General features: G+C 49.1%; 7 non-coding genes across 7 annotated transcripts; 5 read left to right on the forward strand and 2 right to left on the reverse strand.

The window, feature by feature from the left end:
* The first annotated feature begins 31,911 nt into the window (after positions 1-31,911).
* On the forward strand, positions 31,912-31,985 carry TRNAT-UGU. The gene has a single exon. It is a non-coding gene; the product is annotated as a tRNA-Thr (tRNA).
* A 5,643-nt stretch (positions 31,986-37,628) lies between these two features.
* TRNAE-UUC lies at positions 37,629-37,700 on the forward strand. Its single transcript has one exon. It is a non-coding gene; the product is annotated as a tRNA-Glu (tRNA).
* A 1,694-nt stretch (positions 37,701-39,394) lies between these two features.
* On the forward strand, positions 39,395-39,466 carry TRNAA-UGC. Its single transcript has one exon. It is a non-coding gene; the product is annotated as a tRNA-Ala (tRNA).
* Positions 39,467-43,456: 3,990 nt separating this feature from the next.
* On the forward strand, positions 43,457-43,529 carry TRNAK-UUU. Its single transcript has one exon. It is a non-coding gene; the product is annotated as a tRNA-Lys (tRNA).
* Positions 43,530-47,415: 3,886 nt separating this feature from the next.
* Positions 47,416-47,490, forward strand: TRNAV-AAC. The gene has a single exon. It is a non-coding gene; the product is annotated as a tRNA-Val (tRNA).
* A 1,836-nt stretch (positions 47,491-49,326) lies between these two features.
* TRNAG-UCC lies at positions 49,327-49,398 on the reverse strand. Its single transcript has one exon. It is a non-coding gene; the product is annotated as a tRNA-Gly (tRNA).
* An 8,086-nt stretch (positions 49,399-57,484) lies between these two features.
* On the reverse strand, positions 57,485-57,558 carry TRNAT-UGU. Its single transcript has one exon. It is a non-coding gene; the product is annotated as a tRNA-Thr (tRNA).
* Between the last annotated feature and the right edge of the window lie 13,604 nt (positions 57,559-71,162).

The following is a 71,162-nucleotide window of genomic DNA, read 5'->3' on the forward strand; positions in this document are numbered from 1 at the left end:
TGACAATTTTATTCTTAACTATTGTTTCAACTAATTTGCCCCGTACCGACGTTAGACTTACCGGTCTGTAATTGCCGGGATCACCTCTAGAGCCCTTTTTAAATATTGGCGTTACATTAACTAACTTCCAATCATTGGGTACCGAAGCCAATTTAAAGGACAGGTTACAAACCTTAGTTAATAGTTCCGCAACTTCACATTTGAGTTCTTTCAGAACTCTTGGGTGAATGCCATCTGGTCCCGGTGACTTGTTAATGTTGAGTTTATCAATTAATTCCAAAACCTCCTCTAGTGACACTTCAATCTGTGACAGTTCCTCAGATTTGTCACCTACAAAAGCCAGCTCAGGTTTGGGAATCTCCCTAACATCCTCAGCCGTGAAGACTGAAGCAAAGAATTCATTTAGTTTCTCCGCAATGACTTTATCGTCTTTAAGCGCTCCTTTTGTATTTTGATCGTCAAGGGGCCCCAATGGTTGTTTAGCAGGCTTCCTGCTTCTGATGTACTTAAAAAACATTTTGTTATTACCTTTGGAGTTTTTGGCTAGCCGTTCTTCAAACTCCTCTTTGGCTTTTCTTATTACACTCTTGCACTTAAGTTGGCAGTGTTTATGCTCCTTTCTATTTGCCTCACTAGGATTTGACTTCCACTTTTTAAAGGAAGTCTTTTTATCTCTCACTGCTTCTTTTACATGGTTGTTAAGCCACGATGGCTCTTTTTTAGTTCTTTTACTGTGTTTCTTAATTTTGGGTATACATTGAAGTTGGGCCTCTATTATGGTGTCTTTAAAAAGGGCCCACGCAACTTGCAGGGATTTCATTTTAGTCACTCTACCTTTTAACTTTTGTTTAACTTTTGTTTAACTAACCATCTGCTTCCTCACCATGGGGAACAGGGGCAGAAAATGCTTTTAAAAAGCCTTTTGAAAAGTAAAAGTAAAACAAGCCAAGCAACCCCTCCCTTGCTTTGTGCTGGGTGCCCAGCTGAGGGCTTGTGGGGTGGGGGCTGGTGGGAGAGGTGTTCTGAGCACACTCCGGACAGGGAAGGGGTGGAGTTGGCCAAAGGGGCAGGTTGAATCTTTAGCAGAGAATTCCTTTCTCCATTGTGTTAGCTAAGCGTTGCTGTTAAATGTCAGCATTTGAAACAATCTGATTCTAACCTCCCTGCCATCTCTGTTGCTGTAGTTCTCACATCCTCTGCTCTTGTGATGTCACCACAAAACATGGTATCTTATTCCCAAAGTGTCCTGTGGGTTAGACAGGACTTAAGTTTATAAGGGAAAAACTGAGCATAACTCCTTCCCTTCCCCCTTTTGACTTAGGAAAAATAAATCCTGTTCCCTCCCCCTGCCCCAACCCGACCCAGCCCAGCCCCACCAGCGCTGCTGTGGCCAGGAGACAGGTGCCCTCTCACCTGACCCTGATCTGCTGTGGTGAGAGAGAGCTGCAGGGGAGTTAGAACATAAGAACATAACATAATTTTGGCAATGAATTTGGCAATTGATCTTTGATTCTCAGCAGGTAAGTATGCCCAGTGGTCTGGATGGGATGTTAGATGGGTTGGGATGTGAGTTACTGCAGTGAATTCTCTCGTGGGTGCTGGCTGGTGAGTCTTGCCCACATGCTAAGGGTTTAAGTGATCAGTATCTTTGGGGTAGGGAAGGAATTTTCCTCCAGGGCAGATTGGCAGAGGCCCTGGAGGTTTCTCGCCTTCCTCTGCAGCATGGGGCACTGGTCACTTGCTAGAGGATTCTCTGCAGCTTGAGGTCTTCAAAGCACAATTTGAGGAGCTCAGTAAGTCAGACATAGGTTAGGGGTTTGCTATAGAAGTGGATGGGTGAGATTGTGTGGCCTGCGTTGTGAAGGAGGTGGGACTAGATGATCATTATGGTCCCTTCTGACCTTCGAGTCTATGAGTCTATGAGCCCATGAGACCATGGGAGGGTGGGGAGGAGCTGTGAGGCTGGCGGGTGTGTGCGGTGCAGGGCATTTGGAGTGTGGGGGCTGCTGGGGGGCCGGTGGGTGCCTGGGCTGCTGCTGCTGCTGCCCCAGCCGGGTCTGTATGGGGGAGAGATCTGCATTAGCCCCCTTTGTGCCCAGCTCTGGGGGGCAGGGAGGGTTCGGATTCTTTGCGGTGGCTGGAGCCAGCCGCTGAGCTGGAGCCTGCCGGCGAGGGGAGAGACCTGGGGGAAAGAGCTGCGGCTGAGCAGGAAAGTTAGTCTGGAATTCAGCTCTCACCGCCCCAGATCTGCCGCTGAGGCCAAAGCAGAGGGTTCTTTTGGTTCAGTTCTTGGGTAACCTGCATTGAGCTGTGCGCTCATTGCTTACAATCCCTTCAAGCCTATCTTTGCATAGTTAATCAATGTGTGTTCTATTTCCCCCTAAAACTCTTCGTTTTGCTAGATGTGGTTGGGGCACCTGCTCAGGACCAGAGACTGGTGCATGATCCTCTCCACTTGGAGGGAGGTGCAGACTGGGTAATAAAGTGATCCCGTCAGGCTTTTGGCCAGGGCAAGACGCTGCAGCACTGGGGACCTAGGCTGGGGAGCTGGGGAGAAGCTTCCTGGTCCCTGCAGCTGGGTGTGTCCCTGCCTGTGCAAAAGTTTGTGTGAGTGCAGGGACGGGAGCGAGCTGCATCTTCTCCCAGCAGCAGTGTGAGAGGGAGCCCAGGCTGGGGAGACAGAGAGCTCAGCGGTACCCCAGCTCCAAGTTGCACCCCTGGGGGCCTTTAAACGTTAGGAACCATCAGAGTTAAGGTGACGTTTATAAACTTTGTGCAGTGCTGTTGTGCATGCATGTTATGATACAGACTCACAAGCGTGGCCTTGGGGTGAATTCTCTGCCCCCGACAGCCTGTGAGCGCGAGGAGGAGCCTCCTTGGGGTTTTCCCCTTTCCCACTGCTAATTGAGTGAGAAGACAGATGTCCCTGTGGAGCAGATAAGAGCCTCAGAGAGGTTTCATGTTGTAGCACCTCAGCTCCTACCTATTACTTGGGAACAGCTCGGCTCCTACCATTTTCGGGGCATTCAGAGAAATGGACCACTGAGCCCCAGAAGGAACTGCAAGGGAAGCCCAGAGCTCTCACTTCAGATGCCAGGCAGAAGCCCTGAGCCCAGGTACCCAGAGTGCCGTCAGGAGTTGGGAAGGGCATGAAAGTCCTGAGCCCAGTGCCCCAGCACTGGCTGCAGCCACAGGGGGGCAGAAGCTCTGAGTCCGGGCACCCAGAGATGTGACTGGAGCAGAAGCTGCCAAGGCCAAAGCCCTGAGCCCAACACCGGGCTGATGCAGCACACTCACTTCTGCATTGCCTCTGCAAGTGCGTCTGATATCCCCACGGAGAGGAAGTCCTGTCCCCAGCCGGGCAGAGAAACAGCTAGGAGGCCCCTACTGGGTTCTCCTGGCTGGGGGGTCCAGCAGGACAGGGAGATCGGATTTCACGGGGCAGGGCTAATTCGATCTAGCCAAAAATGGCACAACAAGAACCAATGGCTGTCAGCTGAAGCGTAAAAATTTCATAACCTTTTAATCATTTTTGAAAATCCTGACTTTCTTTTCCTCCACAACTGGCCTTTTTTTAAAAAAATCAAGATTGTGTGATTTTCTAAACAATCTGCTTTAATTTCTGTGGGAATTATTTTCAGGGAAATTCAATGGCCGATGTTAAATAGAAAGTCAGACCAGAGTGGTTCCTTTTGGCCTTGGAATTTATGAATCTGTGACTCGCTGCGGGTGTTTGAAATTTGTCCTTTTGGGCTTCCCTCTTCCTCCTTTCCTCTTTTCTCATCTTCTCTTTCCTCTTATTCCATTTCTTCCTGCTGATCTTCTTCCTGGGATCAGGTAATGAAAGTCTGCATCATCATGGAAATGCACAAGAGGACTGAATTAAGGGTGCCCAGGGCAACACTTATTTGGACATTTGCTAACAAGAGAACGTAAAATTTCGTAACCTTTTAATCGTTTTTGAAAATCTTGACTTTGTATTTCCTAATTATTTTATGGTTTATTTTATTAATGAAAGCAAACTTAAGTAACGTTAAATGAAGGGGTTTTTGGTTTGTTACTTTCCTTATTTTTTTCTTAATATATAATAGTTTTTTCTTTCTATGTACTGTTTAAACAATGAAGCTCTTACTCATCTGTTCTTTTCAATATATATTTTATTGCCATTCTTCTCTTTGTGAAGGTCCCTTTTTCACCACTCAATCCTGTGTTTATCAGAGAATTGAAAGTAATTAAATTAAACTGTATTAAAACAAAACTCATTTTATGCAACTTCAGTTTCCGCTAAAGTTCTAAGCTATAACCCTGAATGTGCAAGGAGCAGATAAACAATATCCAAGAAAAAGAGCTGGAATTTTTCATCTTATTTTCACCTAGTCCTTACTAAGGAAAGTAGCAAACAATTGCCCTTTGTAAAGAAACACTGCACCCTACTACAGTACAAACTCAAATGAGCACAGCAGGAGGCTATCGCGGCTATCCACATCTGGCCCTGTTTCTTTACAAACTTCCTTTCTGTAATGATGCTCTGGTAATAAGGGGGCAATCAGTCATCAAAGGTAGCTCTTGCCATGGTAGCCAGGTTGCTATTCATTCTCCGCAAGTATGCAAATGAACTGGAGGGACGGGTGCTAAGTGGTGGATCCTCTCTGATGTCACAACGCTACTGCTCAGCCAGCACCAGGTAGCAGCAAATGTGCAGTGTGTATGAGGGGAGGAGGGGAACAGGGTTTCCCAGGGCTCCTGTTTCCCCAAATTTCCTAAAGAAGACAATAACCTAACTACATAGAACACGCATTAATGATGATGCCACACACATGATAATCAGTCACTGAAATTTGATTCAAGTCTCACATGGCTTTTTTAGAAACAAGGGTTCCAAAAAAGGAGAGACCTTGTAAAACAGAAAATGTTGATGCTCTGATGTATTTGCAGTTGTGTTAAAATTGAATACTGTGACGTTACATGTTGGGCAGCGTTTCTGTACGTGCTTGCATGCTAGGCAGCTCAGTAAGGCAGAACAAACTTGGGACTTAGCACCAGTCAGTCAGCAGGTACCCAGTGAGTTGTGCCTCTCTGTTATAGGCAGTAGCCTATGTTCTCTCCCTCTGATTTTTGGGTTCTTATGTGCTATTGTTCTGGTCTTAATAAACAAATTGACAAGATATTGCAAACTTCCAGCAAGAATATTTTATGTTTTCTCTAACTTGTCTGCTTGTGTGCCACAAAACAGAAAAGCCACAGTCTAAAAAAAAAAAATCTGAAGCCAAAAGTCCTTTCGAAAGAAGAAAAAAAAGAAAGTTTTCCAGCACAACATTTATTTCAGCTGGGAAATGTTGATTCCTTGTAATTGAGACATTCCCTGGGAACACGTCCATCTCAATGAGATGTTGTTTGGTGGGCTTCCCCACCAAAATGGAAGAGTGGAAGAGTTCAAAGGTTGTTGTAGGAGAGTCACAGCATTGCCACCCTCACTGCCGTCCTGCCTTCAGACCTGGGCTTGGAGGGAAGGAGCCACCAACCGTTCTGAAACTACAAGACATTCCCAAATGTGGAGGTGGCCACAGGGGTCAGAAGCCCTGAGCCTGGGTACCCAGAGATGTGGCTGAAGCAGAAGCTGCCAAGGCCAAAGCCCTGATCCCAATGACAGGCTGATGCAGTGCACTTGCTTCTGCACTGCCTCTGGAGGTGCATCTGATATCCCTACGGAGAGCATCCATACAGGGGAAGTCCTGTCCCAAATCCAGAAGACAAACAGCTAGGAGGCACCTACTGGGGTGCTCCTGCCTGAGGGGCTCCCAGCAGGATGGGGAGATCGGATTTCATGGGGCAGGGCTAATTCAATCTAGCCAAGAAAGGCACAACAAGAACCAATGGCTGTCAGCTGAAGCCTGAGAAATTCAAATGAAATGTAAGGCACACATTTTTGACAGTGAGAGACACTAGCCACTGGAACAAATTACCTAGGGGAAAGGTGGATTCTCTGTTTCCAGCTATCCTCACATCACAACTTGTTGTCATTCTGGAAGGTGCCTTTTAGTGAATTCCTACAAGCGATTGGGCTTAATATGGTGCTAAGTGTGTGAAATTTCATAGTCTGAGAAATAGAGGCCGGATTAGGCCATCAAATTGTTTCTCAACTGACACCTCTGTGAAAAACTCATTGTGGGGTGAGGAACAGACTCTGCTGTTTTACTGGGTATCCTGCTTGCTCCCCAGAATCAATAATGACCAAGTGGGGAGATCTTGGGGTGCAACTCAAACATCGAACCGGGCTGGCCAGGGGCAGACATCAGGCCTGCAAGGGAAAGGTGAGTGTGGCAGTGACTTCACAAAGGCCTTTGGCAGGAATTCAGCCTATTGCGCAAAGACGATGAGGCGGATGTGACCTCACAGAGCTCCCTTGACAACAGCCAGGCAGGACAGGGATGGGGCAGGGGGAAGCTCGGAGACCCCTGTAGCCTGGTTGCAGCAAGCCTCCATCTTTGCTGTCTCTCTGTGAGGACCAAGGGGATTGGTGGGGAGGAGATACTTTGTGAGTTTTTTTCATTTCTGTGTTTAGATTTTGTCGAAAGAAGTCATCACCTGTGTAGAAAGTAAGACAAAATATAGGCTTTGTGTACAAGATAGAGGATTCAAACCTTGGAACCACCAACTCTGAAAAAGACTTGGGGTCATGGGGGATAATCAGCTCCCCATGAGTTCCCAGTGGCCAAAGGGGCAAATGTGACTCTTGGAGCCATACAAAGAGCAGAATCTCAAGTAGAAATAGAGAGGTTCCATATTTGTGTACTGAGCACTGGTGCAACCACTCCTGGAAAATTGTGTCCACTTCTGGTGTCCACAGTTTGAGACAGATGCTCTCACATTGGACAGGGTTCACAGAAGAGCCACATGAATAATGAAAGGATTAGAAAACCCTCCTTGTGCTGACAGAGTACAGGAGCTCATTCAAAGAGAAGGGTAAGCGGTGAGCCTAAGGGAAGAAATATTTACTAATGAGCTCTTCACTTTAGCAGATAAAGGTTAAGAGCAGACAACGGCTGAAAGTTGAAGCCTAGACCAATTCACACTAGAGAGAAAGCGCGCATTTTTAACCTCAGGGTTTGGAGCCATTCACCGAGGGTTGTGCTGGATCCTCCACAACTGGCCTTTTTTAAAAAAAATCAAGATTGTGTGATTTTCTAAACAATCTGCTTTAATTTCTGTGGGAATTATTTTCAGGGAAATTCAATGGCCGATGTTAAATAGAAAGTCAGACCAGAGTGGTTCCTTTTGGCCTTGGAATTTATGAATCTGTGACTCGCCATGGTGTTTGAAATTTGTCCTTTTGGGCTTCCCTCTTCCTCCTTTCCTCTTTTCTCATCTTCTCTTTCCTCTTATTCCATTTCTTCCTGCTGATCTTCTTCCTGGGATCAGGTAATGAAAGTCTGCATCATCATGGAAATGCACAAGAGGACTGAATTAAGGGTGCCCAGGGCAACACTTATTTGGACATTTGCTAACAAGAGAACGTAAAATTTCGTAACCTTTTAATCGTTTTTGAAAATCTTGACTTTGTATTTCCTAATTATTTTATGGTTTATTTTATTAATGAAAGCAAACTTAAGTAACGTTAAATGAAGGGGTTTTTGGTTTGTTACTTTCCTTATTTTTTTCTTAATATATAATAGTTTTTTCTTTCTATGTACTGTTTAAACAATGAAGCTCTTACTCATCTGTTCTTTTCAATATATATTTTATTGCCATTCTTATCTTTGTGAAGGTCCCTTTTTCACCACTCAATCCTGTGTTTATCAGAGAATTGAAAGTAATTAAATTAAACTGTATTAAAACAAAACTCATTTTATGCAACTTCAGTTTCAGTGAAAGTTCTAAGCTATTACCCTGAATGTGCAAGGAGCAGATAAACAATATCCAACAAAAAAGTGGAATTTTTCATCTTATTTTCACCTAGTCCCTACTAAGGAAAGTAGCAAACAATTGCCCTTTGTAAAGAAACACTGCACCGTACTACAGTACAAACCCAAATGAGCACAGCAGGAGGCTATCGCGGCTATCCACATCTGGCCCTGTTTCATTACAAGCTTCCTTTCTGTAATGATGTTCTGGTAATAAGGAGGCAATCAGTTGTCAAAGGTAGCTCATGCCATGGTAGCCAGGTTGCTAGTCATTTTCCCCAAGTATAAGAACATAAGAACGGCCGTACCGGCTCAGACCAAAGGTCCATCTAGCCCAGTATCTGTCTACCGACAGTGGCCAATGCCAGGTGCTCCAGAGCCAGAAGAGTACCCTGAAGTGACCTACCACAGGACAGGCCCAACAAAGAAAATAACAGAACGCCACTAGCCGTCACCTTCAGCCCCCAACTAAAACCTCTCCAGCGCATCATCAAGGATCTACAACCTATCCTGAAGGATGATCCTCACTCACAGACCTTGGGAGACAGGACAGTCCTCGCTTACAGACAGCCCCCCAACCTGAAGCAAGCACACACCACACAACAACAATAATAACCAAGGAACCTATCCTTGCAACAAAGCCAGTTGCCAACTCAGTCCACATATCTATTCAGGGGACACCATCATAGGACCTAATCACATCAGCCCCACCATCAGGGGCTCCTTCACCTGCACATCTACCAACGTGATATATGCCATCATGTGCCAGCAATGCCCCTCTGCCATATACATTGGCCAACCCAGACAGTCTCTACATAAAAGAATAAAAGGACACAAATCAGACGTCAAGAATTATAACATTCAAAAACCAGTCGGAGAACACGTCAACCTCCTGGACGCTTGATTACAGACCTAAAAGTCGCAATTCTTCAACAAAATAACTTTTCCAAAAAAATATCCCCATGCTAATCGGTCCCCTAGTGGTACTCACACCTTCGTGTCAACTGTTGGCTATCCTGATTATCACTACAAAAGTTTTTTTCTCCTGCTGATAATATCCCACCTTAATTGATTAATCTTGTTAGAGTTGGTATGGCAACCCCATTTTTTCATGTTCTCTGTATATATATCTTCTTACTGTATTTTCCACTGCATGCATCTGATGAAGTGGGTTTTAGCCCATGAAAGCTTATGCCCAAATAAATGTGTTAGTCTCTAAGGTGACACGAGTACTCCTCGTTCTATAAACTACAATAGGGCCAGGATTTCGTCCCATGATATCAAAATTCATCTTAGTAAAAGTATCAATGAATCAGTTTGCAGGATTTATATCAAGCATCCTAAAGTAGTTTACATATTGCTCTAATTAAGAGATCATCTCTCTGCTGGAGAATGTTATCTTAGGATAATGGTCCCGCTGCCGAAGCATTTATGGAAAAAATGTTGACGTGTGATATTTATTTTCAAAACCTAAGGCTTTGATCCTCTCTCAATGTTCTGTTACGATGACTTTGTTTCTGTTCAAATTATCAGAATATATATCTAATAATTTTCTCAGCTGAATGTTGAAGCAGTAAAGTAACAGATGTTTCCCAAACAGTTATTGACCTGAAGCATCGTGATTCGTTTAGAACAACTTATTGTTTGATTCAGCCAGTCAGATCAGTTCAGTTTATCCATAAAAACACATCCAGAGAAAGTTGACAATGGTGATGGAGAGAGGGTGGGTGAGAGGGGCTGAGCTGTTGTCTTAAATACTCTTTATGCATCTGATTAATTAGCACAGATTTAATTTAATATACATCTAGTTTAAAATTGGAAGAACTTTACTACTTACTCTCTACTTTCTCTTCATGTAAATTCAAGCATTGCACTATGCAAACTTGGGACAGCTATAATGTTTTGTTTGTTTGTTTGTTTTCTCAAAATATCGAATCAATATAAATTGTGTTACTTAAAAACATTGCTGTCATTTAAAAAATAAAAACATCAGGCCTGATCCAAATAGAACATGAAAAGCCCACTCAGCCATTCCTGACCGATGAGTGAGAAGTTTTCCAGGCTGAGTGTGAGGACTTAAAGCAACAATTTCTGCAGAATTTAAGATCATATTTTAAAAAATATCTTGAACTCTTGTGTATGTAAAGAACCTTCAATCTGTGACCTAAATGTAAAATGATATTGTCCTGAGTCTGCAGGCAGCTCCAGTGCCTCAGCTTCTGCTGCTCACAAATTTGCCAGGAAAAGGAAATTAAGAAGATTGGTCAGCCTCATAGTTCCTATTCAGAACATTGTGGACAACAGTGTAACATTTAGATTTCATGCTGCTGCTGGGGAAAGCTATGAGAGGCCTCAAAAGCAGGCACTAGAGTTCTGAAAAGGGGAGGAAGACTGAAGAGGAGAGGCTGGGGGGAAGAGACATCTTTTCCACCATCCTCTTCATAACAGCCAAGGCGTCTGGGAGAGTGAAAGAATATTGGAAACCCCCTCACACAGCAAACAGCAGGTATTGCAGGAGGAGATGAGAAAGCTCCTTTTTCCTTCCAGCAGCTATAGGAGGGCAATGTTTTAAACGTTTCAGACACCTAACAGTTAAAGAACCTGAATCTCTAAATAGGACTCAGGGAGGGCATTCTGATAAAAATCCCAGCACCTTCCCTCTTCTGACATTTGGGGAAGAGGAGTTCTCTGGGCTTCTCCCCAGGGCATCGCCCTGATCCCACCCCCCTATATTTCATATTTACTGCTGATTGATAGATTTAACCCTCCAGTTGGTTTAGTGGCTTTAGCTGGTTTTGTCAAGCTCTGTTATTGTCTCTAATTCCTTCATCAGCACAGGGAAAATACAATGAATCAGCCTGGCTGATTCTCCTCTGTGTGTCTTTAAAAATACAGTGAATTTAAAAGACACTATTATTGTTTATTTTTTGTTTGCACAGGTTCCATTCTGGGAGCTATGTATACAAGTCATTGTTAAACCTCAGGAACATCTGAGTTCAACTCCTTTAAAATAATGTTTGAACTATAAAGAAAATTAAACAGTGATTTCTTTTGAAATGTCAAGCTATTTTGCCCTTTTTCTAAAAAAATTCTCCGTGTCAACTAAGTCCTTGGATTGTTTGAAAACAAAATGTATTTTTGCATGGGGAAAATTTTATGTTCAATACCCACATGAGTAACTCGTGGGTGCTGGGAAACCTTGCAAGGGGGGACACAAGGAAGCACTCCTCCTCAGTATGCAAAATGGGAAAAGATCAATGGCTGGAGTAGCTTCCACTGCTCTAATACCCTATTAAAGTCAATGATTTAGGTACATAACTATAGGCACTCAAGTATGGAAATTTTGGCCTATGTGACTTGACCAGGGCCACAGTGGGAGCCAGTGTCAACGCTAGGATTAGTCTCTTGTTCTCATCCCTGAGCCCACTACATACTATATTGCCTCTTCTATTTGTCTGCCCCTTTTTGTGGTCAAACGTCATGCTGGATGCTCAGCAGAAGAACTTGTGATGGTCCTAGTGTATCAACGGTAGCCTGAGTGGTGCTGCCCACTCCAGCTGCAAAATGATCTGGGGCCTTCCCAAAAATCAACGAGCTTCTGGCTGTGATTTGTCAGTCCTCAAAGGCCAGCCAGGTGACTGTAAATAACTTACAATCATTAGGAAAAATTAGTATCCAGATTCCAACTCTAGCAGTCAGACAACATTGGTTCAATTTACAAGAGATTACTTTTTATATTCCTTGGTTCCCCCCAAATTAGGAAGGGCCTGTGACCACAGGTCCTGCAGGGTACAAAGGGCAGGTCTACATCCCTTTTCTCTTTGTGCATAGTCCTGCCTGCTACCTTTTCAGTTTCAGTTCTGCTACCACAGTACTGATCAGCACATTCTTCAGTAGCATAGGGAAGGGCAGGCACCATCACACAAGGACTATTACACAGAGACCTGCCAAATGCACACAGCAAACAAATGAAAACAAGAGATGAAAATGTTATTTTTTCATTAATCCCTTTCAGTGACAGCAACCTCCGTGGCTAATTGTAACAATAGTAGATGCAGCATTTTCTGATTGAAATGATTTTCAAGTTGCGGGTGCCCCTTTATGAACAGTAATTGCCTACATCTGTGACACAAGTACTTTTCAATTCCATTAAACCTGGGGTTTTGCTCAATTACACACGATATCTTGGAATTTTTCTGGCATATTCATCATCACATACATCACCTACAAGACTCCTGCCATAACAAGGGGTTCTTTATAGGGGTTTGAAATTATTAAAGTGACCCAGCACTTTTCAATTGTAACAGCTCAGGATAAAGTAGATCTCCCTGATCCCACTTATGTAGCTATTTAAATGTAACCTAGTTATAACTTGGCCTAACTTACTGATATTTTTTGACACGTTTTCAAAAAGTGGCCTCTATTTAAATCCATGCAAATATCTGTATGCACACTTTCTGAGCACTGCAAGTCTGAATCTATCACCTGTGCATGCATCTGCTATTACCTGAAACATGCACATGCTGCTATTTGCATGAAAACTTCTACACGCCTGAATAGAGGAGGATCCTTTGAAAATGTGGCCTTTTAATTATATTTCATACTCCACAAGACTAGCCTAAAAACAACAACGGGATATAATAAGGCCCTGGCATCAAATGAATAAGGAACAATATAAAAAAATCAGCAGCACTTTATAAAGAGGACAGGAACAAAATATACAGTAACCATAAAACCAACAGATAAAACAAAACCCAGATTTCCCCAGGTGCAATCTAACAGGACAATTTTGCCTTCATAACTCTAGCAATACTCATCTATTTCAGCATGTAATGATCCTGTTTAAAGTATTCAGGAAACAATAAACTCTGGCCCCGGTGCTTGTACATGTTCACTTTGTTGAGTGTGGCTCACATACCTGGACCTCCCAGCTGTTAACAGCTTCACCAAAAGGAAGGGCTTCTCCCTCTCCTCTGTCTTTGCTTCTGTGTATGTCACTTCATTCTGGCTCTGCAAGGTGTCTGAAGTCCCAAATGCCACTTGTCCTTCTGTAAACCTATCCCAGCGGTATCCCTCCCCCAACTGCCTCCTTTGTGGTTCAATTCTACACCATTGAAATCAATGGAATTTTTTCCATTGACTTCAATTAGAGCAAGATCGGGCCCTTCAGCAATTTCCACCCAGTTCTTTCTATTATGATTTGTACCAATCAGGGTTCAGGGCCTCATTGTTCTAGGCACTGTCTAACAAAACAATGGTCCCGTGCCCCAAATATTCTGCAGCATCATCCAAAAGATGCCAGAAATGCAGTCCAGTGAATTACCTTGATAACCTCTGGTGTAATCTTTCTTAATATCTGTGGTTTCTAATTCTATCAATTACTAGACAATTAAATTAAGGGGGTTAAGTTACACAGTGGTTTCTGAGAGCAACTGTTTTGAAAATCCAGTTAAAAATGTATTTTAAAGGTAAATAAATGCCTAATCTTTGCCTGAAACACAAGCAATATGAATTTTTTTTAAATGTGTGCTACCATCTCCAAGCCTCATCCTCTCTCCAGTGAAATCCATCTTCAAATGCCTGCACTTTTCATTTCCACCCATGCCCTTTCCCTTTTTCCTTTACAGAGCTATTAAATTTGTTAGTCTCTAAGGTGCCACAAGTACTCCTCATTCTTTATGCTTAATGATGTACTTCTAATAAAGAATTTAATTCTAATTTTTGCCTAGAGTGACTCTGACTTTCAAATTATATTTAAATATAGGAACTTATGGAATGGTTTAGGAATAAAAATAAATTAACATGTACAGAAATATGAAATAGAAAAACAAATAGGACAATTTCACTGCTCTACATGGGAAAAACCCACACAGAGCTTATTTCATCTTGTGAATTTTTCTGCAGACTAAGCTAAGGGGGGGGAAAGAAAGAGTTTCTCTAATTGTTTTAAACCATGGATGAAAAGAACCTAACATGATCACCCTTGATTAACATGCTTATTATATAATATATAAACAGGGAAACCAGGGAGACAACCCTGGGCCACGAAAATAAATAAGGAAGCTTTCACAAGAATCAAAACAAAGCATCATTCAGAATCTGTAAACAACTGAGCCCGCTGATCCTAAAACTCATATTATAGGTAGACATGTACCTCTTTCTCTCTATTTGAAATAGTTAGATAACATCCTTAATGTTTTATTATTCTTCATGTCTCCACATTAATCCTTTTTATATTGATAGTTCCCAATGTATCCTCTGCCAAGAAATGGACTTTGTGCAGAGAAAAATCCATTTTCTAGTGCCAAAGATATTGATAATTAACATTTATGTCATGAAACTTGTAATACCAGTTTGCTAAAATAAAGCTAAGCTTTTCATTATTATTTTAGAGTTTAATTTAGTCATCCAAGGTTACTCAGCTTCATGTTTATAAATTATACAGGGCAGGGACTTAACTCCTCTTGATCGACCTGTTTTGGAATTATGACTGTACAAGTAAGGAGGTTCATAACCTTGTTTGAATATCTGATCCAGCCTTGAAAGAAGGTGATTTATGGGATCGACAAACCCTCATCATTTCAAGAATCGGCATCTGAGAACAAGATTTTCCTCTATAACACAAAGAGCAGAGCAAATCAGTTAAGTCTCTACTAGAAGCTACAACTTTGTTTATGTAAGAGTCATACAAGGTTACAAGGTCTGAGAATAGTCTGCCATTAAGAGTATGGATTTTAGAACAAATAAATAGCTACATACTGCATAAAAAATTGGAAGTTTTGAAACTACTTCTCTGATAATTCAGCACTAGCCATGCCACAGCATGTTCTAATTTACCATTTGGTATATGCTTTTTGAAAATACTGAAAGTACATGCCAGTGGTCAACTAAATCATAGAAAATTCAAGCCCTATTTTACATGATGGGCGAGACATTGAAAACTGCATGACTTAGAAATGCCAGTCCCATTAAAAGTTAATGAGACTTATGTTCCTAAATCACTTACTCTCTTTTGAAAATCTCACCCATTTTCGTTTCCAGGGCTACTGCTGCCAATCACCAATATTTTTAAGATAGTACATTTTTTGTAATTATCTGGCATAATAAAAGCACCAAAATTGTTTCCTGGAGAAAAATAAATCCAGAAACCCTAAAATACTGCAGCACTTCTGTTTCACTTTCTGTACCAATGATGAGAGGATTCTGTGAAGACAGACTTTTTTTTACAGGATCTGAAAAATTTCTATAGTAATCAAACATATATGCCCATATTAAGCACCATAGACTGCCAAATTCCAGAGAAACAGAAAACACTCTAGACTTGTGCATGGAATCACTTTTATGTGTTATTTTAAATGCCCTTCCTGAAGTTCTTATGGTGATCTGCGGAGGGAGGGGGAAGAATTCTGAAGATAAAAGTAAATTCCAGTGCCATTTCTATGATTGTGGAACCATGGGAAGCCAGGGGCACTGAATTTATCACAGTATTTACATTACTGTTACAAATCCAAATGTTTCACCTATTTTCTAGGAATACTTCACCTTGGTTAAAAAGAACCAAGCAAAATCACGATGCAACGGTAATACAATTAGGGCATTACCGATGCACCCAAACTTGTAGATTGTGCAAGGAATATCAGGTTGCAACCTGTATAAGTGCAGGTAACTGTGCAAAAAGGGGCTAAAACTGTTTTTCTTTAATAATTGTATTCTCTGCCATGCATTGTCAGGGACTGAAGAAAGCACATGCCCAGCTTTCATTATCTGAAGATAACCTTCCAAATGTAAACCAGTGCAGACCTGTCTTCCTGAGTCTGCAAACTGGCAGTTCCAGAGCTTCTATTCCGCCTCACAATGCTGCCAAGCACTAGCAGCTTTGGTCAGTTTCACTGCTGTTATTCAGAACCCCAGGGGTGACGGTAAAACAGAAAAATGGTGCCTCTTTCAGGAAAAGTAAGTTCAAGCAGAATCAGGCACTGGAGCTATTCATAGAGAAGCTCAATCCCCGCTTCCCTCCTCCCATGGAGTAGGAGGAGGGAGGGGATTTCTCCCTTTGGGTCTTGAAAAAACAAGAGTGAAAAACAGGGTGCTGGGCTATGGGGGAGATCTGTGTGTGTCAGGGCACTGCGGGTCTGTGTGGGGCATTGTGCAGTTATGGTGTGGGGCTGTGGGGAAGGGCACTGGGAGGGAGGAAGGAAGGGAGGGGAAATCTGTGTGTATTGGGAAACTAGAGAGTGGGGGTTTCTGTGTGGGGTGCTGGGCAGCTGTGGTGGGGCTGTGGGCAGGGGTGTGCTGGGCGAGGTGTGTGCGCACAGCACTGTGCATTTGTGGTGGAAGAGTTGTAGGGGGGCGCTGGGCAGGGGAGCTCTGTGGCACAGCATGGGCGCACCCCAATAGGAAAGGGCACGCTGGTAGCACACGGCCAGGTGGTCCAGTGTGCCTCTGGCTCCCAACGGGGCTGCGCACCTGTGTCTGTCTGTCTCCCCCCCAGCTCCACCAACGTGGCCTGATAGTTCACGCTTGCGATCTGGTCACCCTCCTGCTCCCTCCATCCTTCACTCCCTTCCCTGCGTCTCTCCATCCTTGTCCTCTGTCCCGTCCCCTGTCTCCATCCGTCCCTGCCCCCTTCGTCCCCTCCGTCCCGTCCCTGCATCCCCCCAGCCCTGTCCTCTGTCCCGTCCCCTGTCTCCATCCGTCCCTGCCCCCTTCGTCCCCTCCGTCCCTGCATCCCCCCAGCCCTGTCCTCCGTCCCGTCCCGTCTCCATCCGTCCCTGCCCCCTTCGTCCCCTCCGTCCCGTCCCTGCCTCCCCCCAGCCCTGTCCTCTGTCCCATCCCCTGTGTCCATCCGTCCCCTCCAGTTCATTTGCAGCCCAGCTCAGCCCCGGTCACTCTCGCCAGGTGGGGCCGGGCAGCTCCCCTGCGCTGCGATCCAGCACCGGGCACCGTCTTGCTCCCAGCCGCGGAGCACCGGGCAGGCTGTGCAGGGTGGGGAGGGATACTCGCATTGCTGACACCTGCCTGCCTCAGGGCTTTCTCCCTGCCCGCCGCGAGGATCGCGAGGGAGGGGAGCAGCGTGCCGCTGAGAGCCGTGTCAAATTGGCCGGGTGGCTGCCTGCAGACAACACGGGGGAGAGAACCAGACAGCCCTGTAACGCAGCCGCTGCTCGGGACCCGGATCCACGCTGCTGTGCCACCGAGATCCATCAAGTGCCACGGGAGCGGGGGACACACCACCCACCCCATTGAAGTGTCAGGGGCTGCTCGAGCTGGGAGCCCGACGGAGAGTCCAGCTGGGGAGAGGCTCAAGGAGGGGTGGGGGGTAAAAACGTTGCACCAAAAATATGAAAAAGTTGCAAGACAAAAACCCTTTAATTACAGCTCGGACGGGGCCCTCCGGAGCAGGGGGGGCTCGGGGCCAGCCGCGGTCCCGCCGCCGGGCAGCAGCAGCAGCAGCGAGGCAGCAGGAGGGGGCGGCGCGAGACGGTTCCCGGGGATTCCCTGCTCGCGCCGCTGCCGCGGGGAGCCGCTGGTGCGCGGGGGGTGGAGTGGGGGGTGTCCTCGCGGGCGGGGCTCGCGCGCAGAGCGCTGACACTGTCCGTTCGGAACTGCGACGCCGTTCGGCCGGCCCGCCCCACTTATGACGTCACCGCCCTCTGCCCCCCGCCCAACCAGCGTGGTCACCCGGGCTCCGCCCACTGTCGCCGCGGCAACCACCAAAACAAACGTTCTCGGAACACGTGGGGCAGGGAGGGGGGAAAGGATGGGCCGTGACGCAACCAAAGCAGCTGGCTGGCAGCGCGCAGCAATGACGTCCCTGAGGAGGAGTCCGCGACGCAGGGGAGGCTCCTCCCCCCGCCCACCCGCTCGCGGGCAGCGACCCAGCGCCTCGCGCACCTGTGCTGGAGGGGAGGCGGCGGCGGATGCAGGGACGGGACGGAGGGGGCAGGGACGGATGCAGACAGGGGACGGGACAGAGGACAGGGCTGGGGGGATGCAGGGACGGGACGGAGGGGACGGAGGGGGCAGGGACGGATGGAGACGGGACGGGACGGAGGACAGGGCTGGGGGGATGCAGGGACGGGACGGATGGGGCAGGGACGGATGGAGACGGGACGGGACAGAGGACAGGGCTGGGGGGATGCAGGGACGGGACAGAGGGGACGAAGGGGCAGGGACGGTTGGAGTCGGGACGGGACAGAGGACAGGGCTGGGGGGTGCAGGGACGGGATGGAGGGGACGGAGGGGCTGGGACGGATGGAGCCGGGACGGGACGGAGGCCAGGGCTGGGGGGATGCAGGGATGGGACGGAGGGGGCAGGGACGGATGCAGACAGGGGACGGGACAGAGGACAGGGCTGGGGGGATGCAGGGATGGGACGAAGGGGGCAGGGACGGATGCAGACAGGGGACGGGACGGAGGACAGGGCTGGGGGGACGCAGGGACGGGACGGAGGGGACGGAGGGGGCAGGGACGGATGGAGACGGGACGGGACGGAGGACAGGGCTGGGGGTATGCAGGGACGGGACGGAGGGGACGAAGGGGGCAGGGACGGATGGAGACGGGACGGGACAGAGGACAGGGCTGGGGGGATGCAGGGACGGGACGGAGGGGGCAGGGACGGATGGAGACGGGACGGGACGGAGGACAGGGCTGGGGGGATGCAGGGATGGGACGGAGGGGACGGAGGGGGCAGGGACGGATGCAGACAGGGGACGGGACAGAGGACAGGGCTGGGGGGATGCAGGGACAGGACGGAGGGGACTTACGGTGGACGAAAAGCTGAATATGAGTCAACAGTGTGCCCTCGTTGCCAAGAAGGCTAATGGCATTTTGGGTTGTATAAGTAAAGGCATTTCCAGCAGATCGAGGGATGTGATCATTCCCCTCTATTCAGCACCGGTGAGGCCTCATTTGGAGTACTGTGTCCAGTTTTGGGCCCCACACTACAAGAAGGATGTGGATAAATTGGAGAGAGTCCAGCGGAGGGCAACAAAAATGATTAGGGGGCTGGAGCACATGACTTATGAGGAGAGGCTGAGGGAACTGGGATTGTTTAGCCTGCAGAAGAGAAGAATGAGGGGGGATTTGATAGCTGCTTTCAACTACCTCAAAGGGGGTTCCAAAGAGGATGGATCTAGACTGTTCTCAGTGGTAGAAGATGACAGAACAAGGAGTAATGGTCTCAAGTTGCAGAGGGGGAGGTTTAGGTTGGACATTAGGAAAACCTTTTTCACTAGTAGGGTGGTGAAGAACTGGAATGGGTTACCTAGGGAGGTGGTGGAATCTCCTTCCTTAGAGGTTTTTAAGGTCAGGCTTGACAAAGCCCTGGCTGGGATGATTTAGTTGGGTTTGGTCCTGCTTTGAGCAGGGGGCTGGACTAGATGACCTCCTGAGGCCCCTTCCAACCCTGAGATTCTATGATTCTATGCTCACTGTTCCTGGTTGGACTCTAATAGAGCGAGTACCAGAGCATCTTAACCTCCATTCACTGTTCCAGTTGGACTCTAACAGAATCTTAACTTCCAAATTGGGAAAGAGAGTGTTTTTCCAGTGGCGATTTACCAGCAAGTGTATGTGATGGACGCATTACAGAGTAGGCAGCTACTTCACTGCCTCACCCTGTTTGCTTTTCTTTTTCAATAGCTTTAACCCTAAAGCAAAGCTCACAAATGCTCCAATAAGGACAAACATTGCTTGTTTCATAGTAAATATATAAATATGTGGCTGAAAATCCTCATTATTCAGAATAATGTGGAAACTAACACTTTAAAGTGAAGACCCTAGGTTTGATTGTTAATTAGTCGTGCCCCGAGTAATAAAACTTCCAAGGATGCTCCAAATTATTAATAAATTGTTTATAAAATTCATTTCAAGTTGAACTTGTTTTTAAGCAATAACCAAGCTCTCTAATGTTTACAATTACACAATTTTTGGACAACCTTTTTAATGCAAAGACCTGTTTTAAGCCCCGCTTGGACACCAGTTACATGTGGGATAATTACTGTTTGAAATGTATGAAGTATTTTTGGTCTTTAGACAAGGTTAACCATTTGTATGTAGGAATATGACTGAATCTGGTCACATCTGGGCAGGTGTGCATCCCAACAGGCTTGGTCTCAAAAGCCTGCAAGAGAGGAGATGTGGGAGGAGTGCAAGAGACTCCTACTGTGGTACTGGGTGCTAGAGTGATGCGGAAATGGGTGTAACCAGCCTATTGATCCATAGGTGTTGAATCCATTTCTGTTCATTCACTGGGGGTGATGCAGAGCAGATGCGAGCGGGAGGCAGGGAGAGCAAGAGCTCACGCCTCAGTAGAGCTTTGGGAACCGAAGACTCTTTCTTGGGTTATTTCCTGGGCTTGCAGAAGACTCCTCAGGCCAGTGGAGCGGAGCAGGGCAAGAGTCTCGGCCCCAGGAAGAGGATCTGAAAGAAATGGACCTGCGCAATCTAGACATCCAACTTTCCAGAGGCATGTAACCAAAGATACTCAGTCCTCACCTCTTCCACATCACTGGGCAAGAGTTCCTGGTCACGGCATGCTAGCCCTGCTCTCTACCTTGCTTCAGCGGATGTGTGCATTCTGGTTAGGGGAGATCTCTGTGGGATAAAGGCAAGGGGAAAGGACAATAGAATGTGATCATTTTGGATGTGGGAGCAGCCTGGTGCCTCTTACCTATAGCCATGACTGCCTTGGGGACTAGCAATCACCGGAGCCAACTACCTTTACATTCCCTGCCACTCGCTTGATGTTCTTGGGTTGTGTTTCCTGCAAGGGAGACCTGGTGGAGAATCACTTCAGCTCTGTCCTGAGACTGAGCGGTAGGACAGCCTGGCTTTGAGACATATGTCAGGCAAGATCAGCTGGGAGCTGAGGACTGTTACTCTCTCTGAGATGAGTGGCAGCGTTAGAGGGGGACTTGAAAGAGCTATAGCCACCCCTAAATTTGCCTCAACCTTCCTGTATCCACCCATCCCAGCGCAAAGGTAAAATGTTAGGGAGACACTTTACTGGTGCTGTCAATGGCCTCCAGAGCTCGGCGCCTGACCAGAAGCTGCCGTTCTCAGCCCCCCCACTCCCCTCATGTCAGAGCCACCAGCTGCATAGGGTGGCTAACTTTCTAATTTGGGAAAACTGGATGCTGAGCAGTGGAACTTCCCTGCCCCCTGCTGCACCTCATCTATGAAAGCACAGCTCCTGCTCCTTCTCTTCCCTCCCCACCTTCCCCACCCTGTCGCTCGCTGATCTCCTCACCTCCCTCCCCCCACCAGCTGAGCAGGCCTTGAGGGGCGTGATGGCTTGGATCACAGAAACACCACTGGGCACTGCCACCTGTTGTACCAAGACTACTCCAGCACCCTGTCTTGTTGAGCCAGACATGCCCATCTGCTCCAGCACAGACCCAGGGTCTGAACCGCATGCCCCAAAGCTGCAGACTTAACCTGAAAGCAACTTACGGAAATGTTCCTGTCTTTAACACTCAGAAGTCTCCCAATGGGTTCTAAACCCCAAATATATCCATTTTACCCTGTCTAAAGCTTATACAGGGTAAACATAAATTGTTCACCTGCTATAACACTGATAGAGAGATATGCACAGCTGCTTGCCCGACATACTCTGGGTTAATTAATAAGTAAAAAGTGATTTTATTAAATACAGCTAGTAGGATTTAAGTGGTTCCAAGTAGGAGCAGACAGAACAAAGCCAATTACCAAGTAAAATAAAATAAAACACGCAAATCTCAGCTGTTCTCCTAAGCTCGGGATGTGTGTGTGACTGGGGCAGGACGCTGGAGGTACAGCTGTTCTCCCAGGGTTGGGGGGGGCTGTGTGTGTGACTGGGGCGTTAAATTTCCCCGATGAGTCAAAGCCCTGAGGTTGCCTTAGCAGCTACTCTCTTGCAAAATAACGAGGCAGGCAAACTAGTGCCAGTAGCATATGAATGTAAAAAAACTTCAAGGTGCTGAGTTAAATTTTGATCCTTGTGAGCCTGAATGTTTATCAGCTGTTTGGGCAATCCAGTCTTTTGACTCGCTCAGGAGCACAGCCCTGATCACAATTCAAAGTACTCATACCCCACTCAACTATAGCTTCTCTGACAAACTGATAGGAAGCAGGGTCACCAATACACCTGTGGGCTCAATGATCACCCATTCCGATCAATATAGCGGTCGTTACCAAAACCGTATCTAAGCCCGATTTATTGACTCACACTTTAATTGAAAAAGGAACTAAGCATGAATGTCCGAGGTTACTTTAGAACAAAAACGTGCACTGGTAGAGGCACCCTCCTTAAGGACAGGAGAAACAGATCTGGTTTACTGATGGCAGCTCAGTAGTAATTAAGGGGAAACGGTATAGTAAATATGCTGCCATAAACCTATGGAAGGAAGTGAATCAAGGGCATTTAGAGCATGGCTCAGCGCAACATGCAGAGCTTCATGTCATATATCATGTTTTAAAATGATATTGACGCTTTCCTGGACCAAGCTATATCTATGCAGACAGTGATTTTTGCGTGAAAGGCATACAGGATCATGGGCGCCGACTTATATGGGCTCCTGGGGCTTTAGCCCCAGGAATATTCACAGACAGGGGCTCTGCTCCATCAATATTTGGAGCTAGGTTTCTCCCCTGCTGTGCGCTGCTGGCAGCCCAGAGCCTTTTAAATCCCAGCCGCGGCAGGGAATCAGAGGGCTCTGGGCTGCCTGCCCCAATGGGGAGCCCAGAGCCCTCTGATTCCCAGCCGCGGCTGGGATTTAAAAGGCTCTGGGCTCCCCGCAGGTGGAAGGCAGCGCAGAGCCCTCTGATTCCCGGCGGCTGCTGGGATTTAAAAGGCTCTGGGCTGCCCGCCGCAGCAGGCAGCCCAGAGCCCTCTGATTCCCGGCCGCGGCTGGGATTTAAAGGGCTCTGGGCTCCCCGCGGTTGCAGGCAGCCCAGAGCCCTTTAAATCCCAGCCGCGGCTGAGATTTAAAGGGCTCTGGGCTCCCCGCCGCAGCGGGAAGCCCAGAGCCCTCTGATTCCCGGCTGCGGCTGGGATTTAAAAGGCTCTGCGCTCCCCGCGGTTGCAGGCAGCCCAGAGCCCTCTGATTCCCGGCCGCGGCTGGGATTTAAAAGGCTCTGGGCTGCCCGCCACGGCGGGGAGCCCAGAGCCCTCTGATTCCCGGCTGCGGCTGGTATTTAAAAGGCTCTGGGCTCCCCGCGGTTGCAGGCAGCCCAGAGCCCTCTGATTCCCGGCCGCGGCTGGGATTTAAAAGGCTCTGGGCTGCCCGCGGTTGAGGCAGCCCAGAGAAGGGCTCTGGGCTCCCCGCCGCGGAAGCCCAGAGCCCTCGCAGGCAGCCCAGAGCCCTCTGAGCTGGGATTTAAAGGCTCTGGGCTCCCCGCGGTTGCAGGCAGCCCAGAGCCCTCTGATTCCCAGCCGCGGCCGGGATTTAAAGGGCTCTGGGCTTCCCGTGGTTGCAGGCAGCCCAGAGCCCTTTAAATCCCAGCCGCGGCTGAGATTTAAAGGGCTCTGGGCTCCCCGCCGCAGCGGGAAGCCCAGAGCCCTCTGATTCCTGGCTGCGGCTGGGATTTAAAAGGCTCTGGGCTCCCCGCGGTTGCAGGCAGCCCAGAGCCCTCTGATTCCCGGCGGCTGGGATTTAAAGGGCTCTGTGCTTCCTGCGGTTGCAGGCAGCCCAGAGCCCTTTAAATCCCAGCCGCTGAGATTTAAAGGGCTCTGGGCTCCGCAGCGGGAAGCCCAGAGCCCTCTGATTCCGGCTGCGGCTGGGATTTAAAGGCTCTGGGCTCCCGCGGTTGCAGGCAGCCCAGAGCCCTTAAATCCTGCGCGGCTGAGTTTTTAAGGGCTGCGGGCTCCCCCCGGTTGCAGGCAGCCCAGAGCCCTTTAAATCCCTGCCACGGCTGAGATTTAAAGGGCTCTGGGCTCCCCGCCGCAGCGGGCAGCGCAGAGCCCTCTGATTCCCAGCAGCGGCTGGGATTTAAAAGGCTCTGAGCTCCCCGCGGTTGCAGGCAGCCCAGAGCTCTCTCGTTCCCGGCTGCGGCTGGGATTTAAATGGCTCTGGGCTCCCTGCGGTTGCAGGCAGCCCAGAGCCCTTTAAATCCCAGCAGCGGCTGAGATTTAAAGGGTTCTGGGCTCCCCGCCGCAGCGGGCAGCCCAGAGCCCTCTGATTCCCGCCCCGGCTGGTATTTAAAGGGCTCAGGGATGCCCGCCGCGGCTGCCAGCAGCCCAGAGCCCTTTGAATCCCAGCCTCTGTCCGCTGATTGCCCCCTCCCCCGACCCCTGCCCCAACTGCCCCCCCAGAACCTCCACCCCCTCTCTCAGCCCCACTGGTCCTTGTTCCCCGATTCCCCCTCCCGAGACCCCTGCCCCTAACTGCCCCTTGGGACCTCAGCCCCTATCTAAGCCTCCCTTCTCCTTGTCCCCAACTGCCCCTCCTGAGACCCCACCCAACTTCCCCAGGACCGCACCCCGTACCTGTCCCCTGATAAACCTCTTAGACTCCCATGCCTATCCAATTGCTGCCTGTCCCCTGACTGCCCCTTCGAACCTCTGCCCCATCCAACTCCCCCTGCTCCTTGTCCCTTGACTGCCCCCCAGACTTCCCTACCTCTTCTCCAGCCCCCAAACCGCTTACTGTGCCACTCATACCAGCGTATCTGGCTCCATGCAGCTCCAGACAGTTGCTGCCATGCTCCCCCACAGAGCCCACAGCTCCCCCACCCCCCAGCACCTGCCTTCCAGATTTGAACACCTCAAAATTCAGGAGTGCTCAAGCTCGGTTTGGGCAGCTTTTACTTCATTTCTCCCAAATCAGTTTCCCCTGCAAGGTGCCAACTGAAGGTGTTGGAGAACAGAGAGATCAGGTGGCCTCCTAATGCCTGGAAAAGAGACAAAGGCCGGAGGAGGGAATGTCAGTGCCTGTGCGGACTTCTGGGAAGTGCACGGTGTGGAAGGGGATGCTGTGATGCTTTGGAACATCTCCATACAAAGCCAGTCAGGACTCTGGGGGAGCCTCCTCTCTCGGAGCATACTGTCTCCAGGGCAAGAAGCTTACACCTTCCTGGGTCTGACCTCAGAGCATTCAGCATGCCCTTCCACGTCATGCACTTTCCAAAGTGAGTCTGCCCAGGCTGGTCCTGGGGCAACCAGAGGTCGCTGCACCCCAACTCCGCAGTCAGATGTGACTCTCAGCCAGACAGTAAAACAGAAGGTTTATTAGATGACGGGAACACAGTTTAAACAGAGCTTGTTGGTACAGAAAACAGAACCCCTCTGTCAGGTCCATCTTGGGGGGTGGGGAGCCCAGAACCAAGTTCTGGGTCTCTCCCAATTTCCCCAGCCAGCTCCAAACTGACACTCCCTCCTCTGGCCTCTGTGTCTCTTCTGGACAAGGAGGACACCTGATCTCTTTGTCCCCAACACCTTCAGTTGGCATCTTGCAGGGGAAACTGAGGCACCCACACAGTATTCAGAGAAAATATTAAGAACATTCCCACTTCATCACAACAGATGCAACAAAATATAATACTGTATATTGAAGTAGGCAAGTGCTGCTTCTGACTTTCCACTTTTAATTGACCCTTGTAATCTTGTGGCACTGACGCGTTGTAGCTTCATTTTATATCGGCTTACAGGGCGGGAGCGGGGGGGCACCACCATTTTGGGCCCCACCAAAAATTATACAAACCTGCCGCCTATGTACAGGATTGGATATTTGACTGGCAACGAAATCATTGGGACGGAGCAGATGGGAAGGAGCTAGCGTACCTAGGAGAATGGGAATGTATCCATTCTTCGAAGGCAAGGAACCCCAATCAGTTACAAAGCCCACAGCAGGGACAGAAGTGTGGAACCGCCGAGGCGACGCTATCACCCAGCGGCAAAACAGAGCAATTTCTACTAGAAGCCAGCTACGCGCCGGAGCTCATTTCTGGTACGCTGCTGCCATCTAGCGATGTGAGTGATAATTGTATCTTGGTCAAGTTGCTAGCTGTGCATCCGAATATCAATTTTAGCATGGGAGCAGGAGGAATTCGTGCTTCCCAATAATCCGCAGTGTATTTCTCATGTTTCGCTGTTTTCATGTTTAGCAATGTTCACGAAAGGAATCTCTACCAATTGTCCAGCAGGGGATGCTATTAGCGTGTGAAAGACAATTCTCAGAGAAAACTGTGCCTTGCAATGAACCTGCATGAATTTCTCATGTATCAATTTTCACAAACACAGATTAGTCTTATGGCCAGCAATGCAACCGAATAGCATTTGTAAAATGGTTCCAGGGGAAAGTGTAGCCTAGAAGTGCTTTGCACTGAACGTCTCCTTTTTAGCAATTTTCACGAAAGGAACTCTGCCAAATAGCCAGCAGTGCTTTCAAATAGCAATTGGATGTTGGTTCAAGGGGAAAGTCGTGTCTAGCACTGATGTGGGCTTAATAATTCTTCATTAGCTCTTTCAAGTGCCTAGTTAACGTCTTGAATGAATAACTGATGTTTAGCTATTTTCACAAACGGATCTCTGCCAAATGGGCAGGAGTGTAATCGAATAGCATTTTTAGGGTGGTTCCAGGAGCAATTCGTGCCTACGAAAGATTTGGAATGAATTGCTCATGTGTAGCTGTTTTCACAGCGTATCTCGGTCATGTTGTTGCTGTGCATCCGAATAAGAAGTTTAGGATGGGAACAGGAGGAATTGGTGCTTAACAATGGTGTGGAATTTTTTCTCATGTTTAGCTGCTTTGAAACCTTCGCTCAAATCGTACCTCTGTCAAATTGTCAAAAGTGCATCTTAATAGCAATTTTAGGATGGTATCAGGGGAAATTCATGAATACCAATAATCCGCAATGAATGTCTCACATTTCGCTGTTTTCCCAAACGTATCTCTGCCAAATTGCCAGCCATGCGTCGGAATAGCATTTGTAAGATTGCTCTAGGAGAAAGTGTTGCCTAGCAGTGGTTACACTGAACTTCTCCTTTATAGGAATTTTCACAAACGGAGCACTTCCAAGTGGCCAGCAGTGGAAACTAATTCCCTTTTTAGCGTGTTTCCAGGAGAAATTCGTGCCTACGAGTGACTTCGAATGAATTGCTCAGGTATAGCTGTTTTCACAGCGTATCTTTGTCAAGTTGCTAGCTTTGCATCCGAATATCAATTTTAGGATGGGAGCAGGAGGAATTCGTGCTTCCCAATAATCCGCAGTGTATTTCTCATGTATCGCTGTTTTCACAACGTATAACTGCCACATTCTCAGCAGTCCATGAGAATTGCAGAAGGAGGATGATTCCATTAGACTTTCCTCGCTCGCAGAGATAAGGCTCGAAAGGGTCATGGCTTGCTATTTTCACGGAAGGAGCTCTAACAAAAGGCTTAACATTGCAACCGAATGCTATTTTGTGCCTATTTCAAAGAGAAATTCCTACCTATCAGTGACCTGTAATGACGGGCTCATGTTTAGCAATGTTCACGAAAGGAATCTCTACCAATTGTCCAGCAGGGGATGCTATTGGCTTGTGAAAGACGATTCTCAGAGAAAACTGTGCCTAGCAAAGAACTGGAAAAAATTTCTCATATTTATCAATTTTCACACACACAGATTAGTCTTATGGCCAGCAATGCAACCGAATAGCGTTTGTAAAATGGTTCCAGGGGAAAGTGTTGCCTAGAAGTGCTTTGCACTGAACGTCTCCTTTTTACCAGGAACTGCCCCGCCCTGCTCTGTGCCATAGCCCCGCCCCCAGGAGCTGCCCCACCTCCGGGCTGTGCCAGAGCCCCGCCCCCAGGAGCTGTCCTGCCCCCGGGCTGTGCCAGAGCCTCGCCCCCAGGTGCTGCCCCGCCCCCGGGCTGTGCCAGAGCCCCGCCCCCAGGAGCTGCCCCGCCCCCGGGCTGTGCCAGAGCCCCGCCCCCAGGAGCTGCCCCGCCCCCGGGCTGTGCCAGAGCCCCGCCCCCAGGAGTTGCCCCGCCCTCGGGCTGTGCCAGAGCCCCGCCCCCAGGAGCTGCCCCGTCCCCAGGAGCTGCCCAATGTCCCATCTCTGGGCTTTGTTCTCCTGGCTCCTTCTTCCCAGCACCCCCAGCTCCCAGCTGCTCCCTTCCTGTGTCTGCAAACACTCCCCCCCTCGGGGCGGGCTGCAGCCCTCGCTGGGGCTGTCTCCAGTGGCTGAAGTTGCCTCCCTCTCTGCTTTACCTGGGGGGCGGGGGAGAGACAAAGAGAGGAGATGGTCCCAGGGTGTGAAAGCAAAATTAGGGGGCAGGGAAAGGACTGTTTGGAAAGGTGGGTTTTTGGGAGCCGGGGAGGGAGTCAGAAGAAGTTGGGCAGCAGAGGCTCAGAGAAATTGAGGGGAACCCCCTGGGTGTCCCAGTGTTGGCCAGGGTTTGTACAGCACCTAGCGCAATATGGGGTCCCGATCTCAGTCATGGTCTATGCAGCACCTGGGAGCCCTGATGTCTGTTTCCTGATCACAGGCACTGGAAATGGAGAGAGGGAAACCTCAGCACCTGAAGGGTTAATGCAGCCCTTTGTGCAACCACCACTGGGTGGCGCTGCTGCTCTTCTGAGGGTTTTAACAGACCAACATTGCAATCCCAGTCCCATAGGGTCTAGTCAGGGGCGGCTCTACAAAGTAGGCTGCCCCAAGCAGCGCGGAGCGCTGCGCCGCCCTTCCCCAGTCCCGCGGCGGGTCCCCTCTTCCCGCGGCTCCGGCATCCTGGGAGGCGGCATTTGGCTCGGTGGAGCTCCCGCGGCATGCCTGCGGCAGGTCCACGGAGCCTGGGACGAGCGGACCTGCCGCGGTCATGCCTGCGGGAGCTCAACCGAGCGGGAAGGCGGGCCCGCGCAGTCATGCCTGCGGCAGGTCCGCTCGTCCCGGGCTCCGGTGGACCTGCCGCAGGCATGCCGGCGGGAGCTCCACCGGAGCCAAATGCCGCCCTCCCCAGGATGCCGCCCCAAGTGGGCGCTTGGCCCGCTGGTGCCTAGAGCCGCCCCTGGGTCTAGTGGTCAGGATTCCTGGTTTTCACCCAAACAGCCTGGGTTTAATTCCCAGTGTGGGAATAATGCAGAGTTTTTGCTCAGAGGGGAGGAAGGGAATGAGGAGGGATCCTGGAAACAGGGCATTAGACAGTGTTGGGAGGATCCCAGAAGTGGGAGTGGGGGGCAGAGCTCTGAGGGGAGATCAGGGAAGGATCCCAGCAGTGTGGGAAGTGGGCAGCATGGAGAGCCCAGGCCTGGCATGGGGAGTGGGAAGGGGGAATGTGTCCCTCTAAACTCACCAAGGGCAGACTCGGCAGGACTGGAAGAATTACGTGTTTGTTGGTAAATGTCAATTTCTGTGGAAACACACGACCCAATGGCAAAATATTTCCATCGATAATAATCAAAATTGACAGATGGGCAAAGTAAGAAACATGCTGCTTGAGAACGTATCCTGTTCTAATCCTATAGGGGTCCCTTCTGCCTTAGACACCACCATGTGGGCGTTTCATTTCCCTCCCCATTTTCACACAGAGACACAATTTCCTTTGCATGGATCCACGAACAGCAAAACCTCCCTGTGTCTCTTGTCTGAGCCAGGGCATTTTATTCCATTGAAACCTTCTCTCCTGCAATGGCAATGGTCAGACAGAGGGGACGTGGCCACCTTCACCCCCCGCCCCCCGGCAGTGAGATATTTTCTCTCCTCTTCATACTGCTGTTGTTATTCCATGAGTCGTCAAGGATAGAATAAAAAGATGAGTTTACTCCAGGGTGAGGAAAGAAAGGAGCCACCAACTCCCTGAAAAAAATCAGTGCCCAGAGAAAACCTGCCCTGCTATTGGACTCACAGAGGTGCTGGTGATATGATGGGAAAAGGGACTGTCTGAATTGCCAAGGCAGGGAATGAACAATCTACAACAACATCATTAACCACAAACACACTCTAGCCATGCTCCAGCCAGTAGGGAAAAGGGCAGGAATTCTTGCTGTTCAGCCATGACCACACGTACAGAGCTGCACAGCAGTGAGTGTGCTGGGGAAGCTGGTCTGAGCAATTGGAAATGACCCTTCAGTGAGAACAGAGCCATAGTGTAGAAAGGCCCCTGAATTAAGTGGTTGTGGCTGAGGGCTTAGGGAGCTGGGCTATGACACGATAGGGTTTTTTCTGTGGAGGTTTGATTCTTGCCGGCTAGGCAAGGCTGATGTGCGGTTTCTTCATGGCTGCACTTTCAGTGATGCAGGTTTCTCTATCCCATTGTTCCATAATTATAATCAGCCAATCAGAACCTCTCCATAAACCCCTTACACAACAACCTTTCTACCATATTGGCTGCAAATATAGAACAGTGGTCGCAACGGTGATCTATACAGTTACAGATTATGTCAATAACGTCACAGTAGGTGACACGGCATCAGTGAGACTGATACTAGAATACTGCCTCCAGTTCTGGTGTCCTCATTTAGAAAAGACGTTGTGAAATTGGAGCTGGGGCAGCAAAGAGCCACCAAATGTTGTGAGGGCTGGAGAAAAATGCCTGTTTCGCTTACCAAAAGAAGATTGAAAAGTGACTTAATTGAAGTGTTGAAGGGCCTTAATGGAGAGAAAATATTGGGTATTAAAGGGTTCTTGAATCTAGCAGAGAAAGGCATAACAAGACCCAATGGCTGGAATGTGAAAAGAGACAAATTCATATTACAAAAAGGCAAAAAAAATTCAAGAGCGAGGATGATTCACCACAGGAACAAGCTACCAAGGAAAATGGTGGATTCTCCATCTCCTGATGTCATTAAATGAAAACTAGATGCCTTTCTGGAATGTGTTTGCCCCAAAAGTAGCTATTGTGTCATACAGGAGGCCTGTGATGTGCAGGGGGTCAGATTAGATGCTCTAATGGTCTCTTCTGGCCATAAGGTCGACTAATTTCTGAAAAACTGTGTGTAGCACTGGGAGCAGCATCTGATGTTTTCCTGTCTAGCCGGCTTGCTTCCTAGAACGAACGCTCCTTGAGTGGGGTGATCCACAGGGAGTAGCTCAAACCTCCAAAGTGCCTGGGCAGGGGCAGGACATTAGCACAGCAAGGGAGGGGTGTGGCAGTGACATCACAAAGGCCTTTTGCAGGACCTCAGACTATTGGCCAAAGGTGGTGGGGAGGTGGTGACCTCACAGAGAGATGCTGACATCAGCCAGGCAGGACAGGGGCGAGGGGCCAGGGAAACCTCAGAGACCCTGTGGCTTTGCTTCAGCAAGTCTCCTTCTCCAGGTCTCTCTTTGAGGACTGAGAGAGTATTCGGGTTCACGTACGTGAGTGCCAGGAGGAACCTCTTTCGAGTTTTCTCCTTCCCTTTTCCTGATTTTACTAGAAAACAGCCGTCCCTGTTTAGAAGGTAAGAGCCTCCTGGAGGGAAGAGGTGTCCTGGGCGTGTCACAGTTTGGATGCCAGTGGCCCCCCTACACTGTAAGGAAGCTCCCGCCGCCTGCTCTGTGTTCGCAGGGCGGGAGAGAGCAGCATCCATGGCAGTGATTTGCTCCTGGCTGCCGGAGCAGAGCAGCAGGTTCAGCTGTCAGAACTTCCCAGAGCGATGAAAGGGGAGGGGCCCATGGCTTTGTAGCAGGAATGCAGGGCAGGCGAGTTCACGGTGGGCATTGTGGGATACTGGAGGAGGCCAGTTATGGTGATATAATGAACAGCAGCGTTTACTCTGTCACTTTAAGTTTGCTGCAAAAAGCTCTAGACCTCTCATCGAAGTCGTTTTATTTTGTCAGCAAAACAGGGCAGTTTTGTCGCCAGATGTGGCATTGCAGTGTGTGCACCAGCCACAAGCTGCCGACCGAGGTAGCGTTGTGTGTTTTTCACACACCAGAGCAATATAATTCTGCTGAAACAACTTTGTAGTGCAAACCTGGCTAAAGATTCACTCACACACAACTTGTAAGAGAAATGTCACCTGCTCCTCTGCTTTGAAGAATCCAAACACAAGCAAAGCTTGTCAGGCCCTGGTGGCGATGGTAGGGAGTCAGGTGTGGGTAGAGAATATGTTATAGCTACCCACAGGCACCATGGCTTAGCTGGCTAAAGCATCTGTTTTGTAAACAGGAGATGCTGGGTTCAACTCCCAGTGGTGCCTTGTTGACCGGTTGTTGAGGCACCTGCTATTGGCTACTGTCAGAAGACAAGATTCAGAGCTAGAGAGGCCTTTGGTCTGGCCCAGTGTGGTTTTTCTTATAGTTTAAATTACACTCACAGGCACTGATAATAGAGTTACTGAAAGTTTGGGAGTTAAGAGCAGATAGGTCAGTGGTCCAGTCCCCACACAGATGACCCCCTCCCTCTGGGACAGGGGCAGGTCTGAGCTCTCACCCAAATGCTCATTGTGGCTGCCAGAATCTGTGAGCAGCTTGTTTAGTTTACGCCAAAGGATGAGTCCTGCTTTGTGCACCGTGTGTGAGAATGAAAATCCTAAACCGCCCTTTGAAATAACGAATGCAGCAGGACGTGTTACTGTCCCTGCCCCCAAGCAGACAGACCAGTGGAGAAATGCCGTCGAGTCCAAGGTGATACTCCCCTGCCATTTTACCTTTTTTGCTTGCTAAACTCCTTCTTATCTCCCCGGCCCAGGCTGTCCTCTGCCTCAGCTGCTGCTCCCGGCCTGCTCTAGAGTCAAACACGCAGGGCCCCCAGGGGAACAGAGGCTGGGACAGGGCAGCAGCCTGGGCTGGGCTGGGAAGATGCTGGGAGTTCTCGTTCCCTGAGAACTGGCCTGGCTCCCTTCTCAACAGCAAACAAATCAATTCCACGTCCCCTCCCCAGAAAAACCAGCCTGGAGCCAAGGGCAGCAGGGGACAATTCCCTCCAGTTCCCACCGAGGCAGGAGAGAAGCCAGGGTGTTTTTAGCAGAGCTTATGGAACTGACGTGGGGAAACCAGCCTTTAATGACAGGCAATTCCAGTTTAAGCTAAGTGTTTTTAACAATTTTTACAAAATTAAATAACCCTTCAATCGTAGTGTCACCATCCATAAAATTGCTTCAGCCTTATAGGTTCCCAAGTGCACAACTAAACATCTCTTCAAACACAAGGGAGTGGAGATCAGTCAGTGTTCAGAGTCATCCCACATAGAAGAACCATGTTGTGGTACATACTGGCCCCATCATGTGGCCATGGCCTTTCCCTCCTCTCTGTTAAAAGTTTTGGTATTTTGCACAGAAACTTTCTTCCCTCAGGAGAGACCTGGGAACCAGGGCTGCCAGCCAGACAAACACCCTTAAGAGGAGGCGTAACCTGTCAAAAAGTGATCTCCCTCCTTCAGTTCAGTAACACCCTGAAATGTTACTTATTCCAGCAGAGCCAGAGGACTGAAAGCAGCTACATCAAACCCCTGTGTAGCTCGCAGGAATGAACACAAACACTCCCTTGTATCTGAAGTGATGTTTAGTTTTACCCTTTGTTAACTACAAGACTAAAGGGAAAGGCAGTGGTGGTGCCAGATATTAAGAGTGAAACACGAAACAATCATCATAGTTATGCCCGTAGTGACTGCAAAATGTTTCTATATACTTCTTATTATCATCAGTGTATTATTTTCTCTGGTGTCTAGACATTGACTGGACCTTGACCAAGAAATTTGGATCTTGATAAAATAATCGACTATCCCTAGTTAAGGCAATGGACTTGATACCCACTCAGGTGTCTCCACGCAGGTTCAACTATTAACAACAGTAGAAGCAGCAAAGAATCCTGTGGCACCTTATAGACTAACAGATGTGACTGCCTTTTAGCCATAGCTTTTAATCAGGGCAATACATTGACACAAATTCCTGTTAAATAATTTCTCAGCCAGAGTCCCTCACCCACATTCCTTAGGGCATTAGGCGACCATGTGGACGTTTCATTTCCCGCCTCAATTTCACACAGAGACACAATTTCATTTGCACAGATCCATGAACAGCAAAACCTCCCTGTGTCTCTTGTCTGAGCCAGGGCATTCGATTCCAGTGAACCCTTCTCTCTTGCAATGGCGATGGTCAGACAGAGAAATGGCCACCTGCATCTCTGCCAGGGAGATATTGGCTCGGCTCTTTGTTTATGCTACTGTTGGGGTCTCCCCACGCAGGTTTTAATCCTGCCAACTACGGATGCATTAGTGTGTTTTCATTGCTGTTGTCTTAGTGCCTGAGCATGCATGGAGCAAGATCTGGTCTCACTCTGAGGCTGTCCACACTTAAAATACTCCTGTAGCACTGTGGAGTAGACAGTTGCTACAGAGAGGAGGGTTTTCCATCCCTGTAATAGCTAAATTGACAGAACAATCTTTCCTTTCATTTAGCACTATCTAACCATGGCTTAGGTCAGCTTAATTATACTGGTTCTGGGGTTTTTCACACCCTGAAAGACATACTTGTTAGAAGGTTTATCCCATCACCCTCCCATTCCCTGGTCCTTCTCGCGTGACCAGAGAGCAGAAATGCACGAAGCTCAAAGGTGCAAACAATTCACTGTTTATTGGGGTAAACTTCCAGGAAGCAATGATTCCAATTTCCTTCCTCAGTGTCCCCCTTCCCAGCTCTGACACCACAGAGCCTTGCCTGTGTCCCTGTTCCCCTTCGCTGTTTCTATTCCCCCCCCCTTAGCAAAACATAATTCCAATTCCCCTACCTCCATTCCCATTCCCCCCCTTACTTCCTGATTGACTGCAGACTATATAGTAAAACTGGAGTTCGGCTTAGCTAGACCTTAACCAAGCATTTTACTGAAATGTAACTAACCAATCCTAACATATTATAAGATGATTATCTAACCAATTATACCCCACCACCTTAATTGGTTTACACCCAACAATTTAATTATACAGCAGACAGAAACAATCACAGAACCGGACAGAGATTATACAGACAAGCAATAGGAAAGTGGGGACTACAGTGATAGAACAACACAGAAATGGGGATTTCACACCCCAGCTATTGACCTGTGAGTTGTTCCCAGACAGGATGCTGTCATGGTAGAGGTTGTGGGTGCTGGTTGCTTAACTGTCTGGCCCCCAGGGCAGGATTTTGAGGTTCACCATTACTGTCTCAGAATGCCAGCACCCACCTTTTGTTCACTTAAAACATGAGCAGGGAGATTACAACACCGCAGAACTCATGGAGCAGGAAACATGTAACTTTAGGTCCGGGTGAGTGTGTCTAAAAATCAGCTGTGCTGTAGAAGGTCTCTAGGAGTTGAAAGAGATGTGCCGTCTCGACCTCCCTAAAGAGTTCATCAACTATTAATGAAAACTAGGGTTCATAAATCATATTATTTGTAGTATCAGGATGGTGGACTGATCTAAAGTGCTAGTTATAAGGCTCATTTTTTTCCAGTCCCTTGGGTGTTCTGGTCTCTGCATAGAGATGTGGTTTCAAATCCCACTCCTGACATTTTACCATTTAATTCTATCTGGAGAAAATGGCCTCACTTCAATCTCCTTTGCAACAATAGAACCCCATTTGCTTGGCTTTGCTATTCCAGTAGTTGTGAGAGAAGCTCCAAACCAGGGGGAAACAGGGCCTGTTCTCTCGACTGATCACTTTTTTAATTCCTTTATTCCAAGCCATTTTCTCAGATACGTCCGTATTTCCCACACTTTTATGAAACTTTAGAGTCATCATTTAATTGCCACATAACTGTACTTATGAAGTGAAGTGAAACACAACATTTTTTGGATATTCTTGCAGAAGAGTTTTACTTTCTGACCTGGAATTGAACAGGGGCTGCCCGAGGGGGACAATGCTACTCCCTTTTCTTGACTCATCCAAAAAACATAAGTTCTTGGTGCCCTTTTGCACTGGCTTGTGTTGCATTGGTTTGAGCTGAGCTCTTTTGCAGTGTGTCATTTTGCCCCATGGGGCGTTCATTTGGGTGGTGCTGAATTGTCGGGCTTTGCACTCCTACGTATTGTCACTTTGTGCTGTGAAATGTCAGTTCATGCTGAATTGTTAGATGTTAGATTGGGGTGTTTCCACTTTTGTTGTTGTTTATATTATATTGCGATGGCATCGAATTACAGAGCTGTACGGCTGCAAGGGCCCAGGAGAGGTCATGAAATCCAGCCCTGTCTGCTGAGGCAGGGCCAAGCAGAGACGATACGTCAGGGCCATGTGGGATCAAGTGCCCACAGCAGCCGGCCCAGGCAGGGAGCAGAAGGAGGGAACCAGAGCCAGAGCAGGTTGTCTATGGGACCAAGTATATGGAGAGTATCCTTGACAGAGGTTTGGTCAACCTGTTCTTAAAAACCTCCGAGGACAGAGACTCCTCAGACTCCCTTGGGAGCCTATTCCAGAGCTTAACTGCACTCAGAGTTAGAAAGCTGTTCCCAACATCTAACGAGAAACTCCCTGGCTGCAGATTAAGCCCATTACTTCTTGTCCTACCGTCAGTGGACATGGAGAACAATTGATCATTGTCCTATTTATAAAGACCAAACTTTTCTCTCTGCAGTAATCCATTAAATGGTTATTATCCCCTCTTCTTGCCTGGGGTAGAATGGAAGAGGAGAAAATTCTATTTGTTCTTACTTCATGTTTTACTGAAGCTCAGAGAGGAAGGAACCTGATCTGCCTTAGATTGTAGAGCGGACAGAGAATTTATTTCATTTTGGGCTGTGACTATAAGCATAAGAGTGACACCTAAGAGCTGTTGCTGCTGCCCAATATGGGGCTTAAACTCATGATGGCAAGATTAAGAGTCTCATGCTTTACCAACTGGGCTGGCCAGATTTGAAGTCAGTCAAGTGCCCAGTTGCAGTGTAGAAGGAGCCCTGAGGGCATTTATTTGCGGAGCTGAGGTTCCCTGTCTGACATTTGCCTTCTTTCCTGGTTCATTATGTCTCCAGCGAGCAAACCGGAGCTGTCACAAGGCTGGTTAGATGCTGCTCTCTAGCCCAGAGAGCTGGGGTTGATTTAACATGCTGTCGCCATCATCTGGTCAGAGTAACCAGCGGGGAGGGTGGCATTTAGGATTCTCCCACCAGTGGGAGGTGCTGTTGGACTCATCTAGTGGGGGAGAGTCTGAAAAAGCTTCTCAGCTCCCAGAGAGGGTAGACAAGCCAGTTCCCACACTCACATTTTCACAGGGAATCAGGTCCCCTGAGGAAAAACTCAAAAGAAGCCTGACCCAGGAGTGTCAGAGAAGGGAATCACTGTTTGCCTTAAGAGGTGGGTGAGGGAAACCTGCAGGTCCTTAGATCCCTCCAGCGCCTGATAGAACCATTTGTGGGGAAGATCTGGGGAAGCCGAGGAGGACAAGGAGACGGGAAAAGGGCTTGCAGCTGTTGTGCAATCACCATGCTCCTAGCAGAAGGGTCCAGGGGGGTCAGCACTCAGAACTCACAAGATGGCAAAGCTCAGAGCCCCGTTACATGGAATCAGAATGTGATCAGCTCACACTCAGGGGGAGCAACACCCCTCCCTTGGTCTCTATGCCAGAGCTCCTATCAAATCAGTGTCCTTCCTGCAAGAGTCGGCTGCTGAGAGGGTTGCAATGGGTTAAATGAAGGCAGAGGAAGATTGTTCCTCATGGGGTTTTTTGTGTGTCTCTGTGATCCTGCTGGAGGAAGCATGATTTGAGTTTGTTTCAGTGGCTTGGGTTGGGCTCAGGTTGTGACCCTGAGTACAGGGATTCCTGCACTTTCTGCTCCCAGCCCCTCAGGGAATGGACAATGGAGCAGTTTCAGAAAGTGGATAGAAAGTAGCCTAAGAAAGTGTAGCATAAGAGAGAAGAAAAATAACATCAGCTCCCTGGTGGTCTAGTGGTTAGGATTTGGCACTTTCACTGCCAAGGCCTGGGTTCAATTCCCAGTCAGGGAAAAGTGACTTTAAACCAGAAATGCTTCAGTTATTCTTCACTTGCAATGTAAACGAATCCATGGTATTTTCCTGATTCCCCCATCTTCCCACTGTCTCCATGGCAGGGCTGACTTCAGGCACCACAGCAGCAAGCAGGTGCCTGGGGCGACCAATGGAAAGGGGAGGCTTCAGCAGCAGTTTGGCCCTCTTGGAGGGAAGGACTTGCTGCTGATTGCAGCTTTTTTTTTCCCCCTCTGCTTGGGGCGGCAAAAACGCTGGCCCTGCTCCATAGAAGACAATTTGTTAAATCCCAGATGAGTGCAGTTCTATCAGTTCTCAGCCTGAGTCATTAGGTCTTAATCCTGAGGATATTGTCCCACCATGGGGCCATTTCCCGCCTCTCTTTCCTAGGGAAGCACAATTTTCCTTGCACAGACACAGGAACAGCAAGATCTTTCTCTGTCCCTTGTGCAAAGCAGGGGGCCAAATTCCATGGAAACAATGGACAAGCAGGGGGTCCTGGGCACATCCAGCCCTGGCTGTGAGATGTTCCCTCCCCTCTTTCTTTATGCCCCTGTTGTTATTTCATGGATTGCCTGGGATGGGGGAAAAGCTGAGTTCACTCCAGGTGGAGGGGAAAAAGGACCCTGAAAATCTCAGGACCCAACCCCTGCTACCAGGATCACCGAGGTGCTGGGGATTTGAGTAGGAAAGGGACTGTGTGAATTGTCAATGTGGGGAATGAATAACAATCTACCACAAGATCCACCTCATTAACCACTGACACAGGCTAATCCTGCTGTCGATAGAAGGGAAACTGGGAGTGATTCTTTGCTGTTCAGCCATGGAAACAGTGACCCAATTGCACCGCAGTGAATGTGCTGGGGAAAGCTGGACTTCACAGGCAGGTGGAAACACCTGGAGCTCCCCACCCCACTTCTGCCGCCAGGGTGAGGTGTTGAGCTGCTCACAGCGTCCCCCACCATGACCTTGCAGCCAGGGGCGGCTCTAGAAAATAGGCTGCCCCAGGCAGCGCGGTGCGCTGCGCCGCCCTTCCTCGGTCCCGCGGCGGGTCCCCTCTTCCCACGGCTCCGGTTGAGCTCCCGCGGCAGGTCCACGGGCCCGGGGACAGCGGACCTGCCGCAGGCATGACTGCGGGAGCTCCACGGGCAGCGGGAACAGCGGACCTCCCGCGGGCGCGGCTGCGGGCGGTTCGCGGGTCGGCGGCTCCGCAGGCTGCCGCGGTCATGCCTGCGGGAGGTCCAGCCGAGCCGCGGACCGAGCGCCCCCTCCGCAGTCATGCCTGCGGCAGGTCCGGTCGTCCGCGGCTCCGGTGGACCTCCCGCAGGCATGACTGCGGCAGGTCCACCGGCCCAGCCTACCGCCCCCTAGATTTGGCCGCCCTAGGCAACAGCTTGCTTTGCTGGTGCCTAGAGCCGCCCCTGCTTGCAGCAGGGGGTGGCAGCACCCCCCCACCCAATGCAGGGGAGAGGGCTGAGCGTATCTCTGCACCCTGAGTCCAGGGCACAAACTCTCTCTGCCCCACACATAGAATCTGGCCCTGCTGCAAAGTGACCCCTATGAACAATTAACCTCCAGGAGAGCAGGATTGGCCCTCAGAGAGGGGAATGGGCTTCTCGTGAGGCTTATAGGTCACTGGATGCAGTGGAAACAGGAGGGCTCTGAGTGTAACCCATAGCCCACCTGAACCATTTGGGGATGTAGCTCAGTGGTAGAGCACATGCTTTGCATGTATGAGGCCCTGGGTTCAATCCCCAGCATCTCCAAGTTCATTTTTTCACCCTGGTGTTTTGCTCATGCCCAGAGGAGATGTGGCCCAGCAGTCTCCCTGCACCAGTTTCAATCCTGCTCACTAAGGGGCAAGTGCCAATTGCATGGAAGGTCTGGGGGGTGGTTTCTGCTCCTAAGTCACCTTGGTACATGTAAGACTCCCACCCGCTGTGCTGCTTGGGACAAGGGTAGATGAGAAGGGTGAATCCTCCAGCGCTGGAGGGAAAGGTCCCATCTGCACAGACTGAGAGGCAAGGAAACACAGGGGCAGTCAGTGCTCAGAGAGGAGAGAGGTCAGTGATTTACACCCACCAGGGGACACTGTCTTTTTGAGGCGAGTGCAGTTTGCTTGGGATGATGCTGATGATGGATAGAAAAAAGGCTGGAGTCAATGACAGACGAGACCACAGAAGGGGAAGGGGAATGGCAGCCCCACAGAAGGTCCTGGGTGCTCAGATGCCCCAGTTATTGCACCCTGGCCTGTCACAGAGAGAGAAAAGACACCGAGGGACCCAGCCCCCCTACAGTGATCCCATGTACAAGAACCTGGCTGGGAGTGGGGTGAAAGTTCCCTCTGGGCAAAGGGGAGCTGAAATCCCTCAGTGTCCTGGAATTTAAGCAATGGAAGCTTCAAACCCTGCATGGGTGGGGGCTGAGGTGCATCAGCAGAAGGTTGGGCTGGACAGGGGCGGCAGGTTTGTACAATTTTTGGTGGTGCCCAGAATGGGACCAAGTCCTGCCCCCCCCCACACACACACACACCTGCCTAAGGCTCTGGGAGGGAGTTTGGATGTGGGAGGGAGAGGGGCTGGGCTCTGGGAGAGTTTGGGTGCAGGGTCTGGACTCAGTCAGGGGGTTGTGCTGCAGGAGGGTGTGCAGGGGGCAAGCTCTTGGAGGGAGTTTGGGTGCAGGTGTGGGGTCTGGGTTGGGGTTGGGGGTGCAGGAGAGGGTGAGGGGTGCAGCATTTACCTCGGGCATCTCCCAAAAGCAACCTGCACCCTCCTCTGGCAGCAGCCCCTAAGCGGGAGGGCCAGGGGTGTCTCTGTGCATGGCTGCCCGCAGACTTCACCCCCGCAGCTCCCATTGCCACAGTTGGCAGAGTTGGCACTCAGGGCGGGGCAGCGCACGGAGACCTCCCCCACACCAGGGACGTGCCAGCCGTTTCCGGGAGTGGTGTGCCACATGGAGTGAGGGCGGGCAGGAAACTGCCTTAGTCCCCTTGTGCTGCTGGCGGTGGTGGCGGGGGTCCCCGGGCCCTTTTAAATTGCCCAAGGGTGGCAGGCAGCACTGAGGGGGACACTCCCAAGGGCCTAACGTTGCTTTGCACAATGATAAATCTTGGAACAGGACAGAAATGAAATGGCAGCAGAACCTAAGGAATTAAAAGCCTCCGGATTCTTGTGTGTGCACTGACTCCGAACGGAAACTGTAATTTGACTCGCTTTGTGTCTGCGGCTGGTAAAATATCAAGGCAAAATCATTCCAGTGATTGTGACCTTGGGATTGAGGAGGCTTTGGTGTTATTAAAATGTAACTAGCATGTTACACTTGTGTTTTTAAAGGTGGCTTCCCCAAGCAATCCCAAGTTGTTCTTCCCATAGCTGGCTGATGGGGGGCAGCAGGGGATCTCCCCAATCTGGGGGAATCTCTCTGGGCCCCACTGTTAGTTCTCCATCCTTTCTCCCCCTAACCATGCCCACCCCTCCCCCCCATTATCAATGTTTTGGAGCAACCCCTCCCTCCCTTTATGGGATACCGACTCTGTGACAGAGACTGACTGGGGCTCCTCTCTGCACGGCCCCAGTGGGGAAGGAAAGAGACTGGAGGGAGGGGGAGAAGACGAGCAGAAGGAGTCAAATGGGGCTAAACCAAAACAGAGATTTTCTTTCTGTCAAAATGTCCTGGAGTCTCATGGCTGAAAAGCCGCATCTTGAGTTAGGTTTGATGCATCAGCCTTTCAATTACCAGGCAAAGGTGTGAATCACAGAGACTGATAACTGCCTGCTTCCCAGCTTTGCCTAAGGCTTTGGCTACACTTGCACTTCAAAGCACTGCCGCGGCAGCGCTTTGAAGCGCTAAGTGTAGTCAAAGCGCCAGCGCTGGGAGAGAGCTCTCCCAGCGCTGTCCATACTCCATCTCCCTGTGGGGAATAACATACCGCACTGGGAGCCGCGCTCCCAGCGCTGGGGCTTTGACCACACTGGCGCTTTGCAGTGCCGCAATTTGCAGCACTGGAGAGGGTGTGTTTTCACACTCTGCTGCAGCACTGCAAATTTGCAAGTGTAGCCAAGGCCTGAGAAGCACCTGCACTGGTGCAACTGGTTAGCGCAGAGGGGGCTACTGCTGGGATTATGAATTCAAGCCTTATTTGGAGCACTGGTTTTTATTACCTGTGTAGTTTCCCCAACTTGCTTTGCTTAATTTGCATGGAAAGTGCCCTACTAGGAAAAGGAGAGTAAGTTCTAAAATGTGGAAGTAGGTGCATAGCTTGGAAACATCCCCCCTGTGCTGCCATTAGTTCCAGTAGATTGTTCACTGGCAGCATGAATTGATTTCTTTGCTGCTGTGAAAGCTGCCACGAAAAGTCTCTGGTCACCAGAGCTCCCTGCTTCTTCCTGCAGATCTCTGGCTCCTTCCCTGCCCCAGTCACTGCTGTAGGAGGGTCCTATATACACTGAGCCTAAAACTTTTCCAAGCCTTCTTAGTGCAGTTGGCAGCGTGTCAGTCTCATAATCTGAAGGTCCTGAGTTCAAGCGTCAGAGAAGCAATGGCTTTTGCTCCCTGCTTCAGATTTTCTACAGGAAATCAGAGAAAAGTAACTAGAGGAGAGTGGTTTCTAGACACCCTCCCACCCATCTCTCACTTTCTAGGGCATTTTCTTTTCCTTCTCTATGGACCTTGTATTTTTCACAGAGCAAAATAAAACAAAAACATGCAAGTCCAAGCCTAATACAGTATGAAACTCAATACAGATCAAATCTCACCCTCAGAAATCTTTCAATAAGCTTCTTTTGCAGACTATACTTATTTTATGTCTGGGCCCAATCTTTTCACCTTGTATAGTCTGTGTTCCAGCTCAGGTGGTAGCTGAGGATGTCTCATGACTGCAGCCATGTTTGTTCAGTTCCACCCCCTTATACAGCTTTGGTACAAGGCAGGAATTCTTTGTCTCTGTCTTGGGGAAGAACCCCAGGTTTAATATGGATTCCTGTACCAGGTGACATGGTCACATGTCCTGTGAGACCCCAAGCCTTCATTCTTCCTGGCCTGACTCACAGATGGTGCAGGACAGAGCCATCTCCAGTCAATTGTCCTGGTTAATAGGAGTCATCAAGAGTCCAAACCACTATTAATGGTCCACACTTTGCATCATTACAACAGGACCTCAGAGTTATAGTTCATATTTCTAGTTTCAGATCCAAGAATGATCGGTTCATACAAATAGGATGAACACACACAGTAGATTATAAGCTTTGTAATGATACCTTACAAGAGACCTTTTGCATGAAGCATAGTCCAGTCACTTTATATTCACACTCATTAGCATATTTTCATAAAATCCTATGGAGTGCAACGTCACAGCTGGGAAAGGGTTTTACTGCAGCACCTGGCAGCAGTTGAGTTTCATGTTCAGGCTGTGGTATGAGTTCCTCCAGGTTTCTTGTAAGCACACAGGGACCTTCGGGTGCTCTCGATACAGGAATGGCCCGACACGATAAAGTGATGGGAATTGCATTTTCCTTTTTTATTTCTGTATTTCCAATGACATTTCTGCTTGTGATTTCGTTTTGCTTTGTATAACTGTGTTTTCTCCTGGATTTGATATTTAATTGAAAAAAGAATAAGGCCTCAGGGCGCCGGATGGAGGAGCAGGCTGGGGCGATGACTGCTAAGAGGCGAGAGTAGCAGGTTTTCTGTATTGTTTCCTGCCCTCATTTTCATGAGTAGTTTCTCTTCTGCATGAAATTTGCTTCCTTTATGTGTAAGCCTGGCTAGTTCAGTTGGTAAAGCATCAGACTTTTAATCTGAGGGTCCAGGGTTCAACTCCCTGGTCAGGTAAAGAGAACAGTTCCCCACAAAAGTAAAGAAGGCATCTCTCCAAGATGTTATTTGACATCACCTTTTCCCCAGGACTTGTTCTTTCCTAGGAAGGGCCATGTACTGCCTGGGACTGAAGGGCAACTTCCCCACATGCCCACAGGCCTCTCAGTCTGGTTTAAGAAAGGCCTCTGGGAGCTGCAGCAAACTGCTGCATGACAACTTGGTGAGCAAAGGCAGGGCTGCCCCCACAGGGTCATACACACCAGAGCTCAGCAGAGGTCTGGGGGTTCCCTATTGGTCCCATGGTGTAAGGGCAGCACTCGGGACTTTGAATCCTGCAATCTGAGCTGAAGTCTCGGTGGGATCTGAGGACAATTCCTGTGCCACAAACCCTGCTGGGTCTTCCAAGGCTCTGTCTTGCTTTCTCAAAGGCCACGAAAGCCTGTCTTTTACCTACTAGCTGTTGTGACTTGAGCACAAGAGGGGACGTTTGATCCAGAAGCCTGGCCGTGCCTGGAGTCCTGTAGGGAGGGATGCGAGCTCCATTTCCTCTGAGTCCTGAAGCTGGGCTGCAGCCTGGCCTAGGAGGCAGCCCTATTGGTTGACCTACTGGCCCAAAGTCACTTGGGTGGCGTTGGTGTTCCCCAGGGATGCTGAAGGGCCTAAGGGAGGGAGGCTCAATACTCCCCCCTATCAGTCAGGGCGGAAGAGGAGGGCTACAAGAGTTTGCAGGTTGATGGCTGTGCCTTCTAGCGTTCGGTTGGGGTTGAGGTGGGAACGCGAACTGGGAGAAATGGTTGCTGGCCTGTGAGGAGTGGCTCAGCCGGTGGCGTAAGGGGACCTTGTCATTAACCTCAGCCATGTGTTTCCCCCTGCTCCACGAATGCTGCTGAGACCGAACACGATGGCCTTCCACTTCTTGTGGGGCCATAGGACGTCCCTACCTAGTCAGGAGAAGTGCGGCTTTTCTGCTGTATTAGAAATGGTGGTTGGGCCTGGTGGGCTTTGAAGCCTTGTACGGCTCTACTGTTTTGTGTTTCAATTTTCAGTGGGTGGCTGAGCTGGAGGGCAGGTCAGGCCCGAGGAGACTGAAGGGACAACCATAAAGAACCCAACTAACTCTTCCGATATGGCCGTATTTTTTTTACCCCACTGGGTGCAGCACCGGGTATGGGATGGCCGATAGTGGCGGAAGGGGGAGGAGATTAGGAAGGCCCCCCCCCCTGTGTTGTCTATTCCCACCTTACATCCTACAGGATTTTCAGTGGGTGGCTAGGTGGAAGGTGCTTCCAGGATGGCTTCATCCGCAACAGTGGACACCCTCACAGCAGTGGCAGCCACAGCAGCAAGCCCACCCCCCATTTCGGCTCAGTCTGAACAGAGGTCAATGTACCACAGGGTGAGACAGGCCAATTTTAGGGAGCTTCCTCCGAAGGTGAGCAACTGTCCCCAGAACTTACTGACAGGAGCTTTAAAGTATTTGCAAATGTGCACGGCCGGCATGTGCACGGCCGGCAAAGGCGGCCCGGGGCACTGTGTCAGGCTCTGGCACCGCTCGAGACAATGGACCATCTTCAGCCACCAGGCGACCCAGGATCTAAGGCAGGAATGGGGTGAGGAAGCAAGTCAAGCTGAGCAAGGCAGGCAAAAATTCATCTCGCCTTCATGGGCGCTCGCAATGATACCCTTTTTGTGTGCCAGGGCTGACAAAAACCTCCCAGACAGAGAAGCAGCAGGCCAAAAAAGCAGCAGTGGTATTCTATCTGCTATCCAAGATCCATAAACGTAGAAATCCTGGATGCCCCATCATTTCAGGCAATGGCACCCTGACAGCAGGATTGTCTGGCTGTGTAGACTCCCTCCTCAGGCCCTACACTACCAGCACTCCCAGCTATCTTCGAGACACCACTGACTTCCTGAGGAAACTACAATCCATTGGTGATCTTCCAGAAAACACCATCCTGGCCACTATGGATGTGGAAGGCCTCTACACCAACGTTCCACACAAAGATGGACTACAAGCCGTCAGGAACAGTATCCCTGATAATGTCAGGGCAAACCTGGTGGCTGAACTTTGTGACTTTGTCCTCACCCATAACTATTCCAGATTTGGGGACAATGTATACCTTCAAGTCAGCGGCACTGCTATGGGTACCCGCATGGCCCCACAGTATGCCCACATTTTTATGGCTGACTTAGAACAACGCTTCCTCAGCTTTCATCCTCTAATGCCCCTACTCTACTTGCGCTACACTGATGACATCTTCATCATCTGGACCCATGGAAAAGAAAACCCTTGAGGAATTCCACCATGATTTCAACAATTTCCATCCCACCATCAACATAAACCTGGACCACTCCACACAAGAGATCCACTTCCTGGACACTACTGTGCTAATAAGCAATGGTCACATAAACACCACCCTATACCAGAAACATATTGACTGCTATGCTTACCTACATGCCTCCAGCTTTCATCCAGACCACATCATACAATCCATTGTCTACAGCCAAGCTCTAAAATACAACTACATATGCTCCAACCCCTCAGACAGAGACAAACACCTACAAGATCTCTATCGAGCATTCTTACAAGTACACTACCCACCTGCTGAAGTGAAGAAACAGATTGACAGAGCCAGAAGAGTACCCAGAAGTCACCTACTACAGGACAGGCCCAACAAAGAAAGTAACAGAACCCCACTAGCCGTCACCTTCAGCCCCCCAACAAAAACCTCTCCAGCGCATCAACAACGATCTACAACTTATCCTGAAGGACAATGCCTCACTCTCACAGCTCTTGGGACACAGGCCTGTCCTTGCTTACAGACAGCCCCCCCAACCTGAAGCAAATACTTACCAGCAACCAAACAACAGAAGCACTAACCCAGGAACCTATCCTTGCAACAAAGCCCATTGCCAACTCTGTCCACATATCTATTCAGGGGACACCATCATAGGACCTAATCACATCAGCCACACTATCGGAGGCTCATTCACCTGCACATCTACCAATGTGATATATGTTATTATGTGCCAGCAATGCCCCTCCACCATGAATATCGGCCAAACCAGACAGTCTCTACGTAAAACAATAAATGGACACAAATCACATGTCAAGAATTATAACATTCAAAAACCAGTCGGAGAACACTTCAATCTCCTTGTCACGCATTTACAGACCTAAAAGTCGCAATATTACAACAAATAACCTTCAACAACAGACTCCAACAAGAGACTGCTGAAGTGGAATTAATTTGCAAAGTGGACACCATTAAATTAGGCTTGAATAAAGACTGGGAGTGGATGGGTCATTACACAAAGTCAAACTATTTCCTCATGTTTATTTGTCCCCCTACTGTTACTCACACCTTCTTGTCAACTGTTGGAAATGTGCCGTCCTGATTATCACTACAAAAGGTTTTTTTCTCCTGCTGATAATAGCTGACCTTAACTGCTCACTCTCGTTATAGTGTGTATGGCAACACCCATTTTTTTTCATGTTCTCTGTATATATATATATATCTTCCTGCTGTATTTCCACTGCATGCATCCGATGAAGTGGGTTTTAGCCCAGCAAAGCTTATGCTCAAATAAATTTGTTAGTCTCTAAGGTGTCACAAGTACTCCTCTTTCTTTTTGCAGATAAATGAATGGAGGTTAAGTCCATGAATGGCTATTAGCCAGGATGGGTAAGGAATGATGTCCCTAGCCTCTGTTTGTTAGAGGGTGGAGATGGATGGTAGGAGAGAAATCACTTGATCATTACCTGTTCAGTCCCTCTGGGGCACCTGGTATTGGCCACTGTTGGCAGATAGGATGCGGGGCTGGATGGACCTTTGGTCTGACCCAGTATGGCCATTCTTATGTACTTATGAAGGGAGGGGCAAAGGATTCTGCCAGAGTTTCTGTAGTGTAGTGGTTATCACGTTTGCCTAACACGCAAAAGGTCCCTGGTTCAAAACCAGGCAGAAAAACAATGGCTTAATTTTCCGAGCTCCTACTGGCGTGTCCCTGCTGTTGTAGGAGCAGCAGTGATTTCTATGCTCAGAAGGTCTGTTATACTTCCCCTGCTCCCACTTTTGTCTCCTCTCCCTCTCTGAATGCCTGTGAAGTGGCTTTTCCCCTCCCGCTCCCTCCTGGAATGCTTGTGGGATGAATGGGCTAGTTGAAGAGCAGAAGAGCGCCCAGGTAGACAAGGTGTCTGGGCTGCTAATTAGGCAGCGCTCACACACCCAGAGCATGGACACTGCCCAAGGTGGAGTGTGACCAACCAGATGCAGCCAAGTCATCTCTAATCACAGGCCATGAGGAGCAGGTCCTTAAAAGGGGAAGGAGCCCTGTGCTCAGGAGAGCACTCACAAGCTTGTACCTCCAGTGAATGCCCTTTGCCCGGACTGCCTTACCTTGCAGAATCCTGACATCTCCAGTGCTGTGCCTGTCCTGGGAGCGTGAGTATGCAAGTGTGAGTGTGACACCCCCGCTGCCCCCCGCTTCTTCTTTTGAGCTTAGCTGTCAGTATAATAAACGTGCTGCTTTCTGCCAAACTCTGGTGGGTCATTAGCTTACTAGCTGGCCCAATTTTGGGTAACACCTGCGATAAACTCAACCCCTGCAAGATAGCGGGTGGTGAAATGAGCTGGGAAAAAGCCTTGGCATCAGCAGGGGAAAGCTAGAGGACCTTGGCCAGTCACCTTTTGAAGCCTTGTGGCTTGGTCTCCTCTGCCCTGGGAGGTTGGCATATGGCGTCCGGCTCTTCCTGCTGGCCTCCTCTGTGTGACTTGCCAAAGGAGGAAGTGAGGCAGCAATGGGGCAAAAGAAGAAAGTCGAGCTGAGGAAGGCAGGGCAGAAGCTAAGTGCCTCAGTGCGGCTAAGTGGGGTTAGTAGAGCACCACCAGTCGTTCTGCAAAGCCTGGGGAGGTGCGGTTGGCTGCTGGGAGGTAGAATCCTGTGCCTGCCTCTTGGCTTCCCAGGGATGGCTACTTGCAGCCCAGGAGAAGAAGGACAGTTCTGGGTGAAAGGAAGACAAGCAAAGCTCTGGGAGGAAATTTGGGTGCGGGGTGCGGGCTCTGTGCTGGGGGAGGGGGTTGGAGTGCAGGAGGGGTGGCGCTTACCCTGGGCACTGCAGCTCCCCAAGTGACTGGTACACACAACCCTCCGGCAGCAGGTCCTAGGTGGGCCATGCCAGGGGGTCTCCGTGTGCCGCTGCCTGCAGGCGCTGCCCCCAGAGCTCCCATTGGCTGCAGTTCCTGGCCAATGGGTGCTGCGGAGTTGGTACTCGGGGCAGAGGCAGTGAATGGAGACACTCCCCCCACCGCAGGGGATGCTGGGACGTGCCAACCACTTCTGGGAGCGGCACGGAGGGACGGAGGCAGAGTGGGCAGGGAGCCACCTTAGTGCTGCTGGCACATCTCTGCACACCGATGGGGGGAGGGGAGCCTCAGAGGGCCTCCATGTGCTGCCTGGGGTAGGGGCAGTGCACAGAGCTGCCTCCCCTCCCGGGTCTATTACAGGAGTGGGTGGGTGGGGTCTTTTGGCCTGCAAGGTGCAGCAGGTCGGACTAGATGATCACATTGGTCCCTTCTGACCTTAAAGGCTCTGAGTCTAAAAGGAGAGGAAGTAAAGATTTTTCTTTAAAATAAACCAAACATTGTAATACCAGATAACTCCAACAGCTCATTGTACAGTCCCACCCCTTTCTTCCTCCATTGTGTGTTGAATGACCTGCAGGACATTGATTCTCTCATTTCATTGATAAACTGACACAACCTGACTGAAATAAAACCAATTCCCAGTAGAGAAAATGTCACATCCCTGCATTGGCTGGGAATCGAACCCAGGTCAACTGCTTGGAAGGCAGCTATGCTCACCACTATACCACCAATGCATCTTGCAAAAGTGCTACTTATGCTTGCCTAATGAGGCTAGAGCAGCATTGAGGCACTTTTCTGCCTGTTAAAATGTACTGGATTCTCATCACTAAAAAAACACCTCCATCTTCACTTGGGTTTGAACCATCAGCCTTTCAATTAGCCAGCAAAGTTGTTAATCACAGGGTATGTCTACACTACGGCATTATTCCAATTTTACAGAAACTGTTTTTTGGAAACAGATTGTATAAAGTCAAGTGCACGCGGCCACACTAAGCACATTAATTAAGTGGTGTGCGTCCATGTACGAGGCTAGCGTCGATTTCCAGAGCGTTGCATTGTGGGTAGCTATCCCATAGCTATCCCATAGTTCCCGCAGTCTCCCCCGCCCATTGGAATTCCGGGTTGAGATCCCAATGCCTGATGGGGCAAAAACAGTGTCATGGGTGATTCTGGGTAAATGTCGTCACTCAATCCTCCCTCCGTGAAAGAAATGGCAGACAATCATTTCGCGCCCTTTTCCCTGGATTGACCGGGCAGACGCCATAGCATGGCAACCATGGAGCCCGTTCAGCCTTTTTTCACTGTCACCGTATGTCTAGTATCAGAGGGGTAGCCGTGTTAGTCTGGATCTGTAAAAGCAACAAAGAATCCTGTGGCACCTTATAGACTAACAGACGTTCTGCAGCATGAGCTTTCGTGGGTGAATACATCTTGCATCTGAAGAAGTGGGTATTCACCCACGAAAGCTCATGCTGCAGAACGTCTGTTAGTCTATAAGGTGCCACAGATTCTTTGTTGCTACCATATGTCTACTGGATGGTGCTGACAGGCGCGGTACTGCAGCGCTACACAGCAGCATCCTTGTCTTTTGCAAGTTAGCAAAGATAGTTACTAGCCATACCGTCCCATCTGCTGCTTTGCAAGTTGACAATGACAGTGACCAGTCATAATGTACTGTCTGCTGCTGTCATGGGTGCTCCTGGCCGGCCTCGGTGAAGTCGGCCGGGGACGCATGTACAAAAATGGGAATGACTCCCCCGGTCATTCCCTTCTTTACGTTTTGTCTAAAGTGAGAGTCAGTCCTGTCTAGACTATCAGGCAAGCCTACAAAAGAACCAGAGAGGCAAACAGCCGCTCGGGTCACAACCCAGACATCCCGCAGAAATGATAAGCTGCATGCCATTCTAGGGGGTGCCCCTGCAACAACCACACCCGTTGCTTCCCTCCTCCTCCACCCCTCCTGGGCTACCGTGGCAGTTATCCCCCAGTTGTGTGAGGAAGTAATAAAGAATGCATGAATTTGAAACAACACTGCCTTTATTGCCTCTGCAAGTAGAGCTCTAAGCGGGAGGGCAGGCAGCCTCCAGCTGCCATGATATTCAGGCAGGACTGAATCTCCATTAGACAAAGCTTAAAGATGGGAATGACCTGGGAGTCATTCACATTTTGCCCAGGTGCCCTGGGCGACCTCACCAAGGCCAGCCAGGAGCACTCATGGGACGACGATGACACATACCAGTCCTACTGTACCGTCTGCCATCTGGAAGGGAAGGGAAGGGGATGCTGCTGTGTAGCGCTGCAGCACCACAAGTGCCAGCAGCATCCAGTAGACATACGGTGAGATTGAAAAAAGGCTAGCAATGATTTTTTTCCCTTAGCTTTCACGGGGAGGGCAACGACATATACCTGAACCACCCGTGACAATGTTTTGACCCTTCAGGCTTTGGGAACTCAGCCAAGAATTCAAATGGTTTTTGGAGAGTGCGGGAACTGTGGGATAGCTACAGTCGTCAGTCGCCCCTCCCTCCGTGAGTGTCCATTTGATTCTTCGGCTTTCTGGTAAGCTTATCTCAGCTCCTTAAGTTTCAGCACTGTGTTGAGTCCCTGTTGTGGCCTCTGTCCATCATAGCCTGGGAGATTTTTCAAATGTTTTGGCATTTCATCTTTTGGAACGGAGTTCTGATAGAACAGATTCATCTCCCCATACAAAGATCAGCTTCAGTATCTCCCCTACAGTCAATGCTGGAGCTCTTTTTTGATTCTGGGACTGCATGGTCACCTGTGTTGATCGGCGCTCCACGCTGGGCAAACAGGAAATGAAATTCAAAAGTTCATGGGGCTTTTCTGTTTACCTGGCCAGTGCATCCGAGTTCAGATTGCTGTCCAGAGCGGTCACAATGGTGCACTGTGGGATAGCACCGGAGGCCAATACCGTCGAATTGTGGCCACATTAACCTAATCCGACATGGCAATGCCGATTTCAGCGCTACTCCTCGTTGGGGAGGAGTACAGATACCGGTATTAAGAGACCTTTATATCAATATAGAGGGCTTCGTTGTGTGGATGGGTGCAGGGTTAATGCGATTTAACGCTGCTAAATTCGATATAAACTCGTAGTGTTGACCAGGCCAGAGAGAGCAGCAGGTTTCCCATATTGTTTCCTGCTCTTGTTTTCTTGACTAGTTTCTCCTCTGCACCAACTTGCTGTTTTTCTTTGTGAGCCTGGCTAGCTCAGTGGGCAGAGCATCAAACTTTTAATCTGAGAGTCCAGGGTTCAAGTCCTGGTCAGGTGATAAACTACTCCCCAAGATCTTACACTGTCTTGCTGGAGTCCTCTTTGATGTTACTTTTTCTCTTCAGGATTTTCCCTTTCCTCAGAAGGGCCTTTTTGTGTGTGGTTTGAAGGGGCAACTTCCTGACAGCCCCTCTGTCCTTGCAGCCTGGAGGAATAAAGGCCTCTGGGCATAGAGCATATTCCTCCCCTGCGCACACATACACACACACATACAAACAAACAGAATATCCCTAAGGAATTAGAATCACCTGCTGCCTTCCCCTGTCCTGCTGGATCCCCAAATGAAGATGCTCTTCAGCCTAAACCCATGTCCCCTCTTTTCCCAGTGCCCCTCAGACCCAACCCTCAGTCCCTCCTATGCTCACTGCTCCTCACTCCCAACCAGAGCCTGCTCCTCTTCACCCTTCTCCTCTGTCCCAACCCACAGGCTCCTTCTCCTCATGCTGCTCCTCAATCCCAATCCACGGCTCCCTCCTTCCCTCCAGCAGCAGGTGCTTCAGACCCCCTCAGGAAGATTTTCTTGCAAGGTTTTGCGTATGAGTCTGCATGTGGATTTTACAGTATGTTGGAAATAGGTTGGGTTGCTGGCCGAAATGATCACTTGTGGCTGGTGTTAGATTCCCAGTCTCCATGTTATAGGGGCAGGAGAAATAAAGGGTTGTTATCCTTGTTGTGTGAATCGAGGACAGCACAACTGTGCTTGGCAGACCCCGATTGAGGGACTCACCCTCAATTCAATAGCACTTGCTAGGCAGGGGACAGGGGTTCCAAAGTCAAGTGGGCTGGGGTCTGGGTCCCAATGCTAAAATTTAGGTGTTAGACCAACTTTAGGACAGGGTGGCAGTGGAGGGATGAGTGAGTCCCTAGACAACACAGTGAGTACGGTGCCTTCTTATTTTCCCCCTTTTCCACCCAGGATGGCAGGTGAACTCTACAGAGGCACCTCTGGGCTTGCACTGACTAAGGACAACAGCTCTGAGTGGGGTGCAGAGAGGGGATGGGTCACGAGGGGGGAGAGGGGATGGGTCACGAGGGGGGACAGGGGATAGGTTAGCAGACCGCACTGTCCCCAGGCAAAGGCAGGTCTACGTGATTGGGGATTCCATACTGAGAAGGGTGGATAGGCCTGTGACCAGGGCCGATCCGGAAAACAGAAGGGTGTGCTGTCTACCGGGCGCTAAAATACGGGATGTGGACCTGAGGTTGAAAAGGATCCTAAGAGGAGCAGGTAAGAACCCTTTGATCATCCTTCATGTGGGAACGAATGATACTGCTAGATTCTCGCTAGACAGGATCAAGGGAGACTATGCCAGGTTGGGTAAGACGCTCAAGGAAATTGAGGCTCAGGTGATCTTCAGTGGGATCCTACCTGTTCCTAGGGAAGGGCGCCAAAGGGGTGAGAAGATAGTGACGATTAACAGTTGGCTGAGGGAGTGGTGTTACAAGGAGGGCTTTGGGATGTATGGGCACTGGGAGGCTTTTGGGGACAGACAACTGTTCTCACGGGATGGGCTCCACCTAAGTAGGGAAGGAAGTAGACTTCTAGGAGGGAGGCTGGCTCACCTGATTAAAGAGCTTTAAACTAGACACTGAGGAGACGGTTGGGAGAGGTCCTGGTGCTCTCACGCCAAATTTATACATTGGGAGCGAGAACAACAAGATAACAACAGATATAGCCAGAGGGCAGGCAGGTGTAAGGAAGATGGGGACGGATACTAGATCTACAGGTCATGCTGGTAGTACTGTGTCCCTACCGAGTTGGGTGAAAAGAGTGAGAGGAGCCCAACAGCAAAAATTAGAATGTTTGTTCACCAATGCAAGAAGCTTAGGTAATAAAATGGAGGAACTGGAGCTCTTGGTCCGAGAATTGAAGCCGGATATCGTAGGAATAACCGAAACATGGTGGAACAGTAGCCATGACTGGAGTACAGGTATGGAAGTGTATGAGCTGTTTAGGAAAGACCGATGCAAAGGTAAAGGGGAGTAGCATTGTATATCAATAATGAGGTGAAATGTAATGAAATAACTAGCAATACAATGGATAATATGGAGTCTGTCTGGGCAATGGTCACATTGGGAAGAAAACTACTAGAGCCTCACCGGGATAGTGATTGGGGTGTGCTATAGACCGCCGGGATCTACCTAGAGACGGATAGAGAGCTCTTTAATGTTTTTAAGGAGGTAAACACTAATAGGAACTGCTTGATCATGGGGGATTTTAACTTCCCGGATATAGATTGGGAAACAAATGCTAGTAACAATAATAGGGCTCAGCTTTTCCTAGACGTGATAGCTGATGAATTCCTTCATCAAGTGATTGCTGAACCGACGAGGGGATGCCATTTTAGATCTGGTTTTGGTGAGCAACGAGGACCTTGTTGAGAAATAGTTGTGAGGACAACCTTGGCTCAGTGATCATGAGCTAATTCGTTTCAAAATAAATGAGAGGATAATCAATAGTGCATCTGAGACTAGGGTTTATGATTTCAAAAGGGCTAACTTTACTAAACTAAGGCGACTAGTTAGGGAAGTAGACTGGCCTAACATATTTAGGGATCTAAGGGCAGATGGCGCCTGGGGTTACTTCAGGTTGAAGTTGCAGGAGATGTCAGAGGCATGTATCCCAAGAAAGGGAAAACGGCTCGTAGGTAGCAGTTTTAGACCGAGCTGGATGAGCAAGCGTCTCAGAGGGTCATTAAGAAAAACAGAAAGCGTACAAGGACTGGAAAATGGGAGGGATCAGCAAAGAAACCTACCTTATTGAGGTCAGAGGGTGTAGGAAGCAGTGAGAAAGGCAAAACGACAGGTGGGGATGGACTTAGCGAAGGATTAAAACCAATAGCAAAAGGTTTTTAGCCATATAAATAGGAAGAAAACCAAGAAAGAAGAAGTGGGACCGCTTAAAACTTTGAATGGAGTGGAGATTAGGGATAATCTTGGAATGGCACAATATCTGAGCGAATATTTTGCCTCAGTCTTCAATGAGGCTAATGAAGGGCTAAGGAATAGTGATACAGGGACCGATGGGACTGAGGATATGGGGGTAGACATTATGGTATCGGAGGTGAAAGCCAAACTTGAACAGCTTAACGGAAGTAAATCGGGGCCGGATAATCTTCATCCTAGAATATTAAGGAACTAGCGAGTGATATTGCTAGCCCGTTAAGCGATGATTTTAATAAATCTCTAAATTCGGGGATTGTACCGTTGGACTGGAGATTAGCTAATGTAGTTCCTATATTCAAGAAGGGGAAAAAAGTGACCCGGGTAACTACAGGCCTGTTAGTTTAACATCTGTAGTATGCAAAGTCATGGAAAAATTTTAAAAGAGAGAGTGGTTACGGAGCAGGAGGCCGATGGCAACTGGGATGGTTACAGCATGGATTTACGAAGGTAGATCGTGCCAAACCAACCTGATCTCCTTCTTTGAAAGTAACAGATTTTTAGACAAGGGAAATGCAGTGGATCTAATATATCTAGATTTCAGTAAGGCGTTTGATACGGTACCGCATGAGGAATTACTGGTTAAATTGGAAAGGATGGGGATTGAAATGAAAATCCAGAGGTGGATAAGGAGCTGGTTAAAGGGAGACTGCAGAGGTAGTATTGAAGGGGAACTGTCAGGTTGGAGGGTCACTAGTGGAGTTCCTCAAGGTTTGGTTTTGGGTCAATTTTATTCAATCTATCTATTGCTGACCTGGGAACCAAGAGTAGGAGTGGGCTGATAAAGTTTGCGGACGACACCAAGTTGGGAGGTATTGCCAATTCGGAAAGGATCGGGATATCCTCCAGGAGATTTGGATGACCTTGTAAGCTGGAGTATTAGTAACAGGATGAAATTCAATAGTGAGAAGTGTAAGGTTATGCATTTAGGGATGACTAACAAGAATTTTAGTTATAAGCTAGGGACGCACCAGTTGCAAGTAACGGAGGAGGAGAAGGACCTAGGAGTCCTGGTTGATCGTAGGATGACCATGAGCAGGCAATGTGATGTGGCCGTTAAGAAAGCAAATGCGGTATTGGGATGCATTAGGCGAGGTATTTCTAGTAGGGATAAGGAAGTGCTAGTCCCGTTATATAAGGCGTTAGTGAGACCTCATTTGGAGTATTGTGTGCAGTTTTGGTCTCCCATGTTTAAGAAGGATGAATTCAAACTGGAACAGGTACAAAGAAGGGCCACTAGAATGGTCCGAGGAATGGAAGGCCTGTCATATGAAAGGAGACTTGAGGAGCTCGGTTTGTTTTCGTTAACCAAAGAAGGATAAGAGGAGATATGATTACACTCTTTAAATATATCAGAGGATAAATACCAGGAAGGAGAGGAATTATTTCAGCTCAGTGCTAATGTGGACACGAGGACAAGCGGATATAAATTGTCAGTTAGGAAATTTAGGCTAGAAATTAGACGAAGGTTTCTAACTATCAGGAGTGCAATACTGGAACAGCCTACCGAGGAAACAGTGGGGCGAAGGACCTCCATGACTTTAAGACTAAGCTAGATAAGTTTATGGAGAGATGGTATGATAGGATACCGGGCTTAGTCAATAGGTTAATTAAGTGCCACACTGGTAAATAGTACAATGGGTCAATGATATGTTATTCTTAACCTTTTTCCAGAGGGTATGGCTGGAGAGTCTTGCCCGCATGCTCGGGGTTCAGCTGACCGCCATATTTGGGGTCGGGAAGGACTTTTCCTCCAGGGGAGATTGGCGGGGGCCCTGGCGGGTTGTCGCCTTCCTCCGACGCATGGGGCAGGGGTCGCTTGCTAATGGAGTGGGGAGATCGGCTAATGTGGCCTGCATCTTGCAGGAGGTCAGACTAGATGATCATATTGGTCCCTTCTGATCTATGATTCTATGATTCTATGTTAAAGGACTTTTGGTTGCTGGACTTACAAACCGTAGGGAGAAGGACACTGTCCAGCTTATCTGGGGGGTGGGTCTTTCCCTTGTGGTTTATGTGGTTTATGTTTATGTGTTGGGGCTGCTGACATGACTTCTACTAACCCTGGGCTTACATTGCATCTCGGCTCAGGCTCAATACCGGGCTCTGGGAGCCCTCAAGGTTGGGAGGGAGTTTAGCAAGCAAAAAAGGTAAAATGGCAGTGGAGTATTACCCTGGACTCGATGGCATTTCTCCATTGGTCTGTCTGCTTTGGGGCAGGGACAATAACACGTCCTGTTGCATTCGTTATTTCAAAGGGCGGTTTAGGATTTTCATTCTCACACACGGTGCACAAAGCAGGACTCAACCCTTGGTGTAAACTAAATGAGCCGCCCACAGGTTCTGCCAGCCACAATGAGCCATTCCGTGTGAGAGCCCAGACCTGCCCCTGTCCCAGAGGAAGCGGGATCTGTGACAGGCTGGAACACTGACCTATCAGCTCTTAACTCCCAAACTTTCAGTAAGTCTGTTATCAGTGCCTGTGAGTATAATTTAAACAACTACACTGGGCTGGACCAAAAAGCTCTGTGTTTTGTCTTCCCACAGTAGCCAATACCAGGTTGCCCAAGAGTTAGTCAATAAGGCACCACTGGGAATTGAACGCAGGATCTCCTGTTTACAAGACAGGTGCTTTAGCCAGCTAAGCCATGGTGCCTGCCTGTGGCAACAGCACACTGTCTGGCCACACCTGACTCCCTGCCATCCCCACTGGGGCCTGAAAAGCTTTGCTTGTTTTTGGATTCTGCAAAGCAGAGCTGCAGGTGAGGTTTTCCTTGCAAGGTGGGTGGGTGGGTGGGTGTGTGTGTGTGTGTGTGAGAGAGAGAGAGAGAGAGAGAGAGAGAATCTTTGGCCAGGTCTGCACTACAAGGTTACTTCAGCATCATTATATTGCTAGGATGTGTGAAAAACACACAACGCTCCCTCGGTCAGCAGTTTTTGGCTGGTGCACACACTGCAATACCACATCTGGTGACAAAATTGCCCTGTTTTGGTGACAAAATAAAACCACCTCGACGAGAGGCCTAGTGCTTTTTGCAGCAAACTTAAAGTGACAAATGTCAGTGTAAATGCTGCTGGTCATTATATCACCATAACTGGCCTCCACCAGTATCCCACCATGCCTGCCGTGAACTCACCTGCCCTGCATTCCTGCTACAGAGCCATGGGCCCCTCCCCTTTCATAGCTCCAGAAAGTTCTGACAGCTGAGCCACTATCTATACCGGGATTAGCTTGATAGAACTGCATTGCCAGCCTAAGTAATGTAATTACACCAACCTAATTTTGTAGTGTAGACCTGTCCAAAGAATCACACACACACCTTGGGAGCAAAACTTCATCTGCTCCTCTGCTTTATAGAATACAAACACGAACAACACTTCTCAGGGCCCAGTGGGGATTGGCAGACAGTCAGGTGTGGGCCATCTTTATCCCAGGAGACATGGACTCTAAGGTACGTCTCCATTGCAATGTAAGCCCAGGTGTGGCACGCTGTGCTCAGAGCAGCACCTGGAAGCCCCAGATTCACCACTCTCATATAATGATGATATGGTTTGTTCAAAGTCTGCCTTGTGATGTATCATTTCAAAAGTCTTGATCTATTTGAACATTAATATCATGTTGGATTGTGTGTGCTCACATTGGTTGGGAAGTTATGAAGTTTTGCTCTGTGTGTGTTACTGAGATATGTTATGAGGTTGAGAAATACCCCCCACCAGCCTTTCAGGTGTGACAAGGGAGGAGCCAGACTCGCTGCTGGCCCATTGAAGGGATCCACACTCCCAAGGACTAGCCCAGGAACCGTGTACAATGCAGACTTCTCCGAGATAGCACAGAGACAATGGACACTGCTTGAGTCACATGGTAACAAAGGAGCTTCCTATCAAGTTGGAAGAAACTATGGGTACGTCTACACTACGGGACTATTCCGAATTTGCATAAACCGGTGTTGTAAAACAGATTTTATAAAATCAGTGCGTGGCGGCCACACTAAGCACATTAAATCGGTGTTGTCGTCCATGGTCGAGGCTAGCGTCGATTTCTGGGCGTTGCACTGTGGGTAGCTATCCGTAGCTATCCCATAGTTCCGCAGCCTCCCCGCCCTTTGGCATTTCCGGTTTGAGATCCTGTGCCTGATGGGGCAAAAATCATTTCGCGGGTGGTTCTGGGTACAGCCTCACCTCCCTCCCTCCCTCCTGAAAGCGGCAGACAACCGTTTCGCACCTTTTTTGCTTGGAGAACTGTGCAGACGCCATAGCACAGCAAGCATGGACCGTGCTCAGCTCAATACCGCAATCGTGGATGTTTTAAACACCTCGCGCACTCTCGTGCAGTATATGCTGAACCAGGACCTTGAACCAAGGCGAGTAAGAGGCGGATACGGCAGCGGCGATGACAGTGATGAGGACGTAGACACAGAATTCTCTCAAACCGCGGGCCCCTGCGCTTTGGAGATCCTGATGGTAATGGGGCAGATTCTATCAATTGAGCGCCGATTTTGGGCCGGAAACAAGCACTGACTGGTGGGACCGCATTGTGTTGCAGGTGTGGGACGATTCCCAGTGGCTGCGAAACTTTCGCATGCGTAAGGGCACTTTCATGGAACTTTGTGACTTGCTTGCCCCTGCCCTGAAACGCCATAATACCAAGATGAGAGCAGCCCTCACAGTAGAGAAGCGAGTGGCGATAGCCCTGTGGAAGCTTGCAACGCCAGACAGCTACGGTCAGTCGGGAATCAATTTGGAGTTGGAAAATCTACTGTAGGGCTGCTGTGATGCAAGTAGCCAAAGCAATCACTAAGCTGCTGCTACGAAGGTTGTGACTCTGGGAAACGTGCAGGCCATAGTGGATGGCTTTGCTGCAATGGGATTCACTAACTGCGGGGGCGATAGATGGAACCCATATCCCTATCTTGGCACCGCAGCACCAGGGCACCCAGTCGTAAACCGGAAGGAGTACTTTTCAATAGTGCTGCAAGCACTGGTGGATCACAAGGGACGTTTCACAAACATCCAGCGGGATGGCCAGGGAGGTTCATGGCTCGCGTATTCAGAAGCACTACTCTGTTTAAACGGCTGCAGCAAGGGAATTACTTCCCAGACCAGAAAATAACAGTTGGGGATGTGGAAATGCCTGTCGTTATCCTGGGGACCCAGCCTACCCCATGATGCCATGGCTCATGAAGCCATACACAGGCAGCCTGGACAGTGGTCAGGATCTGTTCAATTCCAGGCTGAGCAAGTGCAGAATGGTGGTGGAATGTGCATTTGGCCGTTTAAAGCGCGCTGGCGCACATTACTGACTCGCTCAGACCTCAGCCAAACCAATGTCCCCTATGTTATTGCTGCTTGCTGTATTCTCCACAATCTCTGTGAGAGTAAGGGTGAGACCTTTATGGCAGGGTGGGAGGCTGAGGCAAATCACCTGGCCGCTGATTACACGCAGCCAGACACCAGGGAGATTAGAAGAGCACACCAGGAAGTGGTGCGCATCAGAGAAGCTTTGAAAACGAGCTTCATCAATGGCCAGGGTACAGTGTGACTGCTGTGTTTGTTGATGAACACCCAACCCCTTGATTGACTCAGTCCCTGTAAGCAACTCCCCTCCTTCGAGTACAGCTTACTTATGCAAATAAAGTCACTCTCATTTAAAAGCATGAATTCTTTATTGATTCATTATAAAGAGGGAGAGAAGTAAGGGTGTGCTTTGGGAGGAGGATAGGAGGGATGGAGAAGGCCATTAAAAAAATTCAGACTAACGACAGCCTTTTGGTTGGGCTGTCCACGGGGTGGAGTGGGCGGGTGCAGGCCTCCCCCAGCGTTCTTACATGTCTGGGTGAGGAGGCTAAGGAACATGGTGAGGAAGGGTGGTTATACAGGGGCTGCAGAGGCACTCTGTGATCTTGCTGCCGTTCCTGAAGCTCCACAAGATGCCGGAGCATGTCAGTTTGATCACGCAGCAGCCCCAGAGTTGCATCCCGCCACCGCTGATTTTCCTGCGGTCTTCCTGCCGCCACCTCTCATCTCGGTTGTCCCTCCTGTCCTCACGTTCACTGGCCTCTTTCCTGTAATTTGAAACCACGTCCTTCCACTCATTCAGATGAGCTCTTTCAGTGCGTGTAACTTCCATAATATCCGAGAACAGCTCATCGCGTCTTCTTTTCCTCCGCCTTATCTGTGCTAGCCTTTGGGATGGAGGAGGGATGGTTGAAAAATTTGCAGCTGCATGAGGAGATAAATATTTAGAAAGATACATTTTACAGAACAATGGTTATACTGTTTCACAGTAAACATCACTATTCACCTAGCACATGTGATTTCCCTACAAGGTCGCATTTTCATCTTAATAGTGACTGCTTGCAGCTCTGGGGTTACAGATCTCACAGACACATCAGGTCCAGGCATCAGAATTCAGCTTGCATGCGGCCATGGTAAGCCACTGTCTCAGTGATTTACCCCTCCCCCCCAACGCATGGCTAATACCACACCTTGGTAGCTTGTTCCTGTGGTGAATGATCCTCACTGTTGAATATTTGTGCCTTAATTGTAATATGAATTTGTCTCTTTTCACCTTCCAGCCATTGGGTTTTTTAATGCCTTTCTCTCCTACATTAAAGAGCCCTTTAATAGCCAATCTTTTCTCTCCATTAAGGCACTTCAACGTTTCAATGAAGTCACCTTTCAATCTTCTTTTGAGAAGCTAAACAGGTTGAGCTCTTTCAATAGCTCACTCGAAGGCATTTTCTCAGCCCTCAGAACATTTGGTGGCTCTTTGCTGCCTCAACTCCAATTTCACACCATCTTTTTCAAATGAGGACACCAAAACTGGAGGCAGTATTCCAGTATCAGTCTCACTGATACCATGTCACCTCCTGTGACGTTATTGACATAATCTGTAACTGTATAGATCACCATTGCCACCACTGTTCTATATTTGCAGCCAATATTGTATAAAAGTGGTCACATAAAGGGTCTATGGAGAGGTGATGATTGGCTGATTATAATTATGCTATCTCTAGATATGTATCATTTTGTAGTTGACATTATGAATATTGGCTCTATGCTGCCTGTATTTCAAACTTGTGCTATGCTTCTGGGAACACCCCAGCCAGACAAATTAGTGTCAGTTCTGCCTAGCCTGTGATGGCCCATTAAGGACCATCAGCTATACAACTGACCCATTGAGAGAAGGCAGATATGCCTTGTGGCTCAGCAAGGTGTGCAGGGACCTGCCTATGGACAGAACTCTAAGGTTTTTCTATGTCGCGTGCTGGATAGAGTGTCCTTGGGACAAAGAAGGCAAAGACCACATGGCAGAGACTATAAAGACTGATGCCTCATCTCCATCTGGTCTTCAGTCCTGCTTCATACCTCTGGAGGGACTTGGCTACAAACTGAAGCTCTGTACAAAGGACTGAATGGCCCATCCCAGTTGTGGATGTACTCAGAGACTTGATTTGAACCTGCAGTTTATTCCATCACTGCTACAAGCCTGAACCAAGAACTTTGCCAAAGTACAAGTTTTGCCAAGGGCACCATTTCCCCTAACGCTGGTCCTTGGTAACATTTCTTGATGGTGGGGGGAGGGGAGAGAGACAGCGTTTTCTCTCTGTTTCTTTCCTCTCCATTTTCTGCTCCTTCCTTCAATTCCAGAAACCTCCCTTGTGTTTCAGACTGTGCAGTGACACCCTCCCACCCCAGGACTATGGAGCCTTTGGGCAGAAAGATCCTAGGAGCTAAGGATGAATCCAGGGGTGAGTAGCTGGCAGGAAGGAGTCTAGCAACTCTTCTGGGAGTGCAGGGAGGAATGACACCCCCTTCTCTACATTCTCCCCATGGGGCTCTGCGGAGCAGGGAGGGTTGTGTAATAAATTCCATCCAACATTCCCCTTTGATCCAAGCCGAGAGACATCTCAGCTCTGCACGATCCCCTTGGCAGCACCAAACAAGGGATGTTTTCCACTGCCCAGGAGACTCAGGCAGGGACTGATGTGCTGGCGATATGTTGGGAAAAGGGACTGTCTGAATTGCCAAAGCAGGAAGCCAACAATCTACAGCAACATCATTAATCACAAACACCTCTAACCATGCTCCAGCCAGAAGGAAATGGGCAGGAATTCTTGCTGTTCAGCCATGGCCACACATACAGAGATGCACAGCAGTGAGGGTGCTGGGCAAGCTGGTCTGAGCGAACACTTGGAAGTGATCCTTCCGTTAGAACAGAACCAGAGTGTAGAAAGGTCCCTGTGTTAAGTGGTTGAGGCTGAGGCCTTAGGAAGCTGGCCTACGATACCACAGGAATCTTTCTGTGGAGGTTTGATTCTTGCCAGCTAGGGGAAGCTGGTGTGTGGTGTCTTTGTGGCTGCACTTTCAATGATGCAGGTTTCTCTATCCCATTGTTCCAGGGTCATCCTACTAGACTGCCAGCTGCTTTTCAGCTGCAGCGTGGAGACTGTTTGTGTGTGTGGAGAGACAGTGTGTTTGTGCGTGTGTTGGGGAAGAGTGAGTGTGTTGAGGTAGGTAGGAGCGGATCATTATTATCCCTACTTGAAAGAGGGAGACGCTCAGGCTGAGAAAGGAGAATTGACTTGTCTTAGGTCACAAAGCAGTCAATGGCTGAATTGGGAATAGGACCCCCAGAGCCCTGATTTTCAAATTAACCATCGGATCTTGAATTTCATACATTGAATGACCTCAATAAAGTGCTCTTAGATGAGCTCCAGTCCAACAAGTGTGCACAGTAATTATTCAGCCAGTATTTGAGGAGAACTGCAATGTTAGAGAGAATCATGAACTGCTCAGAGACCACTAATGCAGAGAAGCAGCAAAATTTGTCAAACATATAAGTGGTTATGACTTATTTACTTGGTCTTAAAAGAGAACAACAAGGACCTGAGTCTCCTCCCTGTCAATAATCCCCTGCTCAGCCAATCAGGGTAGAGACTGAGGAGGGGAGGCTGAGGGGTCTCACCAGAGAGCTAAAAGGATGGCCCAGGTCACTGGCGGGGATCACTGCCCCAGCACTACTGCAGCTCCACAGTTTTGGGTGGACCTCCCACAGTGAGAGCTGCCGAGCACTCCCCCGCAACACACACACACACACACACACACCCCTCCTGGTGTTGGGAGGGGAACAGGAGAAAGGAGAAAAGAAGCAAGAGAGGAAGAGAAAGGAGGAAGGGATGGATGGAGGAAAATTTGAAACAAAAAGGACAAACCCTAATGTCCCCAGTGATTCTAAGGGACAAAATCCTAGGTGTGGAATAAAATTCTGCCTCCTTAAGATCATGCTTTCCATGAATTCAACTGTCACCAGAATGATCAGACCGAACAGTTTCAAACCTCGAGGAGGCTCTAACCCTCTAAACAGGGACATCTGTTTTCTAGTAAAATCACTAAAAGGAAGGAGAAAACTCAAAAGAGGTTCCTCCTGGCGCTCATGTCCGTGAACGAATACTCTCAGTCCTCAAGAGAGACCTGGAGAAGGAGACTTGCTGAAGCAAAGCCACAGGGTCTCTGAGGTTTCCCTGGCCCCTCGCCCCTCTCCTGCCTGGCTGATGTCAGCATCTCTCTGTGGTCACTACCTCCCACCACCTTTGACCAATAGTCTGAGGTCCTGCAAAAGGCCTTTGTGATGTCACTGCCACACCCCTCCCTTGCTGTGCTAATGTCCTGCCCTGGCCAGTGCTTTGGAGTTTGAGCTACTCCCTGTGGATCACCCCACTCAAGGAGCGTTCGTTCTAGGAAGCAAGCCGGCTAGACAGTAAAACATCAGATGCTGCTCCCAATGCTACACTTATGTAAGTGGGGGATGGTCCCGCTAGTGTGGGGAACTTTCCTGGCTTCTGTGCTACCCCCGGTGAAGTGGGCTAGCGAAAGGCTCTGAGTCCTCGCTCCCACTTCCTTAACCCAGAGGCCTCCCTGCCCTTGAGGACTCTCCTGTCTGGCAGAGTTCTCGTAGCCCCGAAAAGACTGGGTCCAGGATTCCTGGGGGGCTCAACCCCCAACCCTGCTGTGGCCACCTAGGACAGGGGCTAAGGTATCCCCACTCCGGGGTACCCTCTCTGCACTGACCCACTGATTATTCCAGACAATTTAAATCAAATACAAGTTGTTTACTTAACAATCAATTTAAAGAAAAGAATAAAAATAAATGGGAACGGTTACAGAACACATCACCCTGCTCTGTGGCAGGGAACATTACAAACAATGTCTCTGGACATGAAGGCACTTTGCAGTCTGTTCCTTGTAGGCCCCAGGCCTCCTTCTCAGGCCCTAGCTGTGCTGCAGGGATGCTGTGGGACACTTGAAATGGTGGTGGCCACACACCTCCGGGCTTTGGGTGGTGGGATCCTTCTTTCCAGTGCCAGCCCCCCGGCAGGTTAAGATCCCCCTCCCAGCCTGGCCTGCATGGACCCTTGGCTGGGGGTGTCTTTTTGTGCTGGGTCCTTTGCCCAAGGTCCCCCCTTGGCTGGCCCCAGTTGCTCACCACACCAGGCTCTCTGGCTGCAGCTCCGCTCCCAGCACAGGGTCTGCTCTCTCTGTGCTGTGCCTGTGGCTCTCTGGCTGCAGCTCCGCTCCCAGCACGGGGTCTGCTCTCTCTGCGCTGTGCCTCTGGCTCCAGCTCTGCTCCCAGCACAGGGTCTGCTCTCTCTGCGCTGTGCCTCTGGCTCCAGCTCCGCTCCCAGCACAGGGTCTGCTCTCTCTGCACTGTGCCTCTGGCTCCAGCTCCGCTCCCAGCACAGGATCTGCTCTCTCTGTGCTGTGCCTCTGGCTCCAGCTCTGCTCCCAGCACAGGGTCTGCTCTCTCTGTGCTGTGCCTCTGGCTCCAGCTCTGCTCCCAGCACGGGTCTGCTCTCTGCACTGTGCCTCTGGCTCCAGCTCCGCTCCCAGCACAGGATCTGCTCTCTCTGCGCTGTGCCTCTGGCTCAAGCTCTGCTCCCAGCACGGGGTCTGCTCTCTCTGAGCTGTGCCTCTGGCTCAGCTCTGCTCCCAGCACAGGGTCTGCTCTCTCTACAATGTGCCTCTGGCTCAGCTCTGCTCCCAGCACGGTCTGCTCTCTCTGCGCTGTGCCTCTGGCTCCAGCTCTGCTCCCAGCACAGGGTCTGCTCTCTCTGCGCTGTGCCTCTGGCTCCAGCTCCGCTCCCAGCACGGGGTCTGCTCTCTCTGCACTGTGCCTCTTGCTCCAGCTCTGCTCCCAGCACAGGGTCTGTTCTCTCTGCGCTGTGCCTCTGGCTCTAGCTCTGCTCCCAGCACGGGGTCTGCTCTCTCTGCGCTGTGCCTCTGGCTCCAGCTCTGCTCCCAACACGGGGTCTGTTCTCTCTGCGCTGTGCCTCTGGCTCCAGCTCCGCTCCCAGCACGGGGTCTGTTCTCTCTGGGCTGGCTGCAGCTCTGGCCCCTCTGGATGTGGCCCGGCTCTGTTCTCCAGCTCAGCTTGGGCCCCTGCTTTCTCCTTTGCTCGGCCCCACTCTGTCTGACTCCGGCACATTCCTGCTCACACACGGAGGACGGGACCCACACTGGCCTTCTGTCTCCTGATTAGCCAGCCTGCCCTGTCAATCAGGCTGACCTGGAGCATTGGCCTCTTGACATTGTTCCTGGGGACTGTCAGTCTCAGGGTCCTGATTTGCCATCGATCCCTCCTTTTAGTGCTGGGAGCTAGCAACCAAAACACCTGCACTGAATGTTAGTAAAGGGGCAGCAGTCCCCTGACACTTAGTTTTCAGAAATTAGTTGACTTTATGGCCAGAAGAGACCATTAGAGCATCTAATCTGACCCCTGCATATCACAGGCCTCCTGTATGACACAAGAGCTACTTTGGGGTAAACACATTCCAGAAAGGCATCTAGTCTTCATGAAATGACGTCACGAGATGGAGAATGCACCAATTTCCTTGGTAGCTTGTTCCTGTGATGAATGATCCTCACTGTTGAATATTTGTGCATTAATTGTAATATGAATTTGTCTCTTTTCACCTTCCAGCCATTGGGTTTTTTAATGCCTTTCTCTTTTTCAACACCAGGACACCAGAACTGGAGGCAGTATTCCAGTATCAGTCTGACTGATACCATGTCACCTCCTGTGACGTTATTGACATAATCTGTAACTGTATAGATCACCGTTGCCACCACTGTTCTATATTTGCAGCCAATATTGTATAAAGGTGGTCACATAAAGGGTCTATGGAGAGGTGATGATTGGCTGATTGTAATTATGCTATCTCTAGATATGTATCATTTTTGTAGTTGACATTATGAATATTGGCTCTATGCTGCCTGTATTTCCAACTTGTGCTATGCTTCTGGGGAACACCCCAGCCAGACAAATTGGTGTCAGCTCTGCCTAGCCTGCTTGATGGCCCATTAAGGACCATCAGCTATACAATTGACCCATTGAGAGAAGGCAGATATGCCTTGTGGCTCAACAAGGTGTGCAGGGACCTGCCTATGGACAGAACTCTAAGGTTTTCTATGTCGTGCTGGATAGAGTGTCCTTGGGACAAAGAAAGCAAAGACCACATGGCAGAGACTATAAAGACTGATGCCTCATCTCCATCTGGTCTTCAGTCCTGCTTCATACCTCTGGAGGACTTGGCTACAAACTGAAGCTCTGTACAAAGGACTGAATGGCCCATCCCAGTTGTGGATGTACTCCAGAGACTTGATTTGAACCTGCAGTTTATTCCATCACTGCTACAAGCCTGAACCAAGAACTTTGCCAAAGTACAAGTTTTGCCCAGGGTACCGTTTCCCCTAACGCTGATCCATGGTAACATTTCTTGATGGTGGGGAGGGGAGAGAGACAGGCATTTTCTCTCTGTTTCTTTCCTCTCCATTTTCTGCTCCTTCCTTCAATTCCAGAAACCTCCCTTGTGTTTCAGACTGTGCAGGTGACACCCTCCCCACCCCAGGACTATGGAGCCTTTGGAGCAGAAAGATCCTAGGAGCTAAGGATGAATCCAGGGGTGAGTAGCTGGCAGGAAGGAGTCCTAGCAACTCTTCTGGGAGTGCAGGGGAGGAATGACTCCCCCTTCTCTACATTCTCCCCATGGGGCTCTGCAGAGCAGGGAGGGTTGTGTGATAAGGCACAGGAGTTGGGAATGGAACTTCCACTCTTTGTGGAACAGGAAATAACCCTCCAGCCAGGGCTGGGAAAACTTCCCGGACTCCCAGTGCTGGAGCCTGAATCTTCTGACACTTCATTAGTTGCCACAGATGTTAAATAGCACAGGGCCAAGAAACAATCCTTGTGGGAACCCCCTAGAAAGAAATCTACTCAAGCATGGTTCCCCATTTACAATCATAGTTTTTAATCTGTTTAATGTATGCTGTGTTTATTTTGTATCTTTCTAGTTTTCTAGTCAAAATATTGTGCTGAACCAAGTCATATGCCTTACAGAAGTCTAGGTAATGTTTTCACCTCTTAGCTCATCAATACTATTAGCTGCAACCAAACTTTTGATCTCACCCAATAAGGATATCCAGTTAGTTTGATTGGATCTGTTGTCTCTGAACCTTTGTTAATTGGTTCTAATTATATTACCCTCCTTTACCTCTTTATTAATTAAATCCATATTCACTGCTCTATTATCTTGCCCAGTATCGGACTAACACTCTTGTAATTAGCTGGGTCATCTCTTTTACACTTTTTAAATATTGGCACAGCATTAGCTTTTTTCTAGTCTAGTGGAATTTTCCCATTGGTCCAAGTCCTAATTAAAATCAACATTAACAGTCCTCCACCAGGTCTTTCAAAACTCTTAATACACGTTATCTGGACCTGCTTATTTAAACATGTCTAACTGTAATAGCTGCTGTTTAACATCCTCGTGAGTTATTGTTGGGATGGAAAGACTGTCGTTGTCAACGTCTTATATGATTACATCATCTGTTTTTCGCCAACTCAGGAGTGAAAAAATTATTGAACACTTTTACCTCTTCTGTATTATTTTTGATAATTCTGCCATTTCCATCTAGTAATTTACCACTACCATTGTTAGGGATTAATTTTGTACTTAATATACTTTTTTAAATCTTCCTTCTTATTTTCATTAAGTGGTCATTGATTCCTGATAGCTTCCCTTACCAATTTTCTACAATTCTGACTTTCTAACTTATATTCTTTACTGTTGACTTCCCCTTTCTTCCATATATTTTATTTAGAGATTCCTACCAGGGAGCCACCAGCAGGGTCAGAGACAGCCCCATCTCCTATATCAAGCCCTGGCTAGTAGCTATGTGATAAATGTGATGACTCTGCCTCTGTCTGTCAGCTGGGAGACACAAAGGTTCTCTCTTTCCACCCTCTGATGCCTCCTGGCTGCTCTAAGCAAGGTGGGGTGGGACTCTGTTAACATGTGCCTCCTGGAGCTCCCATTTACCTGGTGCTGCTGTTCCGTGAATAGTGGGGTTGTGAGTGGGGCAGCAGGTACTGAGTGTTGGACTCTTGCTCTTTCAGGGGCCAGTGACCTTCAAGGAGGTGGCTGTGTATTTCACCAGGGAAGAGTGGGTTCTGCTGGACCCCACTCAGAGAGCCCTCTACAGGGATGTCATGCAGGAGAACTATGAGGCGGTGGTCTTGCTGGGTAAGAGTCCTGTCGCCTGGGTTATTAGAAGCTGTGGGGTCTCTAAAGAACCTGAGTAGTAATAACTGTATACCTTTATTCATCCTTTACAAGTTTTGCAGGTTTTCTTGCCCCCTTTTTGCCTTATCTCCCACACGCTAGTATCATTTTTGGACATGTGCCTTTTTGGTGCCGTCAGTCATTTTAAGATTGGATTTAATATATCCTTATTGGCTATATTAATCACTGTAGCTTTCATGCCTTTTCCTCATTTTAAGAGGAAAATAAGCCTCCTGTAGAATTCTAAATTGAGTAAATATGTGTATGACTCATGCATGATTTGTGTGACAGTGAGATAGGCTCTTTTAGGATCCCATGGGTGAAGGGATAAGAGAGCCGTGGGAGGGCGGAGAAGGGAGTAGATAATTCTGGGGTGCCAGGACATGGGGAGGGTGTGTGCAGGGTTAGAGCTAGAAGCAGCAGGGAGGTAGGAGGTAGTGAGAGATGAGGAGAAAATACAAGAAGCTCCCAAGGTGCCGGGAAGTGGTGCCGGCTGAGAGTAATGGGAAGAAGGAGGAGTGTGGAGGAAGGGCACCCAGGAAGTGGGCTGGGTGGGTCATTGGGAGGGAGGAGAGGTTTGGGAATCTAGAGCTGTGGGGATCCCAGACCTTTAACCCTCAATCCTACTGAAGCCTTGTTGCTTTAGAGCCTACACTCCAGTTTTATTTCTGTTCAGTTTCACTTCTTTTACATTTTCCCCCAAATATCATTATTTTAACATTTGACCTCCCTCTCCTCATAACCCCTCTCCCCATATAACCTCCCCATGTCTATGCTCAGTGACCCTGGCCACTGATCCTGAGTCCTTGCTGCATTCCTCCCTGTGACGATGCGGTTCTGGCGGGACCCAACAGAGAGTGCCAAATCAGGACCAATTGCTCAAACAGGGCAGTCACAGCCCTAGGCTGGGGTTTTTCCACCTCTAAGGCAAACCAAACCAGCCAGACAAAGAGGACTTTGGTTTCACCCCACTGGCTAACCACAAGTCACACAAGCAATTCCCTTAGACACTCCAGTCTCCCAGTATCACCACCAGTGCCACTCGTCCTGGGGATGAATGGTTATGAAAACCAACACCCCAATAAAAGAAAACGGTTCTCTCGATCCCAAAGGACCAAGCCCCAGACCCAGGTCAATATACACATCAGATCTTACCCACAAATCACACTGTTGCCAATCCTTTAGAATCTGAAATCTAAAAGGTTTATTCATAAAGGAAAAAGGTAGAGATGAGAGCTAGAATTGGTTAAATGGAATCAATTACATTCAGTAATGGCAAAGTTCTTAGTTCAGGCTTGTAGCAGTGATGGCATAAACTGCAGGTTCAAATCAAGTCTCTGGAGTACATCCCCCGCTGGGATGGGTCATCAGTCCTTTGTGCAGAGCTTCAGTTTGTAGCAAAGTCCCTCCAGAGGTAAGAAGCAGGATTGTAGACCAGATGGAGATGAGGCATCAGCCTTAGATAGGTGTAACGGGTTGGGACTCACCCCCGCGGCGCCTCCTGCTGGTGACTCTGGGAATTAGCTCATTCCAGTGGAGCGCCTCCTCCTGGTGGTGTCCCGTCCGTTGTTCTGTCCTCTGTTATCTCTGGACCCGCGTTGCTCCGTGCTCGCGGCGTCCTCTTCGAAACCACTGCCCT

The sequence above is a fragment of the Mauremys reevesii genome, unplaced genomic scaffold (assembly GCF_016161935.1).
Source record: "Mauremys reevesii isolate NIE-2019 unplaced genomic scaffold, ASM1616193v1 Contig73, whole genome shotgun sequence".
In the NCBI taxonomy this organism is placed as follows: domain Eukaryota; kingdom Metazoa; phylum Chordata; order Testudines; family Geoemydidae; genus Mauremys; species Mauremys reevesii.